This window comes from Lissotriton vulgaris, chromosome 2_1 (genome assembly GCF_964263255.1).
Source record: "Lissotriton vulgaris chromosome 2_1, aLisVul1.2, whole genome shotgun sequence".
NCBI classification, from domain to species: Eukaryota; Metazoa; Chordata; class Amphibia; order Caudata; family Salamandridae; genus Lissotriton; species Lissotriton vulgaris.
Window position 1 is genome coordinate 490,463,321 of NC_141687.1, and position 72,089 is coordinate 490,535,409.

Genomic DNA, 72,089 nt, shown 5'->3' on the forward strand with positions numbered 1-72,089 from the left:
TGACACCCGCATAAACATGACAACTTTGCTCCCTCCAGAATAAGGAGTATATCTCCAGAGTTGTGTGAAAACAAAGATAGCTATTTCACTCAGTCAATCGTGCATGCTTAGTTTCACCAGAGTGCAGAGAAATAGAGAGACGGGCGTTTTCAATAAAAGGTGTTATTTATTGAGCAGTCTTCTTTCTCATGCAAGAGAAATTAATTGCCACAATTGCAATACTTGTCATAAAGTAAAGTGCGTACAGTAAAAGGAGTATTATGAAATAATACTGTAAAAGCAGTTATATGGTTTCTGAGCCATATGATACTTAAAACGGATAAAATATATACAGTTACATACAATGATAAAAGTTGACTAAACGTACTCAACTGGTGCTTCTAAAATACACCTACCCTGGTGTACCTAACCTAACCCTAGTACATGGGAAGGAGTAAGTGAGGTGCCGTTTAGGTTAAGTTGTTTTTTTCCAAGAATCTGAATCAAGAATTCTCTAAGGGTCTAATCAACACCGTACCTTGGTTTTAGAATGAAGGAGGTCTTGTATCTCGTTCTCAGGACTCGATCTACCAGCAACCCGCAAGGGTGACTGGAAACACTGGAGCTGGATTTCTCGACAGGAGAAAGGACAGCGTCTCTCTCAGTGCGACAAGTGGGAGGGTCGGCTTCCTTCGGCGCTCGCATCAGCTGGGCTTTGGTAAGTAGATGGCCGCTCTGCTCCAAACCACCGTGTGGTGCTTAAGGCAAATGCTGGTATATTTATACCTGGAAGGTGCCGAGTTTGACGTAAGGTTGGGCATAAGACGTCACTAAGAACTATCACTAAGAACTCTAGGACAAATCAAAACAAAAGCAGGGGGAATTCCCGGGCTGCTGGAGGTTTGGTTTGTTTAAAGAACGCGCTGTACTTTCTAGGAGTCTCAAGGAAGTAGCCTTGCCGTATTTGGACTGCATTGGCTATTACTAAATATGGACATGATTCTTATGCCTTTATAAGGATATGATTTGTTATAACCACATAAGGGCATACATCAGGAATATTTAATTAGGGTCCTAGATACGTTCACAAAAAAACAACACGCCTCTTCTATGGCTTAAACAGATGAAGGGTGAAAATCCCACAGTTTTGAGGTGGTCCCTTTCACTACAGGGGATAGACTATACAGTGGAACATAGACCTGGGAGTAACCATGCCAATGAAGATTGACTTTCCACATATTTCCACTTAGAAAATGAAGACTGAACTGGGCAAGGTTAGTCTCATCTCCTTACATTTTGGGGGGGTTGTGTAGGAAAGTAGGATCTGCTTCTATGGTTACCCACACTTTTTGCTTGATGTAATGCTGTTTATGACTAGTCCGACTGGGATCCTTCTAACCAAGACCCCGGTCCCTCTGCTTTCTCCCCTAAATTGTTATGGCAAATACTTAGCTTCATCCCAGAGTGAATACTGGGGTACCTTTACCAGTCCCTACTATATGGTACTAAGTTACCCAGGGGGGCAAAGGTACCCAGAGGTCCCCATAGGCTGAAGCATCCATTATGCCACCTATGGGAGACCATTCATTTTCACTGTCTTTTTGCTGCTGACCAGACGCTGGGCTCGCTGTGTTGCCGTAATAGCTGAACTTTTCTTGCCTCCCTTCGTCAACTGCTCGCGGTATCCGCTGCGCGGGTATCGCTTCGCCGGAGGTCACCCTTGCACAGCGCCACTGCCAAAAATCATCCTTTGGGTGCTGGGACCTGCAGGGCTGCGAGCGTGTTGTGGGCGCAGGACTCCAAGTCCCAGGAGCGCCCACAACTACCAAACGCCAATAGCTGGGATGCTCTCCCTGCAGGCTCCTCCCCTGGCTTGCCAACGCGGTGAAAACCTGCCTCCTCACCTGCATCGGCGGATTTCACTGTCTTTTTGCTGCTGACCAGACGCTGGGCTCGCTGTGTTGCCGTAATAGCTGAACTTTTCTTGCCTCCCTTCGTCAACTGCTCGCGGTACCCGCTGCGCGGGTCCCGCTTCGCCGGAGGTCACCCTTGCACAGCGCCACTGCCAAAAATCATCCTTTGGGTGCTGGGACCTGCAGGGCTGCGAGCGTGTTGTGGGCGCAGGACTCCAAGTCCCAGGAGCACCCACAACTCCCAATCGCCAACAGCTGGGACGCTTTCCCTGCAGGCTCCTCCCCTTCCTCTCCAGGCAGTCCATCACCAACTCGAGTGTCCCGCTGCGCGGGAGCGCGCGGGAGGGCGCCGGGAGAAGCCCGGGACAAGGGCGGGACCATCTGTGGCCGTCAGGGGCCGAAGGAGGCCGGGCTGGGCCAGTCCCCTGATATTTCCCTTAACGGATCGCATTGCAGTAAGTGATATCTAAGTGCTGCACTCTGTTGGCATTCATTACTTCAATGTCTACCTCCACAAGTAGTGCTATTCCGACAACCCCTTCTGTGGAGACAGGACCACCGGCGATTGGCCCGCTGGACAAATTATTTTTTAACCGCCCATCCCTATCCATTGACAAAGAGATAACACTTGCAGAGAGGCCCGCTGAGCGCAGATTGTCTATTGAACTACTTAAAAACACCACGGATAAGCACCCTGCCCAAATATATCCTGCTTTGGTAACACCGTTATCCTCAGTAAATCTCCCAGTTGTAAATGAGCGATATGATGTACCTTCAAATGTAACAAATAAGGACAATGTTACCGAACTGACTTCATCTTGGGCGAGTCATACTGATCCTATGATGCTTCCTGATTCAGGTGCCCAGGCTATCTTGGCCCAACCCAAGCATGGATCTAAAAGGAAAAGGACTATCATACCAAGAAAATGTAAATTTGTTAAACCCCCACAAAAGCATAGAAAGTTACATAAAAGTATGTGTACTACAGAGGTTGCCACTGAAGCAAGTTGTAGCACAGGAAGCGTACAGGAGGGGGATGTTGTTTTATTAGACAGCCCAGTCCCTGGAAGGAATATTTCTCCTGAGATAGGTCCCTCAATTGATGACAAGCTATCACCACTCGTAAACTTGATCCCTGAGTTAGAAAAGCTGCTTAGATTACTCCTTTCCCCGATTGAGGACCGAATTGGTAAGCTCTCTGATCGATTAGACCATTTTGAGCAGGTAACGCTAGACAACTTCTATTCCACAAAAACGTTGATTAAAACTCACGTAATGGCGGATGTAAGTAGCAAGCCCCAGGGCAATACCCACTGTGCTACTCAGGATAAGGGAAGAAGGCCACAAACCAACCCTCCACTGCCGCCTAAGTCAGGTAGTGTGATTGCAAAAAGACCTCCCAAGCCTGTTGAATTAGTTCATCCAGGCCCTGCTGCAAATCCTATTAATACTGTAAATCCAGCCCAGACTGAGGCGCAGCAAACGACTACAATATCAATTCCTCCATCTACTGCTGGGCCAGGGGGTAACGTGTGTCCTTCAGTGGGCAATGCTACAGTACCTACCAAACCAACCAATACTCAGCTAGCACCAAACAAACCTGCACTCCACCCTGTTCCTACAGCTACTAAATCAGTCCCACCACCCTTGATAAAGCCACCACATAGGAAACCCCCCGTGAACCTTACCCCAGATTCTTTCCCCTACGTAGCAGTCCTCATAAATGTTCCACCATTACCTGTAGGACAGAGAGAAACCTTCCAGATGCTTAAAAACAAAATCATGCACTGGTTAAGGGTGAATCGGCCTCTACCTGGAGATGTCGATGGGTTAATCCTGGGGGTAAGGAGAATAGATTGGATAGGTTATACAACCAAAAGCCTGGGAGGGGATTGTATTGTGGTTAACTTCCATGATCCAAGGGTGGCAGGATGGATAACTAGACAGGGATGGGGTATAAACAAGGGAGGAAATGGAATTGTCGATCTCACCTTTTTTTATCCCCGTACAACCAGTGTATCGACTAGCCTGCTCAATGAACACACAAATCCCCCCACCCTACCATGGCCAATGATTCCTACACCAGCTCCACCTCCACTGTGCCAAAATTACACCACCTGTACGAATTATAACCCTCCGGTTGGATGGCAAGATCAAGGGTGGGGATGTTGACAAACCCCTCAACATCTGCGCAGTAGTAGAGGAGGAAGTAATAGTGACTTACAAGGGAGTTGTGAAGAACTTGATGTCAATGCTGGTACAATTACAAATGTTAGGAACACTGGAAATGGGAGTTTGATTGTGGTGGAAGGAGGCGGGATAGCAAATATTAACGCTGGTGTAGGGGAATCATCCACACCTACAGTAAATGAGGATGACGACATTGATGGTGGTTTTGTGAGGGTCGCTAACAACATTGAAAACCCAATGACTTCTCAACCATGCTCCAATAATAACAACCCTAGTGGGGGCGAGCTTAGCCTTGGTATGTTTCTATCCTGGAATATTGCTGGGCTGGGAAGTAAGCTAGACTCTCAAACGTGGGTAGAATTCATTAATGGGTTTGATGTGTGTTGCTTCCAAGAAACTTGGGCTTGTGACCCCGTTTTCCTCTGTGGCTATTTAAACTTTTCTATACCAACCTTCAAAGGAGGTAGGGGTCGGCCAATGGGAGGACTCACTGTATGGATAAAGCAGGACCTGGACATTTCTATCAAAGTGTTGGATTTGGGTACTAGCGATTTACAACTGCTAAGAATTTCATCAGAAAAGGGGGTTTCAATCGATCTGTATAACGTCTATGCAAGAGGCAGTAACTCAGCTAACTCTCCCACCCTAGAGGTGCTGTCTGCTTCCCTAGAAACTAAGGCCTAGATGTAGGTAGATAAGATTTACCGAATTTAAATTACCGAATTTTACTGATTCAGTAATTTAAATTCGGTAAATCTATGGGTCCGATATGTAGGTATTCCAGATGTGCTGGAATACCGAATCGGATGAATTCGGTATTTACCGATTCGGTAAATACCGAATCGGTAATGCCCATTCATTCCTATGGGCTTTGAAGCCCATAGGAATAAATGGGCATTACCGATTCGGTATTTACCGAATCGGTAAATACCGAATTAACAAGGGTGCAGGGGGTGTCACTTTGACACCCCCTGGCACCCCCAAAACAGGCTTGGGTGCCATGTGGCAGGCATACATGCCCTAAGGGCAGGTCTGCCTGTCACAAGGCTAGTTGTGCATGCACACATGTGCATGCACACCTGAAATCGGTATTTTACCACACAATAGGATTGTGTGGTAAAATACCGATTTTGTAGGTCCTTTGGGACTCAGAAGAGTCCCACCTACATGTGAAATTTACCGAATCGGTAAAAATACCGACTCAGTACTTTACAGATTCGGTAACTTTACCGATTCGGTAAAGTTACCGAATCTGTAAAATACTGCCCCTACATGCCAATTCATGTATACCGGTCGGTAATGGCCGAAAATACAGATTTTCGGCCGTTACCGACCGACCTACATCTAGCCCCTGGTCCCAAGATAGTAGGGTATTAGTAGCCGGGGAGCTTAACAGGACCTTCGAACCTCTTGACAGTACAAACGATCCCTTAGGGAAGGATGAGGACACTCTTTGGGGAGTACCATCTTTATGTTTAAATCCTGTCAAGCGGTGGACAAAGGAAATTCTGTTATTAAATTCTATTTGTATGGAGCACGGTCTAAGAGCCCTGAATGGGAGAACACCAGGGGACAAGGAGGGCAGTTGCACTTTTGATAATGGCCATAGCAGGAGGAGAATAGATTACGTAATATGTAGCCTCCAGCTGTGGCAGGGAGTTACTGATATGGTCATCAAGCCCAGAATAGAAAGTGACCACAATCCCCTTTGTGTGATCCATAGGTGGTGGAATGTTGGATCCCAAAATATGCATTTAAGGAATGACCAGATCCCAGTAATGGCCAATGACGGACGTAGGCTAAAATGGCCAAGGGTATTGGCAAATGATGAAGCAATGACCTATATTAACCTTGAGGTGGATAAGGCAATTTCCACTATGGAAGCGGTAGATACCATAACCCCCGGGGCCAGGGATATCACAGATATCCATGATAAGCTATTTTCCCTCCTTAAACCATGTTTTATACAGTCGAAGATCAACAAAGGGAAAAAAAACCCGGACGTTGGTAGGTGGTTTAATTGCCAGTGCAGATCCGCCCGATTGAAATTGGGCCAAGCCATTAGAAATAGGGACAGTGCATCAATTAGAGCGGCTAGGAAATTGTATAAAATAGCCATCTCCCAGACAAAGAGGAAATGGGATGAAGATCACTGGGCAGAGTTAAAGGAGGCCTCTAGTAGTAAGGATTCTAGGCTTTTCTGGAAAATTATTAAGTGGGGCAGAGGAGGTATCCCCGCAAGGCCTGACAACAATGTAGCCGAAGATGCCTGGGTTGAGTACTTCAGACCACAATATGCTGAAGTAAAGCATCCTGGGATGGGGGAGGCCATACTGCCAGTCTTTGCTATTAACAATTTGTTCTCCCTTAAAGAAGTAGAGAATGCAATTAGCTCTGCACAATGCGGGAGGGCACCAGGGTTAGACGGGATACCCTTGGATGTCTTCAAGCATGACATGAAGAGATGGGCGAGGTATATTTTTCTGCTCTAGCCAAGGGGGGGGTGGTACCCGAGTTATGGCAAGGAGCAATCATCATTCCCATTTACAAAAAGGGAGATCGTTCTCTCCCCGCCAACTACAGGCCCATAAGTCTGATAGCAACCATACAAAAAGTAATGGGGAAAATGGTTACAAATCAGCTTATGGATTGGGTGGATGACAACAACGCTCTTTCCCCATACCAGGCAGGATTCAGGCGGGCAACCAGCACAATTGACCAGGTCTTCCGTTTTACTATACTGCGGTGGAGGACGGTTCTGCTTGGCAGGGGCTGCCTGTATGTCGCATTTGTCGACCTGCGGGCAGCATTTGATTTGGTCCCCAGGTTTAAGTTATGGCTGGTCCTGCAAAAACTAGGCATCCCGGTTGAATTGCTCACCCTAATCATGCGACTGCATGAATCCAATTTTGCAAGAGTTCAGTGGGGTGGGAATGGTGAGTCTACATCGGACTTCCCGGTGGAAAGGGGGGTCCGCCAAGGCTGTGCCATGGCACCCTTACTCTTTTCATTATTCATCAATGGGATTGTCGAGCGAATGTTAGAAGTGAGTATAGATGCACCATCGTTAGCGGGTGCCAGGGTCCCGATCCTGATGTTCGCTGACGATACCCTGATTATGTCAAAGACCCCTGCAGGGTTACAACGTGCATTAAACAAATTTGATGTTTTTTGCAAAGAGCACGGCTTAGAAGTAAATGTGGGTAAGACGAAATTAATGATCTTCTCCCCACGCCGTAAAATTCATCCCAAGGTAACCCTGAACAATAGTAAGCTAGAGATTGTCAAGGAGTTTACATACTTAGGGGTCCAAATAGCAGAGGGCTCGGGTTGGTCCCATCACCTGGAAAAAACGGCCTTAAAACACCAACAATTATCAGGTGCATTGCGGGGGGAACACAGAAAATCCAAGACCAAACCGATCAAACCTGTCCTTATAGTCTACGAAGCAAAGGTCCTAGGTGCGACCTTATATGGTGCACAGCTATGGGCTTGGGACAACCTCTCGACCCTACAGATATCTGAAAACAGGTTCCTTAGAGGGATCACAGGCCTTCCACAGAGCACCCCCCTAATACCATTGTTCCTGGAGTTGGGTAGACGGACAATTAGCGACAGAGCGCGATTGCGCCCTGTTCTCTATTGGAGACGTCTTTGGACAACTCCGGAGATTAGGCAATATGCTGATGGTTTCCTTTCGATAATCAAGGAAGATAATTTCCACAAGATAAAGTGGCTAAAAAATTTAAGGGCCATGTTAACTAACCTGGGGTTTTCTAACCTTTGGACCAACCCGCAGGGGGAAGTCTTCCCAAGCAAGGAAGCCCTCGAATCCCAATATTGGGATTGGGTGGGCAACAATCTTCTGAGAGGCGCCAGGTCTGATTCCATGGCGGGTCGCTTCTTGGAGGCAAAAATCTACCCTATCTTAGAAAATTATTGGGACAATATTACGGTCCCACTGGATAGAAAACTAACTGCAGGTTGGCAGAGGTCGACCAATATGTTATGCCCAGTGTGTGAAGCAGCTGTTGAAAGCCTAGGTCACTTTCTATTTGTCTGCAAAGCCTATTCATCACCTAGGAGGGTATGGCTCACCCCTGTATGCAAAAACCTTGGGACATGAGATAATGCAGTGGCATTGAGAATTGTATGTACATCTACCCAGGAGTCGATAGTTTTCGGGGTAGCCAAATACCTGGGGTGGGCCTGGGCAATTAGGCGGCGATCTATGGGTGGGCTTAGTTAATCTGGTTTTTAATTGTTTTATAAATTCCAATCTAATTTGCTATATATGTGTACTTTTATATGTTGGTATTGCATGAGCTTGCACAAAATGTCTTATATGAATTTGTATATGTTAATGATCTGTTTTTTATTCTGTTATGTTCAATTTTATGCTGTGCTTTTATGAGAAATTATCTCGAATAAAGCTTGTTCAACCAACTATCTATCATGGCCTGTCATTGCAGCCTGTGTCTCACTAGCACCACTTACAGAAGATAATGGTTCCCCTATATCTAAGGTCACTGCACTTAAAACCTATAAGTCACCCCAACAGCATGACGTTTCAATCCTGAAGGCAGGATGCTAGGTTCCTAGTGTGAGGGTGCCCCTGCATGAGCAGGACACCACCACTGACTTTATAGTTTGTTCTCCTGGGTTGTAAGTGAGACAGCCATATAACCTGTAGAGGGGTATTGCGTCATTACACAATGACCATCTCAAAACTGGCTGTAACAAACCCTATCATGTTTGGTATCAAACATGTTGGAATCATACCCCTACACTGTAAACAGTGTGGGAGGTATGATGGTATGATTACATGCACTGTAAAGACCCTCCGTTAGGTCCTCAGTGCTCCCAATACCAGTCTTCTAGACCCGGACAGCACAACATTGCTGCTGCTGATCAGAGACACGATTCTGCCCTCCTGCTGCTGAGCCAGGCTGGAGCAGGAGAAGGCAGAACAACAGGCATCCTGTCACAGGGAGGTGTGACCATCTCCTAGACAGAGTTTAGTGTATTGGCGCAGGGTGGAAGTGCTTGCAAGTGCCAAGTATGCATAGCTCAGCTCAAAACAGTTCAGGGAGCCGTTGGCTTCTGCTCTGGCATGAAACGGGACAAAGGACAGGGGAGTGTCCTCCAGCTTGTTCAGCCCCTCCTCAGGGAGGGAACCCTGTATCGTCCAACCCCTTTTCTTAGGGTATTTAAAGTCTTTTAGGATGGGTCCCCAGATTTGTCCACAATTCAAACACCACTTCAACTTCAACTGCCTGAGCCCTCTGGACTTCGCTGGACTACATTCTGGGCATTAGGCTGCAACTAGAAAGACATCTGCTGCTCCTGATTGCTTTGCCCTTCTTGCCTGCTGCAACATTCATGCCTGTGCCCCATACAGGAATTCATCAAGGACACCTGAAGGAATCTCCCTTGAAGTGAAGGAGTCGCTTCCCTGCATCTGAAGGCAACTCAACCCAGCTGACCAGTCTGCTGATCCTGGGCTCCTATGGACTCTGAAAGGCTCAGCAACACATCACTTGAGGCATGACCAGTCCTCTCTTCAAGCTTGAAGCCAGACTTACTTGTCGGAGCTGCAGAAACCGAAACCCATGTGCAATGAGTCGAGTTGCGGTTGCAAAGGCTTGTTGACTTCCTTCCACCAAGATCTTTGAACTCCAAGTAGACCCAATCTTAGGCATCTCCAGAGACAAAGATCTTTGTCCTCACCACGTCACTTGCAACGTCGGCCTGCATCTTTGGTGAGCTGCTCAAGGTCCTCTGCTTCTCCAGTGCCTCCGGCCTGTGGGTCTTCTTGAGGGTCACCTTTGAATTCTTTTGGGCTTCCTTGATTGCTTGGGGCTGACCTGACTCTCCTACTTGTGGTGAGTCTCCTGGACGTTGCTGATCCCAACATTGCACCTTCTTCAACTTCCTCAATGGTTGCAGTTGCCAAGGGTGGTTGGTGCTCCTGCCGGACACCGACCCCTCAACTCTCGACATCCAAAGTGGTATAGCTCGTGTATGACTCCTGGTCTTCCACAGCATCACCTGGTTCACACAGCTGCCATTTCAAGGTGACTATTTGCTCTCCTGCAACACCCGAAATTGGTGGGCATTCGTCTTCTATGCCTCCTGGTCACTTCCAAGTGGCATAGACTCTGTCCCCTCTGTATTCAGGTACTTCTCGACTTAAATCCCCCTTTAGGACCCCTGGACACTTTCATATTCCCCAGCATCAGCATCTTCCTGAAGTCCTCCATTGGGTTTGACGGTGCTTTCCAAAGCCACATCACATCCATGCATCCAGCTCCCCTGGGACAAGGATCCTGGTTTTTAAGGTATCCACGGGTGGGGTGGCTCTCCAACCTTCTATCTTCCACAGGGTTTCTTCAGGGTCTACTTGGAAGGGTATTTCTTCTTTATAATTGCAACTGCAATTTGCAGGTTGATTTCTATGGAGAACGTGGTTGTGTTCCTACACTGCCCACAACCTCTATGGGGCTCCTAGATACTTACCTTGGGTGGTGCCATGGGTCCCCGGCACGTATACTTCCTCTGACTATTGTCTTGACTCAAGTTGTGGTTCAAATACCACTATTTTAGTATATGGTTTGGTCCCCCCCTGGTGACCACTGTGCATTCTGTGCTACTTATCTGTTTTCATAGCAAAGTATAGTATGCATTGTGTATGTGTTAGTGAGTGTCTTATAATAAATACATATTTTTATAATTCCACTGTGTGTTTCTTTTCCACTTAATGTATACCTCTAAGATGATGTTCTGGTAAATCACGCTGCTTTACACTCATTCTGGACAAGGCCTGAAGGCTGCTCTCCACAGCTACTACTTAGAGAGCTATCTAAGGTCATCCAATGCAACTAAAATCACCATTAGGGTTACCTGGATCAGTGCAAGGTGTCCATTTCCCTAAGTGCACATCATATACTGAGCCAGCCTCTCACAAACCCTTTTCTTAATAGCTATTCTATCCACCATTGACAGTTGTAGCTTAGCCCACCTTTTTACTTGGCCTTCTGGATTAGGATTATTACTTCCTGTGAGTCAGATGAGTAGGAGGATGCAAATCTATGCATTGCCCATCTACCAGCTATCTTGCGCTTGCTGTCTTGTGTTAGACAGGTTTCTTGCATTTCAACAATATCTAAGTTGTTCAAGTATGCTAACATTTGCCTTATTTTATGCAGATTGTTTAGTACCCTGGCAAACCAGGACAGCAGCAAAATCCTACAACCACATGCGCCTAGCATTACTTTTGTGTGAAAATCATTATATGAACACAAAGTTTACCTGTGTAAGGCTTCTGTCAGACACTTTGAGCACAGGGTCTTGCATTACATTACTCATGCTTTGGTCATAGCATCTATTGTCAATGTTGCATATTGACAAACAACACAGTCCCTCTGAATCTCACGTATCATTGCATTGTTTAAGGAGAGTCTTCAAGTACACCAATGCTGCTTTGGAGGTTGTGGAGACATTTTTTTGTTTGCGGTGAGCAATTCATAGGTGGACTGACAACTTTGCATAGTGTAGCCTATCCCTGCCTTTTGTAGCTGTTGTTTACACAGGGATATTTACTGCACGGTGGATGCATGGCAAGATGATGCCATTTCCTTGGTCCTTGATCTTCTGCATTTCTATAACCAATCAGAGCACGACGTCATGGTCCCTGTAGTTTAGGAGCTTTGCAAGAATGGGGCAGGGAGGCGTTATAACCAGTGCAACATTGCGTGTAATGTGCAACTACCCCTTATTCATCCTCTTAGATGACTCATTAGGCACATCCCACCATATCCTCTTAACCATGGATCCTTAGAGGTTAACTCAGAAATCCCCAATTTCTTCCAAGCCCAGTGGACAAGGTGTCCTTTACTGCCCCTACTCCCACCTCTATTTCCCTCTATCCGGCCCTCCTTTCGCCCCACCATGCCTGACAAAAGCAGAAATCAAGATCTTGTGTGCTCGCTAGATTTGGCATCCATCATGGGCTCAGCATATAAATATCACGCCCTACGCCTCAGAACCTCACGTGGCTTTAGACTTACCTGGGAGAAAGATCTCCCTGTTCCGTCTCCTCGCACTCAGTCGTATTCTCTGAACTCTCATGCTTTTCTTCAGGTGTTGTTTTGGAAACACAAGAGAAACTCATTGGTATAAAGGGAGCAAGTATGACTACTGTTTTAAGGAAAAAGGGCCCTAGAGAGGTCACATAGCAACTCATATACAGGGGAAACAAACCCAGAAAAATTGTGTGGATGACAAAATTAAAAGATATTTTTTTAATTTGTGAATGCTGTTCAAAAACTTGGAGTGGGTAAAACTCACACAAGGCACACAAATTAAGAACAGTGACTCAGGCATTGCACTGTGATGAAAATTGTAAGAATATTAAGGCTCAAAATGTACGAAACAAGAATGTTCTATTCCTATAGTGAATTTTACAAATTGCACAGATTTAGTGTGTCAAGTCGACGAAGTTTCGATCTATGTTACATTAGACGATCATCCTCAGGACAGGCCTGAGATATAATACACAAGAAATCACCTAACGGGTTCCTGCACCCTACGCAGTGAGGGTAATCAACCTAGGTCAAGTAAATGTCCAGTATTTGTAAAGTGCAAACAATTACCCGAAGGTGTCAAGGCGCTAGGGAAGATTAAGCAAGCTATTGCCCAGAGTCAAATGGTGCTCGGCAGACCCCTGCCGCCGGAGGTGGGGATTGAGCCGTGATCCCAAGCATCCAGCATCAGTCACCCTGGCCGCAGCGCCACACCTCTTCTGTTGGTCTGGGGCCAATGTGGAGTCTTGAGGTAAATAATCCAACCGATGTATATTGGAAGGAAATTAAACCATAAAGCAATGGGGCCAGTGGGGCCAATGCCGAGTGAAACGAATAAGGCAAACTCATAACATGCAGTGCGAAATCAAGGGCCAATGTATATGTAGTTGAGGCTGTCCTGTTTTAGGTTTAAACCTATAATAACTGATAAAACCCCACTGAAAGGAAAATAGCCCTCACCAGTGTAAACATATGAACACTGAAAAAAACACCTTTGCAACCATAAACTAAATGCCATTCAAAGAAAGCAAAAGGTGAGTGAAAGAGTCATTTTTATTTCTTCCTGAAAGGGCCAAAACAATGTAAGTCTGTTATACAAGGCAGCAGCAAGAAAGACTGGGTTCAAATTATTCTGCTTGAGTTTTGTATTTTACGGATGTCACTAAGATATTGTTTCTTCTTCCTTTTTTCAGTTTTGTGATCTTTGGTCTATAAATGCAGGGTTTAGAAGCATGTTTTATGTCTTATTTAATTATTTTATAAACTGTAGAGAATTAGGAAATATCAAAAATTATATTTGATATTTTAGCTACATTTTATTCTTTTAGTGATAGGTAAAATGGCTGGTCTCATAAGAACAGGCAAAACAAACCGTTAGGGGAGGGCCCTAGGGAATATTTTAAGACCTGGCGTGGACACAGCCCGCAATTATAACTTCATTACATATAAGATGTCCACGGGTCTAAATGCAAAAAACTACTACCGGGGAGAACTCCCCGAGACGGCTTGGATGCCGGCATGAAGTACCCACGGACAGAGCAGTCCTTCCTCTCCCTGAGCCACAGACAGGTGAGGTGAGGCTGTTTCCTCCTGTAAAATAGTGGCCAAACAGTTCACACGCAGAAAGGAATCAGTAGACACCTATGATTTCAGGTGATATTTTTCTTGGGGATTGTGTTGAGAGGGGGTGGCGGGTATCTCAGCCATATGGAAAGGGGCGACCATTCGGTCCCCCCGAACGTATGGTTGAGTACCACGATCCCCCCGGGAAGCCATCTTGGGCGGGAGGCGAGTCTCGGCTGGTATTCCCGAAGCGGCGTAGCCGGGGCGCGCCTTTTCCCGCCCTGGAGTGGGTTGTCCTAGACACTGACGCGGCCGGCCACGCCCTCGGAGGCAGGCGGGGGTGGGTTTACGCCCGCCCGAAGACGGATAAAAGGAGCAACAAGCAAAGAAAGCATCCTCTTGTTCCTGTGCTCTGAAGCTGCACCTCCCCGCTGCACGTGAGCCCGAGACGGAACGAAGAGCCAATTTTGACCCACCCACCAGCCCCTGAGGACAGCTAGTTGTTTTGAATAAAGTTTTGATGTGGTAACTCTATTTCTTGCAGGTTGTGATGATTGTCGTGATATTTTGAGTGTGCAATAAAGAATGGTCATTTTCAGTATGTTTTTCAAATAAAGTAATTCTGCACTAGTGTTGATCAGTAATCATGCGTGTAATAGTTATGGTTGTTTTGTAAATTAGTAAGTTAGTTAAATTGTCGTATTTATTTTTGGTCGGGCGGTAAGGTCATGATCGGTGAGCAGTAATTGGAAGATCCCTATGGGGGGGCGTCACCCATTACGGATGTGAGCGCTCGGGGGAGGTGGCCATTGGCCCCTCAACGGGGAGGCGGTCCCTTCTAAGGATAGGCCGCCGGAAGGAAAGGAAAGGTGGTCAAGGCCCCTTCCTGGATAGGAGGGGCTACGGGCCCTCCTGGGGAATTTCCCGGGGCCAGGACATCTGCGACGGCAGATGGGGTAAGTTGTGTGGGGTTCGGGAGGGGGTTTACGCTACCTTTTAGACACCTCACACGAGTCCTCAGACGACCGTTAAATGGCATCGAGTTCATTGGGGCCCCCGTCAAGTCCAAGGGAAATTGGTAGATGCACTTGAGGTACGCCTCTGTGCGGTCGCTCCCCTCACAAGTGAGGGGGGGATTTCTGGTTTAGGGATCTGACACCGGTTACGACCTTGCCGTTGGCCCTTAACGTTAGCATGTACAATTTCAAGTCAAATGTTTTGTAGGATGTTAGTTCGGCTAGGAGAACCTTTGTATTAGAGATCTGTTAAGGTTAGCCAAACATCGTAATGTGGAAATGAAATTGTACATGATATGAAACTGTTATTTTAATGTTTTGATTTTGTTTCATATTTTAATAAATACGGCCGGGAGGGTCACTCCCTCCCGCCTTCCAAAAGTTCAGAACCGTTTCCGGTTTCCCATCCTTGGGGATTGTGTTGAGAGGGGGTGGCGGGTATCTCAGCCATATTCCTGTGTTTGTTTCATAGTCAAGTTTGGCCATGGTCTCCTATCTCAAGACTCTCTCCCTTTTCCTTCCCACTAGCTTACAATCAGCACGAGGTGAACTAATTTAGGCCTCATTTCTAGGTTGGCTTTTCAGGGATTTCATAAGGGCTTTTGTCGATTTTGTTCAGGGGGAGTCAAACCAAAGGTTGCCCCTAACACTATTCTCTGTTTTCTGATAAGTATGTGCCACTTTTATTTTCTTGAAGAGTTCTCTAAAAAATGATAGCAATACTACTGGGCAAGTTTACAGTTCTAAACAGTTATTAATATTACCCTGGGTAGTCAATATTATTCCAGGGACTAGATTAGGCTTATCAATTTAAGCCCACTTTAATTAAAAAACATTTTTCCTTGCCAATACTGGTGTTCCTATTTTGTGGTTCTCAGTCACTTTCCTAGTGGTCAAGGTTAGCTCACAGCTGAAGACGGAACACTCATACACAATCGACTCTAAAAATCCGGACCTACAAAAATATCACAGAAAAAATATCATCGACTAAAATATAACAACACCCTATACTTAAACGAGAAATTACAAAAACATCGATAAAAATATATAGTCTATAAAAATATTGATGACAAAAACATCGACAATCGACAGCAAAAATATAGTTTACAAAAAAGTCGATGACATTTAAATAAAATGAAACACACCAAAAATATCAATATTAACAATATCAACTGCAGAAATATCTATAAAATACATATCAACTATATGGAAAATACCATAAGAAAATTATATGCACAATTATATAATTAAATACCATAATATAAACTATAACAAGATATATAAAAAATATTACATTATTTAAAACAAAAACAATTATAATACTAACACAAACAAATAAATAAATTAACAATAGAACATTAAATAAATATCCAACAAACCGAAAATGAAATAAAATTAATACATATCGCCTTTAAATAATTTGATTTACATTCAGTTACACATATATTTAAATAAGAACAATAAATAACACAAATACAAATATTAAATAAATATTATATATTAAACTATTTAAATGGTAACTGTTTGAAAATTCAAAAAAGGTACCAATAAATGTAAACTAAACAAACACAAACCAATAGAAAATGTTAACTAAATAAATAAACACAATAAAAACAAGGAATTAATTAACACAATTTTACCGTATATCGGCCAAACAAGGAGGAAAAGCGTTACTTTGTGAGAGAGAGAACAAACAAGAAAGAAGAACTACTTAAACAACTATATCGAAATTTCTACAACACAGGTAAGAACAAAACTTTATAACAAAATATAAATACGCCACCTTTTTAAATTTATTGAATTAAAATCATTACATGCTTTTCTTTACTTATCACAGATTAAGCTTCATTACAAATAAACCTCAAAAATACAAGACAAAGATTTTCATGCCCACAATATTTAACTCTACATCATTAAAGATAATACAAAGTAAATATAGAACTTAACATACAAAGTAATTCAATTATTTTGATTTTTAAAAGTACAAAACATAACTAACACAAACTTTTCTTTTTTCATCTGAAACAAAATTATACTAAAGATTAACATCAACAAAAAACATTTAATTAAAGAAAATAGTAAGTATATACTTTGTATTACAAAATGTTTTGAAATAAAGACTAATTAGCACTTGCATCTATATTATTCACGGTCATAAAAAAGACAATTATCTAAATACCCTTATTTATAACCAATAAAAGTACTTTTAAAATACATCAACTCAAAACACAATAGCAAAATAGGTGCAATCAAACTGCAAATAGTTTCCAATTTATGTGTATGGCCCTCTACACCCATAGGAGTTAATAACAAAATATTTTACTCCCTATTATAGATTGTGTATAAATATCAATTTATTTAGAAATTCCTACATACATTAAACATTGCAACTAATAAATAGCAATTCCTTAAATATCGCTATTAAAGATTTTCAATCATTTAGCTTCGTACATATGTTAATAAATTATGCAAATAATGGAATAAACTAATAATATAACCTTTTCTCTTTTATTTCACAGCTTACACTTCAATAAACCTGCACCAAAAATAGTGACAACAGACATCTTCAAAGAAAACTACAAAATCTACATTCAAGAAAAACATCAACCTATGTAAATATATAAATGAACTAAGAAATAGAACAAAATAATAAACAATAAATTAACTAAAATAATAATTTTAACTAATAAATACTTTTCTCTTCACAGCTTCTATAAACTGCACCAACAAGAAACATCCACAAAATTAACTTAACCGGGCCGATTCACAGAACAAATATGAGACAAAATCCTAAACTTACTAGTTTTGGTATTCACAGAAGGTATTTAGTAGCAGTAAAGTTAGGATTTTGTCTTAAGTTATGATTCTGTCTTAGGTTAAACTTAAGTTTAACTTAAGTTTGTATTAAGTTTTGGTTTTAAGACAACATCTAAAACAAAATATAAATGTTTTTCCATAATGAAATGTTGATATAGTGTACAAAAAATTATGCATAATAAATACTTCCTATCATTAACTTCCAAATAAACTAAACTCTGACAAAAAGCAGAATAATACCCGCAAGAAATTACTATCCCAACAACAAAATAAATATACTCAACAAAACTGCTGTGTAATAAACCATAATGATTTACAATTCCAACTCCAAATCCAAGTAAACTCAGAGAAAGTGTTGGATAGTTAACTATAAGAATGTAGTATTCCAACCCAGAATCCAAGTAAACTCACAGAAAGCTCTGGATAGTAAACCATAATAATTTACCATTCCAACTCCAATTCAGCATAAACTCAGGGAAAGTGATAGATAGTAAACCATAATATTTAACTATGCTAACTCCAAATCCATGTACATCCATGTAAACTCAAGGAAAGTGCTGGTTAGCAAACCATAATAACTTACTATTCCAACTCCTACTGCACATAAACTCAGGGAAAGTGCTGGATAGTTAACCATAATATTTTAATATTCCCACTCCAAATCCAAGTAAACTCAAAGAAAGTGCTTCATAGTAAACCATAATACCGTACTATACCAACTCCAAATCCATGTAAACTCAAGGAAAGTGCTGGAGAGTATACCATAATAACTTATTATTCCAACTCCTAATGGACATAAACTCAGGGAAAGTGCTGGGCAGTATATCATGATAATTTACTATTTCATTCCAACTCTGATTAAACTCAGGTAAATGTGCTGGATAATGAAACATAATAATTTACTATTTCAACTCCAAACCAAACTAAACTCAAGGTGAGTGCTGGATAGTAAACCATACTAATTTACTATTTCAACTCCAAATCCAACTAAACTCAGGGAAAGTGCTGGATAGTAAATCATAATAATTTACAATTCCAACTCCAAATCCAACTAATCTCAGGGAAAGTGCTGGATAATAACTTAAAATAATTCACTATTCTAATTCCAAATCCAAGCAAACTCACCGAAAGTGTTGGATAGTAAACCATAATAATTTACTTTACCAAATCCTAATCCTCATAAACTCACAGAAAGTGCTGGGTAGTCAACCATTACAATTTAACATTCCTACTCCAAATTTACATAAACTCAGGGGAAGTACTAGATAGTAAACCATAATAATTTACTTTACAAAATCAAAGTAAACTCAAGGAAAGTGCTAGAAAGTAAACCATAATGACTTACTATTCCAACTCTTAATGCACAGTAACTCGGGGAAAGTGCTGGACATTAAACCATAATAATTTACTATTCCATCTCCATTTAAACTTAAGGAATGTGATGGATTATAAACCATAATAATGTACTATTCCGACTCTCCACCAAACTAAACTCAGGGAAAGTGCTGGATAATAAATTAATTAAAAATATCACTATTCTAACTCCGAATGCAAGTAAACTCACTGAAAGTGTGGGATGGTAAATCATAACAATTTATTATTTCAAACCAAATCCACATAAACTCTGGGAAAGTGCTGGATAGTAAACCATAAAAATGTACTATTCGAACTCCTAAACCACATAAACTCAGGGAACATGCTGGATAGAAAAACATAATAATTTACTATTCCAACTCCAAATCTAAGAAAAGTCACAGAAAGGGCTGGATAGTAAACCTTAATTCCTGCTCCAAATCCACTGAAACTTAGGGAAGGTTCTAGAAAATACATCAAAATTATTCACTATTCCAAATCCATGCAATCTCACAGAAAGTGGTGGATAGTAAACTATAATAATTTAGACGCTTAACATCCTGTGTCTCTGGGCAAATCACTTAATCTTCCCCTGCCTAACAAAAAAAAGAATGTCTCCATCTGTAACGAAACTTGTGCTCATGTAAAGCGCTCTGATACCTGATTTCTCAGGTCTAGTTTGCACGATATAAAACTAAAAAAAAAGTCTAAATTCACATAAACTCAGGGAAAGTGCTGGATAGTAAACCATAATAATTTAGTTTTCCAACTCCTAATCCACATAGATTCGGGAAATTGCTGGATAGTAACCCATAATAATTTACTATTCCTACTCCAAATCCAAGTAAACTCAAGGAAAGTGCTGGATAGAAAACCATAACAATGTAATATTCCTACTCCAATTCCACATACACTCAGGGAAAGAGCTGGCTAGTAAACCATAATAATTTACTATCCTAACTCCTAATCCACATAAACTCACAGATAGTGCTGGATAATAAATTTAAATAATTCACTATTCCAACTCCAAACACAAATAAATTCAAGGAAAGGAGTGAATACCCCTCCGCCCCCTTATTTTGGTCTTTCAAACTACCAAAAATATGTTCTTAACAAAAAATGTGTTATTACAATTTTTATTAGTTATACAAAAATACCCAAAAAATGTTGACTACAAAAATGTCCTTTTTTAAAAATTACAAATTCAGTCCAGAAATTATAAAAATATATCAATATTTAAAAATGTGTTTTCAATTATTCACAAAATGTTATTACAAAAATATTTACAAATACAAATTTAAGAAAATATTTTTTTTCATTTACTATTCCAATTTCAAATCCAACTAAACTCAGGGAAAGTGCTGGATAGTAAACCATAATAATTTGCTATTCCAACTTCAAATCCAAGTAAACTCAGGGAAAGTGCTGGATAGTAAACCATAATAATTTACTATACAAACTCCAAATCCACGTAAACTCAAGGAAAGTGCTGGATAGTAAATAATAATAACTTACTATTCCAACTGCTAAGGCACATAAACTCAGGGAAAGTGCTGGATAGTAACCCATATTAATTTACTATTGCAATTCCAACTCCAATTAAACTCAGGAAAACAATAATAATTTACTATTCCAACTCCAACTCCAAATCCCGCTTCAATAATGAACTCCATCCACTCCGGATCACCGACCGACCCCTGCCCTCACCACATCTTCAACAAGGCCGACGCTGTCATCGCACCCCACCTGCGAGACATCATCAACACATCCTTTGACACCACCATCTTCCCTGAGAGCTGGAAACACGCCGAACTCAGCGCTCTACTCAAGAAACCAACAGCGGACCCCACCGACCTCAAGAACTACCGCCCCATCTCGCTCCTCCCGTTTCCAGCCAAAGTCATCGAGAAGACCGTCAACAAGCAGATGGCTGCCTTCCTCGAGACGAACGGATCCCTCGACCCATCACAGTCCGGCTTCCGAGCCAATCACAGCACCGAGACCGCCCTCATCGCCGCCACCGATGACATCCGAGCCCTGATGGACAATGGAGAAACAGCGGCCCTCATCCTCCTAGACCTCTCCGCGGCATTCGACACGGTCTGCCACCGCACCCTAGTACGGCGCCTCAGCAACATCGGAATCCAGGACAAGGCGCTGGAATGGATCATCTCCTTCCTCGACGGAAGAACTCAGAGAGTCCGCCTACCACCGTACAAGTCAGAGGCCTCCGAAGTCATCTGCGGCGTCCCTCAAGGATCATCTCTGAGCCCCACCCTCTTCAACGTCTACATGAGCCCCCTCGCGGCCATCGTACGCAAACACAACCTCAGCATAATCTCCTACGCCGACGACACCCAGCTGATCCTCTCCCTGACCAACGACCCCACCGCCGCCAGAGCCAACCTGCACGAAGGGATGAAAGAGGTAGCCGAGTGGATGACGACCAGCCGCCTGAAACTGAACTCGGACAAGACGGAGGTCCTCATCCTGGGCCCCTCACCCTCCGCCTGGGACGACTCCTGGCACCGCACCCAAACCGACAGACCATGCACGCAACCTGGGCTTCATCCTGGACTCCTCCCTCTCCATGACCAGGCAAGTCAACAACGTCTCCTCGGCGTGCTTCAACACCCTACGCATGCTACAGAAGATCTTCTGGTGGATCCCCACTGAGACCAGGAAGACCGTCACCCAGGCCCTCGTCACCAGCCGACTGGACTACGGCAACGCCCTCTACGCCGGTACCACCGCCAAGCTCCAGAAGAGACTCCAGCGGATCCAGAACGCCTCAGCCAGACTCATCCTCGACATCCCACGAACCAGCCACATCTCCGGACATCTGAGAGACCTTCACTGGCTCCCCGTCAACAAAAGAATCACCTTCCGCCTCCTCACCCACGCACACAAAGCCCTACACGACCAAGGCCCGAGCTACCTCAACAGCCGAGTCAACTTCTACGCTCCCAAACGCCACCTCCGATCAGCCAACCACGCCCTCGCCGCCGTCCCCCGCATCCGAAGAGCGACTACAGGAGGAAGGTCCTTCTCCTACCTGGCCGCCAAGACCTGGAACTCCCTTCCGACCGACCTGCGCCTGACCCAAGACCACCTCTCCTTCAGGAAGAAGCTGAAGACCTGGCTGTTCGAGCAGTAGCGGCACCCCCCCACCCCCAGCGCCTTGAGAACCTACGGGTATGTAGCGCGCTTTACAAGTGTCATTGATTGATTGATTGAATAATTGCATGAGACACGTCAATTCTTGGATGCAATCCAACTGTCTAAAACTTAATGGCAGTAAGACCAAAGTATTGTTGCTAGGCGCCAAACTCATTGCTTGGTCTCCGAATTGGTGGCTTTCAGAGCTGGGTGAGTGTCCGACACCTGCCCCAAAGATTAAAAACCTTGGGATCACCCTTGACTGCAGACTGACTTTTGACAGCCAAATCAACTGCCTGTCCTCCAGCTTCTGGTTTATTCTTAAAATGATTAAAAAGATATGTGCCTTCATTCCACCTGAGGCCCTAAAAACAGTGGTAACTGCTCTCGCTATTTCCAGATTGGATTATGGTAACACACTATATTTGGGGATCCAAAAGCAATTCTTGAAAAAGATACAACGACTACAGAATGCTGCAGCCAGATTGATTTTGGATATACCTAAATATGAGTCAGTATCTAAGCAGCTGGATGTATTGCACTGGTTACCAGTCAAGAAAAGAATAATATTTAAAGCCTTGTGCATCATCTTTAAAGCACTCCAGGGGAAAGGCCCCTCATCCTTGACAGCACGTTTAAAATACTACACTCCGTCCAGGAACCTCAGATCTACCCAACATAAACTGTTGCAAATTCCAAGGTTCAAACAAGTATGTTGGGCAGGCAGGAGCTTCCTGCTTAGATCTGCTTAATCCTGGAATCTTTTACCATCAGCAATTAAAAACAGTGTAGACCTGAAAACATTCAGGAAAGCAGTGAAAACATGATTATTTCAAACGACCTTTAATGCTCACTCATATACTACCTCACACTAGTCTAGTCCTTAGCGCCAAGATGCCTCAGGGCAATCGTTGCAAATCAATTAGATCAAACTAAACTCTGGGAAAAGTGCTGGATAGTTAACCATAATAATTTACTATTCCAACTCCAAATCCAACTAAACTCAGGGAAAGAGCTGGATAATAAATTAAAATAATTCACTATTCCAGCTCGAAATCCAAGTAAACCAACAGAAAGTGCAGGATATTAAACCATAATAATGTACTATTCCAACTCCTAATTCACATACACTCAGGGAAAGTGCTGTAAAGTAAACCAAACAATTTCACTATTCCAACTCTAAAAATAAGTAAACTCCCAGGAAGTGCTGGATAGTAAACATTGATAATTTATTATTTCAACTCCTAATCTACATAAACTCAGGGAAAGTGCTGCATAGTAAAACATAATAAATTACTATTCCACTCCAACTCAAACTCATGTATAGTGCTGTATAATAAATTAAAATAATTCACTATTCCAACTCCAAACACAAATAAAATCAAGAAAAGGACTGAATAACCCCACCCACTTACTTATGGTCTTTCAAACTACCAAAAATATATTCTTAACAAACAATTAGTTGTTACATTTTTTATTAGTTTTAATACAATATATATATATATATATATATATATATATATATATATATATATATATTTTTTTTTTTTTTTAAATCTTTTTAATAAATCAAAGAACAAGTTTCAATTACAAGCAATTCCCAATATACAGGTACAACTTATGCGAAAGACATGACAGTTACCAGACACTGCAGCCCGCAGCACATAAGTACCTTTTACACAGTTCTGCACACAGCTGGATTGACTCCAACAATTCATATTCCTAGAGTGCTCAGGGAAAGTGCTGGATGTTAATGCATAATAATTTACTATTCCAATTCCAAATCCAAGTAAACTCACAGAAAGTGCTGGATAGTAAACCATAATAATTTTCTATTCCAACTCCTAATCCACATAAATGCAGGGAAAGTCCTGCATTGTAAACCATAATAATTTACTATTCCAACTCCAAATCCAAGTAAACTCACAGATAGTGTTGGATAATGAATTAAATAAATCACTATATCAACTCCAAATAAAAAAAATCAATGAAAGGACTGAATAATCCCACCCCCTATTTTGGTCTTTCAATCTACCAAAAATGTACTATTAGCAAGCAATTAGTTATTATATTCGTATTAGTTTTAAAGAAATTCAATACCATTTTTGCTAAAAAAATGTACTTCTTTAAATAATAACAAATTCTCAACAACAATTTTAAATATATAAATATTTATAATATGTTTTATATCTTTTTCACTACTTTTTATTAAAACAATTACTTACAAATACAAATTTATAACAATAGTTTTTTAAATTTACTATTCCAACTCCAAATCCAACTAAACTCAGGGAAAGTGCTGGATAGTAAACCATGATTATTTACTAAACCAACTCCAAATCCACGTAAACTCAAGGAGAGATCTATCTCTAAATTTACTATTGAAGTTATCACCACACAGACACCTTTCATTGATTTAGTCGACAGGCCCAGCCACCCTACCATAGTGGCCACAATATTTTGCTTGGACCTCTCCCTCTCCGCCCATATAAATTAAGTGACGAGACAGCCAGTGGAAGGATTTATCCATTAGTTGGTTTGTCATTTCTCATTGCTCCTCTCTCAAAATTGGTACATTTCCCAAGACCAGTACTAGTGGGGATGGGGTAGGCGGGAGATGCAGGGACTGGTGCGTGGTAACAGACTTTCCCACCTTAGGTCTTTCTTGCATATGAGGGTCAGCTGTCCCCACGCCACCCGGGAGGATTGCCCATGATCTATTTGCAATACTGTTTTGGATACTACTAACATATGGGTTAATGGAGTGCTTATTTAGTTGTGAAAGGAGCGTTTGGGAGAAAAGGGGAGGGTAAATTCAGAAAAAGGGGCTCATGATGATGTTGTGACATTCTCCAACGCCGATTCGGCGGTGAAGACCGTCATGACAACGTAATTAGTGAAACCCCGCCATATTACAATGGCGGTGGGTTTTGCGGAGGACACAAAGTGCGTCTGCCGCTTTTCCCTTGGTCGGCAATGGTTCCGATTGCTGGCCGGGCGGAATTGGCCCGTAATATGGTGGCGATGCCGATCAGGCACCACCATCCATATTAGGATGGTGTGTTGTGAAGGCCTTTCAGAAAGGCTAGAGGGGATGTTCTTTGGGGGCCCTACGTGGGCCACGGGGGGTTTGGGAGGGTGGGGGTGCACTTGAGGGGTATGCATGGTACCCCCTCCATTTGCATGCCTTGTGCTTTGCCTGCCATGATGTGCATGCAAATGCACTACATGCCATTTTGGCATTGCGGCGGGTGCTGCTGCACGCAGCACCCGCCACAATGTCAGATATGTAGGATGTGACCACCAGGATTGAAGTCACCTCTCCATGACCAGACAAGTCAACGCTGTCTCCTCGTCGTGCTTCAACATCCTGCGCATGCTACGTAAGATCTTCCGGTGGATCCTCACCGAGACCAGGAAGACGGTCACCCAGGTCCTCGTCACCAGCCGACTGGACTACGGCAACTCCCTCTACGCAGGAACCACCGCCAAACTCCAGAAGAGACTCCAGCGAATACAGAACGCATCAGCAAGACTCATCCTCGACATTCCCCGACACAGCCACATCTCCGGACACCTGAGAGACCTGCACTGGCTCCCGGTTAACAAGAGAATCACCTTCTGTCTCCTCACCCACGCACACAAAGCCCTGCACAACCAAGGCCCAAGATACCTCAACAGCCGCCTCAACTTCTACACTCCCACACGCCAGCTTCGATCGACCAGCCACGCCCTCACCGTCGTCCCCTGCATACGAAGAGCCACCACAGGAGGAAGGTCCTTCTCCTACCTGGCCGCCAAGACCTGGAACTCCCTCCCGACCCACCTCTGCCTGACCCAAGACCACCTCACCTTCAGGAAGCAGCTCAAGACCTGGCTGTTCGAGCAGTAGCAGACCCCCCCCCCCCTCCCCACGCGCCTTGAGACCCTCCGGGTGAGTAGTGCGCTATACAAATGCATTGATTGATTGATTGATTGACCTCCTAATCAGGGCTGGGGACTGCCACATGTCTGGTGGCTGATCCCGTTTCTACTGGGATGGCGGGCAAACTCCGCCCGCCATCCTAATCACCCCCTAAGTGAGTGACGTGACTGATGCCTCTCAGTTTCAGCTTCCATTTGCTGGGACCCGACCTGCAAATGTAATACAGGACCTAGACCTGTTCCAGAGTATAGGCATTAAGAATGGTTTAAGTTATAAATGCTCAAACCCGCAATAAATGATAGTATTTCTTCAATCTGAGTTAATTTGAATAGGATGGGATCAAAAAGCAAGGTAACTAGTCTATTTAGTTTCTTCCACATGTCCTCATCATTCTCCGGTAGAGGCAGTGTATTGAGGTTGATGGTGCTCAAGGTGGTGCTCAAGCCATATTTGCTTTCTCCGTTTCTCCTCAATTTAACCACTCCAGGAATTGCAGAGGCTTTTGCTTCTGTAGTCCACCACCCCTTCTTCTTTTCACTGGTGGTTCAATGTTGTTGTCCAGCCGTGTTTTCAAACCTTGACCCCTGGTAACTATTTTAGGACTAGCTTTAACCCAGGAAGGGAAGCAGGAGGAGGAGCATGCAGAACAGTTGCCAAATAGTCTATTGGTGTCATTTGAGGAGGCTGTGTGGGTATATTTTCCACAGTTTGACCCCCCCAAGGAAGAAAGCTTCTGAGAGATCAAAGATTCCAATGAGAGGCGCCGATCAGTTAGTTAAATCTCGTGGGTGAGAACAGACTCAGCCCTCGTTAAAAAAGCATCAAGATTTCCTGCTACTCCTTCCCCCAGCTGCTCGGTATGGCCCTTTTGTTTAACCATTTCTTTGGGATATAGGTTAAGACAAAATTATTTCTTCATAGTACCTCAAGAACAGTTCTCCGGGGTCTCAGGTTCCAGATTTTAGGGGTGGGTCCAGCCCAGTCTCTGACAAGCGTGGACAGGCCCGCCCTTGGCCCGAGCTCTGCCTGGGCATGTCACCACATGCATCCATGCCGTGGGGCTGTGAGCACGTTTTATGCGCACAGCTCCAATGTTTCCTGGTCTGTGGTAGATCCTGGGAATGCAAGTCCCCCTTCAATGCAGGTGGTAAGTAGAGACAGGAAGCAGGCGAAAGAGTGCAGTCATTGGCCCATGGTCTCAGGTGCTTGGATGCTTACTCTGGACGTTTTTTACTCATTGGCTCCAGTGCCATTCAGAAGGGGTCTCTTATGGCTCCAGCAGGCTTCCTCTCACTGCAGCCCAACTCCACATGTGTATAAAGCGGCGGAACGCAGGATAACTAACAAACATTTTATCTCTGTCCAGCAGAGAAGCACTAAAGTGCTGCTATCTTGCCACTGCTAGCCCTCCTCACTTTTCAGTGTCATTAAATACCACTTTTCAAAGTGTTCTTTGAAATTCTAAGGGGCTAAACTTACTTGAACACTGAACACATACTGATTTGGTTGTAAACCAGTGTTTGCACCCAAATCTGCTTTTAAATGGGTGTCTAAGGGGCTCATTATGATGACGGGTGGAAGCCCATTCGTGTTTGTGGCAGAAAACGTTCAGTTTTGCACCCCAAGTGCGGTCATTGGGACCACCAAAGTCCAACAGAGGCCATTTTCCGTTCGCTGCGGTCTTTCAGGCTCTGCACATTTTTTTGTGTATGCAAGGGTGGCGGGCAGAGCTAATACAGCAAGACTGGCGTACGGAAAGATGTTTCGTCGGTCAACCAGATTACGATGTTGAGACAGCCCTTCCCACTGCCACGTAATAACCACCACGTTGCGGATGGCGGAAACACAACAGAGAGGAAAAGCTGATACAGTACCCATCTAAACCTCTGGAGCCGCCATGGATTCTGCAATACAGGCCTTCCTGCTGCTCTACGTGATGCACCTGCAGCAGATAAGATGCCGTCACACTCAACAGCAGAGGTACATACCAATCATCTCCACGCATGCAGCTCCTGAACAACTTCAACTCCCAGCAAGCGTGGTGTGACCACCATGAATGTGGCAACCAGCCAAAAGTGCGAGGTCGACCCAATTCTCATGAGTGACCCTCTGTGCCCCTGAAGGCAACTGGCGCCAATGCCGAGCACCGCAGTTGCGGAGCAAGCACACCGCAATTTCAAAAAATGTATGCCGCTGAAGTCTCACATTGTGTGATGGGCCATTTGCATAGTGTGTGCCACACCGCAGCTACCGGGAAGCTGCGACCGCAATCTTGCAAAATTCAATTGGGGCCAATGTGTGTCATCGCTGTGGATGCCAGCTAACGTGCATGCAAACGCATTCTGCATTTGCATTGTCGCCATGCAAATTGCATCACACATCACAACTCATTCACCTAAAGTGATTGGTGCACCCCATGTGTAATGTTGTGGGGCACGAGGTCCCCATGCATATAAAGTAACCACACAGACATTGTACTTGTATGAGAGAACATGCCCAGGGCACGTGTGTCCGGCCCCTTTTGTTGGCAGGGCCACATGTCCAGTGACGCCTGTGCTGGGTGGCTGTGGGGCGGGGGATAAGCCATCCCTCTGGGAGTGGCTGGTTCAACAGAACAACTACAACAGTGACCAGCTGGTCACTACACTGTGAAAGATTCCGATCAACAAAAGAGTGACGACATAACTTAAAAGAGGAAAATAGTCATGGAGTAGTTTAGTTTCTACAAACCAACACAAGTACAAAGACAGTAGGGAGGTAAAGTAAGTATGCATTGTGGGAAGAAAGGAACCCTCAGGCACCAACTGAATGTCAGTAGCCAGTTGTCTTCATTGGGTCCTTATAGGAAGAATAGTATCAAAAGTGTGGTGAAAAAAGTGAATTAAAAGGAGTGTGGACTATCCCCAACCAGAAACATTCTTTTAATAAGAGGGTAGTTCTAACTCCATTAAAAGCAGTGAAATAGCGGACATGTGAATGGTTATGTTAATTTGAACCATAAAGTCCTATAAATCAGTAAAGAAAAAGGGTCGACATGTTTCTGCTTATGAGCCAATAGTCAGCTCAGCATTCATCAGGACCAAAAAACAGTTCTCACACCGCGGTTGGCACACGCTAAGGCGCCTGAACCAAATGGGTGAAATTGTCTGCCTATTGTGAACTAAGGGGACACATGCAAAGTTGTTTGGAGTCTCCAGAAAAACACCGATTGTTGGGGGAGGTTCTAGGGTGAATGTGCGTCTCTTCAAATAACAAAATGTATTGCGTTTGACCCTCCGAATGGCCACATATGCCTGTCCCCTTGCTGTGTATCCATGTTGCGTTGTCCAGATGACACTCATAGCCCTCACTCTGTAAATTTGTTGTGAATAGGGGGACTAAAGCCTGTATTCGTGCAGTGACAGCAGCTACATGCAACTCAACACTGAAGCTGGAAAACACAAGTGCTGTGCCATCCAACCACAGGGCAGCTCATCATTGATGTAAGAGTGTACTATATTCCATACACATCGACTTCTTTTTATTTTGTAGTGTCAGTATGTTGAGTGAGTGAAGAAAAACAACGTATGAATGCAGGTCACTTGTGCATTTCACGTGGCCATGAGTCCTGTCAATGTTGTGGTTGTGTGAGTCTCTGGTTAAGCTGTCCACCACATCTCAACTTTAACTCATCCCATGCTTGTGTACCCTGACATACGTAGGAGGAGACCACCCATCTTTTGGCCTGGCCTGACCAGGCGACAATGGAGGACATCGAAATCATCAGGAAATTCCGTTTGGATCATCGCACACTATGAAACCTATGTGTCCTGTTTGAGCCCCATTTGGAGCCCAAAAGCATATATCCAGCTGCATTGTCTGCCACCGTGAAGGTGATGGCTGCTCTGCATTTCTTCGCTACTGGATCTTTCAAGTACACTGTGGCCAGCGCTGGTGGGATGTCACAGCCTATGTTCAGCATGGTGTTGCGTGACATCCTGTCAGCATTGATGCTTTACAAGGACCCGCATATCCACTTCCCGAGGAGGGATGAATTGGCAGCTCTGAAGGCGGAGTTCTATGACCTGGGACGTTTTCAAAATGTTGTAGGAGCCATTGATGGTATCCACATTGCCCCCGTTCCTCCACAGTCAAATTAACACATCTATAGGAATGGGAAACACTACCACTCCATCAACGTGCAAGTGGTATGCTAGGCAGATCAGATCATCTTGCACGTGTGTGCAAAGTATCCTCGGTCGGCACATGACTCCTACATCTTGCAGCACAGCACCATACCCCAATTGATGGCCAATTTGCGTCCCAAGCTGGCCTGGCTTGTTGGTGAGTGGGCTGTGTCAATGACTGTGATGTTTGTGTGCCATGCTGCAATGCTCACAAATTCAGATGACACTGTTTGCCTGTTTGGTTCACAACTAGGTGTCTCTGGGTATCCCAAATGTCCGTGGTTGCCGACCCCAATGCGGAATTCAACAATTCCGGGGGAAGTCCAATACAATGATGCACATGGTAGGACATGTTGTGTGGTGGAGCCCACATTTGGATTGCTGAAGTCAAGATTTAGGTGCCTGTACAAGACTGGTGGTGCACTTATGTACTCACCACAGAAGGTATGCCAGATGATAGTCATCTGCTGCATGCTACACGACCTGGCCATGTGCAAAAGGATCCCCTCGATTCTGGATGACGATGAACAGCAACATCCTCCCGCTCCCAACCCACACATGCCCAGTGACGATGACAGTGGTGAGGAAGAAGGCCTTGACCAGCGTCAACAGCTCATTGTCAACTACTTAGGTTGAGTGTAAGTTAACAATAAATGACTATGACTCTGTCTGTGTGCCTTGCTATTGTCTCATGAACTTTGAGAATTGTTGCTGAGATTTTGTAGACATACAGGGCTATACGCAGGAGTAGCGAACTTGGGCATGCAGGGACTGAGCACCTCAAAGCACCCTGAAGCACAGGACACAATTGCTATACTGCCTCACTAGCTCCCCTACCTACTCAGAGGTATTCAAGTGCATGTACACAAGTAGATAATTTGAAGACAAGAAACGGTTTGAAATGCGCAGTTTTACTACAGTGTCAAAACATGCAACATATGTGCCATAACAAGTTGAGAATGCACGAGTACCAAACCAGTTACGATAGTGGCCATTTAACATGAAGCAAGATGTCACATCAATAAACCCTCTGGACAGTGACCCATGAGCATATCCCCCTACCCCTTGCAGGAAGGAGTTGTAGTATGGGATGTCCCTGATCTATGGGCTTTGTCAGCTGTCCCTATTCCCCAGCCTATACATGCTGAAATGTACATCACATGTGATGTGTCGCTCTCATCACTGGATGTATCACTCTCCAACTGTGGGGCATCTAGCCTGCCTTCCCCTCACATCTAAAAGGCATCTGTCTCCTCTAGCACCTGTGAGACTTTGTTGAGTCGGGGTGCTAGGGCCAGACCAGAACAGAATGACAAGGGGAAATGTTCTCTGACCACGACAGAATGTTCAGACAGTACTCCTGGACCGCGCAGAGAACAAGCTCTGTGGACACTTTTCATGTAACAAACATATACTAAGGTACTTATGAAAAAACTACGCCATGTCATTTTCGTGCGCTACTTCTGCATAAAGGAAGTCAGGCTCCTGCCAGTCGACAATGTCCACAACGGTCAAATGACAGCCTCCCTTTGCTCAGGTATGTGGTATCAAGCGAAACATACCACAGAGGTCAGCTTAGTCAAAACCAATGCAGACAGGGCTAAAGTCAGAGAGCTGAATGACAATTCATGTCAGGAGGTGTGAAAAAAGAAAAAGTATATTGAAGTAGTTACCCGCAGTTCATGTTGTTCAGTGGTTACGAATTCAAGAAGGCACAGGCAGCTTTGAAGGCAATCAGTTCCAAAAGACGATCCAAATCATCTTCAGCAAAAAGGACCGCCATCCAATCCAGAAGTATGAAGGAACAGATGTGCTCCTTGCAACACGAGGTTGAAAGGAGCATCACATTGCAACATGGGAGAAGTTCAATGTAGGCATGACACAGGAGTCATTACGCAAATGCACAGGCGCAGCTGGCAGCCTGTCTGACACATTGAAAGGCATCCCATAAACGTGTATCACCAAAGACGTCCTGGTTGTGGACCAACAAAGGACTCACCCACAACTCATGATCCAAGGCAACAAGGGATCCGTTGGAAAGGTACACATCCATGGCCCAGTGAAAAGGGCATCAGGGACAGTAGAACACAGGTTGCGTGCAGGTGAAATAGGCATAGTGGAAGGTTAGCCTATAACTGATGCATAGCACAGCTACTGGGACACATCCAAAGAGAAACTGCATGTGGTCACGGTACATTTGCAACTGACCGGGGTCGGCCTGGACCACAAGGTAGTCACACAAGGTGTGAGAGCATTCTCAGTACCAGTGCTCAGCTGTACAGCCAAAGTAATGATCTAAAACTGATAAATGCAGTTTGAAAATTGGAGGAATGACACCCGGTATAACTCCAGAAATAGCATGAAACGAAGGAACAAGGCCAGAGCCCACAAGTTTGAAAAAAGTGTGCAACGTCCTTCAGTATCAGACGCTATCAATAATTTGTGTAACAGTTCCCCAAACAAAATGTGGGAGTGCCGTGTTCAGAGGTGACTGACTCTGGCAGGATGGTCAAGGAACTTGGAATTCGAAGGGCCTGAGCTAATGTGAGAGTGACTACTTGTATAAACAGAAGCCCATTGTGCCTGCACACTATTTGAAGTATGCTTTCACTGTGGGAATGTGAGGCCACAAATGACTATCCACAATCACATATGGGGGAGTAAGGAGAACATTGCTACAGCAAGGAATACATTGTGAAACAGTTCCTATATACGTGATGCCTGACCTGAGACCGCAGCAGTTGTGCTCATTCAGGAGAAGTTAACTTCAGTTGTAAAATAGATTTAGCATGGCTATGTTGTCAGGGATTGGTTTTCATGTGGGTAAACATGCATAAATCACACATGTCACATGAAAAACCCTGTGCAACAGTACTTTAGTGTATGAATGTGACAATGTCAACATCGTCCACATGACAGGATGTGTTGTGCTGCTGGCTCTTGTGGGCACACTGCCAAGGATTTAATTGGTCTGCACTTTGTGATCTGTGACCACTTCCATCATGTCCATGTTGATGTTATTAGGGGGATGGACGCACACTGCTTCACCTCCCAGCACAGTTCATCCCTTAGCATTCTGGTAAATGCATTTCAATCAAAATGCTTACATGTCATGGGACTGAAGTGTTTTACCTGAGTTGGGCAGGGAGAGGTACAGCAGACACCGATCACAATGTATCTTACCTCTACTGATGTAGGATGATAACTCGACACATGTGTCTAGAGAATCACAGCACTGACCTGCACTAACCTTGCTACACACAACAACAGTGACACAAGTAAGCATTTCAGCTGAACTGCATTTAACAGGATGCTAAGGAATGAACAGTGTCGGGTGGTGTCGATGTGTGCTCCAGTCTCCCTACTGTCCATATTAATGGTGTTGGCCAGTGTTATCTTGAAGGCGTATTGTACAGTGTTGCCTAGTGGTGTGCTTTTGTGGTTATTCCATAATGGTGTGCTTTTGCGGTTATTCCATAATATGTCAACACACTCTTATTTCCTTGTGTCTTTCCAGGTTCCTCCACTCTCTCAATGGATTTTCACTTTCACATATTCGGATACATTGCTGTGAGAAGTTGGCCTGGTATATGATGCCCACTAGTTCTAGTGATAACCTTGTACCATGTCAAGCAACCCTTATGATGATTGGTTGTAAGTCAATGTAGGAGAGTAGGGTCTGCTATCCTATGGTCACCCCAAATTTTTGCTTTTTGCTTCACTGGTTTCTGACTTAATGTGGCTGTGGGCCTGCTAATCAGACCCACAGCCTGCTGTTCTCTCTCTAAATTGATGCCAATGCACTTTAGGTGCATTACGAATTGGAACTGGTTCACCTTATGAGCCCCTGTATTAGTGCACCCTAGGTGCCCAGGGCATAGGGGTATCCAAGGCCTACCAGGGGCTGCAGCATGGATTATGCCACCCCTGGCCTGGCCTCCATATTTGACACAACTGGCTGATCACTCAGCTGGGGTAAGTCGGTGTAACCACCTCTTACTTAGGTACAGTATGTCTGTGCCTAACCCTAAACTGGACACATATGTTCCTATCAGCCACTCCTATGGAAGGCCTCATCAATCCTGGAGGCAGAGTGCTTGGAAATATGTGAGATGGTGCTCTAGCATGAGCTGAGCCTGTCTGCAGCTGTCGGGAACAACTCCCTAAGCTGTTCTGGGATATTGCCATACCATATACTCTTAAGTGCATTATAATCCTCGCGGTTAAATGCTATCTTTGGTTTGGCTTTATCAAAACATGTCGAGTAAGGTGTCATACGAATTGGAATACTATCCCCTCGCCAATTCTGGCGACGGGGATAGCATTCCACCCTTCTAGAGGGACACGACATGTGCGTAGCCTTAACCCCGGTTAAAGTTAAACAGAGCCTCAGCTTCACAAAATGGACGCTGCCACCACAGACACAAGTCTGGCCTCCTGCTGCTGACCGAAACTCGGCAGATGGTGGCCTGGACAAAGGGTTTCCTGCCTTGGGAGGTGCGAGCACCACCCCAGACAGGATTTTGTGTATTGGGTAGGAGAGGGCTGAATAGAATCAGACATGCCCGGGGCACACAAGGTGTCCCCGTGCATAGGCCAGTCCAAACCGGTTCTGGGGCCTTCCAGCCCCAGTCCTGGCGCGGAGCTGGACAAAGGAAAGGGGGTGTAACCGCCCCCCTTCCTGGTTCCTCCCAGAGGAGGGACCTAGTAGGTGATCCACCCCCAGTTTGGGAATAAGAGGGGGAGCAGTGCCATTGCACAGCAGATCATCCCGAAATCAACTTTAAACAAAGAGAAGACTGGACTTCGACATTCTGCTGCACAGAAGACTGAAGAGAATCTCCCTTGTGGCCTAGGAGTGGCCACCCTGTGAACACAGGTACCAACCAGCAACTCGACGTCTGCTTTGCCGCCGCCTCCCGCCGGAGACCGAGCCCAGAGCCCGACAAGAACCAGACTCCCAGACTTCTCAGAGCCCGATCCACAGTCCCTGCGAAGAAGGGACCCGTGGAGGCACCGAGTGACGTGGGACCGGAACTCTTGAAAGACACTCGAAAAGCTGACTGCGCAGCTTCTGAGGCATCCTCGACGTTGTGCTTTGGGGATTGAGAACCCCCACCACCGAGCAGCCCTTGCACCGAAGATCAGCCCTCCAGCATCTCCACGATCTGCGTGGGGCCCTTTTGCATTGTGCCACTCGACGCGCCATCCCGGCCACTAGTCACGTGATCAGCGGCCATCTTGGCGACGAACCCGAAGATTTACACAGCAGGTCTGGTTGCTCCAGACCTACCCAAGCTCCTGTGAAAAGGAGCACCCGCTCTGACCTTGCTGGTCCGAGTGAACAGCATCTTTCAACTTCTGCGTGGCTTGCATTTGCCAAGGCCTGTTTGCTCCGATCAGGTCGCCGACACCGCCAACAGCGAGAAGCCTACGTGGGACAGCTCGTGACCGACTCCTGGACGTCCTCAACCCCGGGTATCCACGTGGCTGCAGAAAGAAGCTACCCGACAACGCCTGTTTGCACCCGACATCGCCTGGTTCCAATCTGGTTCCACGGTAGTCACTGGCTAGTGACTTTGAACACTGTCCCCTCTGCTTTCAGGTCTTCACATCTTCAGATCCACCCTTGGATCCACCGGAACTCTTCTCATCGAGCCGCCTGCAGCATCTTCAGCTCCAAGCACCATCGACCAGCGTGACGAAACCCGACACAACTTCAACCCTGTGCACCCGCTTCCTGTGGGTGAGGTAACTCAGCTCCGCCGGTGCTCCTGCACTGGTACACATCCCAAGGGCCTGTGTTTTAAGTTTCAGCTCCGTAGGTCACTCGGAAGGTTCCTAACTTTCTAACTTTGTGCTTTTTACGCACCATAGACTTTGTATTGAGAAGTGCGTGCACTTTGAACACTGCACCCGAGTCCCGTGGGCCTTTCCCGACTTAGTTAACTCCAGTCTTGAATAGCTCCAGCGATTCCCAAGGCCCTAGGCCTCTTCACTTTCCTCTTGGTATCTCTTATACCACTTTCTTAGTATATGGTTTAGGTGGCCCCTAGGGCTCATCCATATTGTGCAACTTTTGTGTATTTTAAACTGTCTTGTGATTTAACGCTTGTGCTTCTGTGCTCATAAAGAGTCCAGGGGATTTTAATAGTTAATAAATCAATATATATTTTCAATATATATCTGTGTGGTGTCCCTTTCATTTGGTATTCAAGGGGGTTGTGTATGGTATAACAGCTGGCTTCACATTTCTTTCAGAGTTTAGCCTAAGACTGCTTTGTCCACGTTACCACTAGGATAACTGGTCTACAAGGTTGAATTACAACCATCATCATAAGGGTTGCTTGGCATGTTACAAAGTGATCACTAAGAATTAGTGAGCATTATATATCAGGCCAACTTCTCACATTGGTGAGCAGCGGATTGGGATCTGAGCTTGCTGTTGTTTTACCATTACAATCTTTGAGATTATCATTTGAAAGATCATACAGGTACCTGCTAGGTACATATAAAACAAGACTAGTATACTTAAGTTCTACTGAACTTAGTTGTTGTAGAGTAAAGGGAGTAGCACACCCTAGCTACAACTACTAGATAGGTTTAGTAGGTAAACACCAGTGTAGGTAGATTGCAACACATCCACCCACACTAGAGCAATGTCTGGAACAGAGGGGTCCAGTGGACTTACTCCTGTTGAGAGTGACCCTCCAAGGGCACCATCCCAGTTTGCTATTTTTCCCTTTAAGGAATTAAGACAGCTTTGTGTCTTAAGGGGTCTGAAGACAGGGCCTTCCCCTACTACAGACCACCTAAGAGAGCTCTTGGATCAGTCTGAGGCTCTAAAGACCTCTAAAGCAAACCCCACAGGGGATGCTGAAGGAGGCCATCCTTCAGAGGATGACACTGTAGACACCCCTGCCCCTATCATCCTGGTAGATGAGGAAGCCTCCACCACTGGAGCTCCTCAGGTAGATGTAGAGGAAGAAGAAGAAGAGGAGGAGGTGGAAAGCAGTGAGTCAGATGATGACAGAGATAGTCAGGTGCTGGTCAGTAGACTGAACCAGGCTAACTTAAGTCAACTTGGGAATGAATCAGGTAACAACCCATTCAGACCCCCGGGTGGACTTAACCAGGAGCCTAGGAGGAGAAGGATTCACTCAGGTGACTCTGACAACTCCTATGCTTCTAGAGGTTCTCATGGTCACTCCAGAAGGAGAATGACTAGCCCTCAGAGAAGGGAACATGAGACCAAATTGAGAGAATCTCAAATTAGAGAGGCTGAATTGAGAGTCCAGAGACAAGAGTTAGAGATTGCCCTGGCCCAAGAGAAACTTGCTAGAGCAAGACAGCCTAGAGAGAGTGGGATAATAGAACCCACTGGTGGCAGCAATATCCACAAGGATAAAGACAGGTCTTTTGATAATAGAAACCTGAGTAAGATTGTGCCCCCCTACAAAGCTGGGGATGATATCCATAAATGGATTACTGCAATGGAGAGAGCCTGCAGAGTACAGCAGATCCCTCAGGAGCAGTGGGCAGCAATCTTGTGGCTCTCCTTTGAAGGTAGAGGCCGAGACAGACTCCTCACAGTTAGTGATGGGGATTCTAGAAACTACCTGGTCCTGAAGAGTGCTCTGATTGATGGGTTAGGCTTAACCACTGAACAGTACAGGTTAATGTTCAGAGATACCCAGAAGACACAGACTCAGGACTGGTCTGAATTTGTTGAGTGTGCCACTAAGGCTCTGGAGGGATGGTTGCTGGGAAGCAAGGTTACAGACTATGAAGGATTGTATAATTTGCTGATGAGAGAACAAATTTTAAATAATTGTCAGAACCAGCAGTTGCATCAACATTTGGTTGACTCAGATTTGACCTCTCCCCAAGAATTGGGAAAGAGGGCAGATAAATGGGTAAGAACCAGAGTTAAGCAAAAGAACCAGAACCAGAACCAGGGTGGTGACCAGAAGAAAACAGACCAGAAGGGTGGGGAGCAGAAAGCTAAAGACCAGAAGTCTTCAACAGGGCCCCAAACTGAGACAGAGGGTGGGTCCTAAACTTCCAAGAAGAAGAAGAAAGAAGGTCAGAAGAAACCCTGGTGTAAAACTTGTAAGAACACCTCTCACTGGACAAGTGAGTGTAAAAAGGGTGGAGCCCCCAGCACTGCAGCCCCTAAGGCACCTGCCCCCACTAGTACAGTTAGCAGTGTTGGTCCTCAAGCCAAGGGATTAGTGGGAATCACTTTGGGAACTGAAGGAGATTCTGACCTAGTCAGAACTCTTACACAGGCTGTTCTGGTTTGTGAAGGGGACATAGATTTGACCCCTGACATAAGTCCCAGTAACCTGGGCAAATACAGACAGACACCTTTGATTAACAACAAAGTGGCTCAAGCTTACAGGGACACATATGCCAGTGTCACTATGGTGACACCTAACCTTGTGGACCCTGGACAATACATGCCAGGCGATGATTACCTGGTGACCAATGCCAGCAATGTCACTACTACACATAGTGTGGCACTTGTTAACTTTTCCTGGGGAGGGGTAACTGGCCTAAAGAAAGTTGTGGTTAGTGCTGATCTCCCAGTAGAATGTTTGTTGGGCAATGACCTGGAGAACTCTCTATGGTCAGAAGTTGAGTACAGGACTCATGCAGAGATGTTAGGGATATCATCACATGTCCTTGCTGTGACCAGGTCACAGGCCAAAAAGTGCCTCTCTGAACCTCAGGTCTTGGATCCTGGAACAATGGACCAAGTACCTCCCAAGAAGAAGAACAGGAGGGTTAAGGCTGCGCCTTCCCAACTGCCTACAAGTGAGGATCAGGCTTCACAGGAAACTGATCTTGAGACCCCTGAAGGAACTGTCCCTGAAGAACTTGAACCTGATCAGGTTGAGTTTCTGGGGACAGGGGGACCTTCTAGGGCAGACTTGGGGCAGGCTCAGTTAACCTGTCCTTCTCTTGAACCCCTCAGACAGCAGGCTGCTGCTGAGGCTGCTGGGAATGCTCAAGGTGCCCATAAAGTATATTGGGACGATGGACTCCTTTATTCAGAGGCTAGAGACCCCAAGCCTGGTGCTACCAGGAGGTTGGTTATACCTCTGCAATTTAGGGGCTTCCTACTCACCTTGGCCCATGATATTCCTTTAGCAGGACACCTAGGCCAGAACAAGACTTGGGACAGGCTTGTCCCTCACTTTCACTGGCCTCACATGTCTGAAGACACCAAGGAGTTTTGTCGCTCCTGTGAAACCTGCCAAGCCAGTGGTAAAGCAGGTGGAACAACAAAGGCCCCCCTGATACCACTACCTGTGGTGGGGGTTCCCTTCGAGAGAGTGGGGATTGATATTGTTGGTCCAATGGATCCCCCTACAGCATCTGGGCACAGATTCATACTGGTGGTAGTGGATCATGCCACCAGGTACCCAGAGGCAATTCCCCTTAGGACCACAACAGCTCCTGTTGTGGCCAGGGCCTTACTTGGAGTTTTCTCCAGAGTGGGGTTCCCTAAGGAGGTAATATCAGATAGAGGTACCAACTTCATGTCTGGATATTTGACAGCTATGTGGAAGGAATGTGGTGTAAACTACAAGTTCACCACTCCTTATCACCCACAATGCAATGGGCTTGTTGAGAGATTTAACAAGACCCTAAAGGGCATGATTAAAGGATTACCTGAAAAGCTTAGGCGAAGATGGGACATCCTTCTGCCCTGCCTTTTGTTCGCTTACAGAGAGGTCCCTCAAAAGGGGGTTGGCTTCAGCCCCTTTGAATTGTTGTTTGGGCACCCTGTAAGAGGACCCCTGTGTCTTGTGAAGGAAGGATGGGAGTTACCTCTCAAAAAGCCTAAACAGGACATAGTGGACTATGTACTTGGTCTCCGCTCCAGGATGGCAGAGTACATGGAAAAGGCATCCAAAAACCTTGAGGCTAGCCAAGAATTACAAAAAGCTTGGCATGACCAAAAGGCTGTCCTTGTTGAATTTCAGCCTGGACAGAAGGTATGGGTGTTGGAGCCAGTGGCCCCAGCAGCACTCCAAGACAAATGGTCTGGACCCCATACAATTCTGGAAAAGAAGGGAGAGGTTACCTACTTGGTGGACCTAGGAACTCCCAGGAGCCCCCACAGGGTGCTCCATTTGAACAGATTGAAGGCATATGTCAGCAGGGCAGACATGGGCTTGCTCATGGCTACAGATGAGGGACAGGAGGAAGAGAGTGACCCTCTCCCAGACCTGCTCACTCAGAACCCTGAGGATGGCTCAGTTGATGGTGTGGCCTTAGGTGGCAGCCTCACTGAACATCAGCAACATGACTGCAGACAAGTTCTACAGGCATACAGGCATATGTTCTCCTTGACACCCAGTCAGACTAACTGGTGTACACATGTGGTGGACACTGGTGACAGTCTTCCTGTAAAGAGCAAAATTTACAGGCAACCTGACCACGTCAGGGACTGTATAAAGACTGAGGTGCAAAAGATGCTGGAATTAGGTGTCATTGAGCCTTCAGAGAGCCCCTGGGCTAGCCCAGTGGTTCTGGTCCCCAAACCTCACACCAAAGATGGCAAGAGAGAGATGAGGTTCTGTGTGGATTACAGAGGACTCAATGCTGTCACCAGGACAGATGCACACCCTATTCCAAGGGCAGATGAGCTCATTGACAAGTTGGCTTCTGCCAAATATTTGAGCACATTTGACTTGACAGCTGGCTACTGGCAAATCAGGTTAGCTGAGGAGTCTAAAGCCAAGACAGCATTTTCTACCCCTAGTGGGCATTATCAGTTTGTGGTGATGCCCTTTGGTTTGAAAAATGCACCTGCCACCTTCCAAAGGTTGGTGAATCAAGTCCTCACTGGGTTGGATGACTTTTGTGCAGCTTATCTGGACGATATTGCTGTCTTTAGCTCCACCTGGGAGGATCACCTGGTCCACCTGAAGGAAGTGCTTGAGGCTCTGCAGAAGGCAGGCCTCACTATCAAGGCAACAAAGTGCCAGATAGGGCAGAGCAAGGTTGTATACCTGGGCCACCTTGTAGGTGGAGGCCAAGTTCAACCACTGGAGAGTAAGATCCAGACCATCAAGGACTGGTCCCCTCCAACTACCCAGACTCAGGTCAGAGCTTTCTTGGGCCTGACTGGGTACTACAGGAAGTTTGTTAAGAACTATGGGTCCATTGTGACTCCTCTTAATGATCTGACATCCAAGAAGATGCCCAAAAAGGGTCAGTGGACAGAAATCTGTCAAAAGGCATTTGATGACCTGAAGAAGGCCATGTGCTCTGCACCTATCCTGAAGAGTCCTGACTACTCAAGAGAGTTCATTGTCCAAACAGATGCTTCTGAGTTGGGAGTGGGAGCAGTGCTTTCACAGCTTAATGTAGATGGCCAGGACCAGCCCATTGCTTTCATTAGCAGAAGGCTGACCCCCAGAGAGAAACGTTGGTCAGCTATAGAGAGGGAGGCCTTTGCTGTGGTGTGGGCCCTGAAGAAGTTGAGACCATACTTATTTGGCACTCACTTCAAGATTCAGACCGACCATAAGCCCCTCCTATGGCTTAATCAGATGAAGGGTGAAAACCCCAAACTACTCAGGTGGTCCATTTCCCTACAGGGGATGGACTTTACAGTGGAGCACCGCCCAGGGACTGACCATGGCAACGCAGATGGTCTCTCCAGGTACTTCCACTTAGAACATGAAGACACAACTGGTCAAGGTTAGTCTAATGTCCCTGCGTTTGGGGGGGGGGGTTATGTAGGAGAGTAGGGTCTGCTATCCTATGGTCACCCCAAATTTTTGCTTTTTGCTTCACTGGTTTCTGACTTAATGTGGCTGTGGGCCTGCTAATCAGACCCACAGCCTGCTGTTCTCTCTCTAAATTGATGCCAATGCACTTTAGGTGCATTACGAATTGGAACTGGTTCACCTTATGAGCCCCTGTATTAGTGCACCCTAGGTGCCCAGGGCATAGGGGTATCCAAGGCCTACCAGGGGCTGCAGCATGGATTATGCCACCCCTGGCCTGGCCTCCATATTTGACACAACTGGCTGATCACTCAGCTGGGGTAAGTCGGTGTAACCACCTCTTACTTAGGTACAGTATGTCTGTGCCTAACCCTAAACTGGACACATATGTTCCTATCAGCCACTCCTATGGAAGGCCTCATCAATCCTGGAGGCAGAGTGCTTGGAAATATGTGAGATGGTGCTCTAGCATGAGCTGAGCCTGTCTGCAGCTGTCGGGAACAACTCCCTAAGCTGTTCCGGGATATTGCCATACCATATACTCTTAAGTGCATTATAATCCTGGCGGTTAAAGGCTATCTTTGGTTTGGCTTTATCAAAACATGTCGAGTAAGGTGTCATACGAATTGGAATACTATCCCCTCGCCAATTCTGGCGACGGGGATAGCATTCCACCCTTCTAGAGGGACACGACATGTGCGTAGCCTTAACCCCGGTTAAAGTTAAACAGAGCCTCAGCTTCACAAAATGGACGCTGCCACCACAGACACAAGTCTGGCCTCCTGCTGCTGACTGAAACTCGGCAGATGGTGGCCTGGACAAAGGGTTTCCTGCCTTGGGAGGTGCGAGCACCACCCCAGACAGGATTTTGTGTATTGGGTAGGACAGGGCTGAATAGAATCAGACATGCCCGGGGCACACAAGGTGTCCCCGTGCATAGGCCAGTCCAAACCGGTTCTGGGGCCTTCCAGCCCCAGTCCTGGCGCGGAGCTGGACAAAGGAAAGGGGGTGTAACCGCCCCCCTTCCTGGTTCCTCCCAGAGGAGGGACCTAGTAGGTGATCCACCCCCAGTTTGGGAATAAGAGGGGGAGCAGTGCCATTGCACAGCAGATCATCCCGAAATCAACTTTAAACAAGAAGAAGACTGGACTTCGACATTCTGCTGCACAGAAGACTGAAGAGAATCTCCCTTGTGGCCTAGGAGTGGCCACCCTGTGAACACAGGTACCAACCAGCAACTCGACGTCTGCTTTGCCGCCGCCTCCCGCCGGAGACCGAGCCCAGAGCCCGACAAGAACCAGACTCCCAGACTTCTCAGAGCCCGATCCACAGTCCCTGCGAAGAAGGAACCCGTGGAGGCACCGAGTGACGTGGGACCGGACCTCTTGAAAGACACTCGAAAAGCTGACTGCGCAGCTTCTGAGGCATCCTCGACGTTGTGCTTTGGGGATTGAGAACCCCCACCACCGAGCAGCCCTTGCACCGAAGATCAGCCCTCCAGCATCTCCACGATCTGCGTGGGGCCCTTTTGCATTGTGCCACTCGACGCGCCATCCCGGCCACTAGTCACGTGATCAGCGGCCATCTTGGCGACGAACCCGAAGATTTACACAGCAGGTCTGGTTGCTCCAGACCTACCCAAGCTCCTGTGAAAAGGAGCACCCGCTCTGACCTTGCTGGTCCGAGTGAACAGCATCTTTCAACTTCTGCGTGGCTTGCATTTGCCAAGGCCTGTTTGCTCCAATCAGGTCGCCGACACCGCCAACAGCGAGAAGCCTACGTGGGACAGCTCGTGACCGACTCCTGGACGTCCTCGACCCCGGGTATCCACGTGGCTGCAGAAAGAAGCTACCCGACAACGCCTGTTTGCACCCGACATCGCCTGGTTCCAATCTGGTTCCACGGTAGTCACTGGCTAGTGACTTTGAACACTGTCCCCTCTGCTTTCAGGTCTTCACATCTTCAGATCCACCCTTGGATCCACCGGAACTCTTCTCATCGAGCCGCCTGCAGCATCTTCAGCTCCAAGCACCATCGACCAGCGTGACGAAACCCGACACAACTTCGACCCTGTGCACCCGCTTCCTGTGGGTGAGGTAACTCAGCTCCGCCGGTGCTCCTGCACTGGTACACATCCCAAGGGCCTGTGTTTTAAGTTTCAGCTCCGTAGGTCACTCGGAAGGTTCCTAACTTTCTAACTTTGTGCTTTTTACGCACCATAGACTTTGTATTGAGAAGTGCGTGCACTTTGAACACTGCACCCGAGTCCCGTGGGCCTTTCCCGACTTAGTTAAATCCAGTCTCGAATAGCTCCAGCGATTCCCAAGGCCCTAGGCCTCTTCACTTTCCTCTTGGTATCTCTTATACCACTTTCTTAGTATATGGTGATAACCTTGTACCATGTCAAGCAACCCTTATGATGATTGGTTGTAAGTCAACCTTATAGACCAGCTATCCTAGTGGTAGCGTGGACAAAGCAGTCTTAGGCTAAACTCTGAAAGGCATGTGAAGCAAGCTGTTTTACCATACACAATCCCCTTGAATACCAAATGAAAGGACACCACACAGATATATATTGAATATATATATATATATATATATTTATTAACTACAAATATCCCCTGAAGTCTTTATGAGCAAAGAAGCACAAGCGTTAAACAAAACACAGTTTAAAATACACAAAAGTTGCACAATATATATGAGCCGTAGGGGCCACCTAAACCATATACTAAGAACGTGGTATAAGAGATACCAATCGAAAAGAAAACAGGCCTAGGGCCTTGGGAATCGCTGGAGCTGATCGGGACTAGCAGTGACTAAGTCGGGAAAGGCCTGCGGGACTCGGGTGCAGTGTTTAAAGTGCACGCACTCACCAATGCAATGTCTATGGGGCGTAAAAGTTATAAAGTTAGTTAGTTAGGAACCTTCTGAGTGACCTAGAAAGCTGAAACTTAAGACACAGACACTAGAGGTATGTACCAGTGTGGGAACACCGGTGTTGCTGAGTTACCTCACTCACAGGACGCGGGTGCATAGGGTCGAAGTAGTGTCGGGTTTCGTCACGCTGGTCGATGGTGCTTGGAGCTGAAGATGCTGCAGGCGTCTCGATGTGAAGAGTTCCGGTGGATCCAAGGGTGGATCTGAAGTTGTGAAGACCTGAAAGCAGAGGGGCCAATGTTCAAAGTCACTAGCCAGTGACTACCGTGGAACCAGATTGAAACCAGGCGATGTCGGGTGCAAACAGGCGAAGAGGTGTAGCTTCTCTCTGCAGCCATGTGGACACGAAGAGATCGAGGACGTCCAGGAGTCGATCATGAGCTGTCCCACGCAGACTTCTTGCTGTTGGCGGTATCGGCAACTTGATTGGAGCAAACAGGCCTTGGCTAATGCAAGCCACCAGGAATCAAAAAAGGCTTATCACTCCGACCAACAAGGTCAGAGCGGGTGCTCCCTTTTACAGGAGCAAGGGCAAGTCTGGAGCAACCAGACCCGCAGTGTAGATTGTAGGTTTCGTCACCAAGATGGCCGCTGACCATGTGGCAAGTGGCCGGGATGGCGCATCAAGTGGCACAATGCAAAAGGGCCCCACGCAGATCATGGAGATGCTGGGGGGCTGATCTTCGGTGCAAGGACTGCTCGGTTGTGGGGCTTCTCAATCCCCAAAGCACAGCGTCGAGGGTGCCTTGGGTGCTGTGCAGTCAGCGTCTCGGGGGTCTTTCAAGAGGTCAGGTCCCACGTCTCTCGGTGCCTCCACGGGTCCCTTTTTTGCAGGGACTGTGGATCGGGCTGTGAGAAGTCTGGGAGTCTGGGTCTTGTCAGGCTCTGGGCTCGGGCTCGGGCTCCGGCGGGAGGCAGCAGCAAAGCAGACGTCCAGTTGCTGGATGGTGCCTGTGTTCACAGGGTGGCCACTCCTAGGCCCTAAGGGAGATGCTCTTCAGTCTTTTGTGCAGCAGAATGTCGAAGTCCAGTCATCTTCTTAGTTTCAAGTTGATTCAGGATGATCTGAGGTGCTATGGCACTGCTCTCACTCTTATTCCCAATCTGAGGGGTGGATCACCTGCTAGGTCCCTCCTCTGGGTGGGACCAGGAAGGGGGGCGGTTACACCCCCTTTCCTTTGTCCAGCTCCTCGTCAGGCCTGGGTCTGGAAAGTCCCAGGACCGGTTTGGACTGGCTTATGCACGGGGACACCTTGTGTGCCCCGGGCATGTCTGATTCTATTCAGCCCTGTCCTACCCAATACACAAAATCCTGTCTGGGGTGGTGCTCGCACCTCCCAAGGCAGGAAACCCTTTGCCAAGCCTCCCTCGCTGGAAGGACTCCCAGCAGCAGGAGGTCAGACTTGTGTCGTGGGGGCAGCATCCATTTTGTGATGCTGAGGCTCTGGTTAACTTTAACCGGGGTTAAGGCTATGTACATGTCGTGTCCCTCTATAAGGGTGGAATGCTATCCCCGTCAACAGAACTGTCGAGGGGATAGTATTTCAAATTGTATGACACCTTACTCGACATGTTTTGATAAAGCCAAACCAAAGTTAGCATTTAACCGCGAGGATTATAATGCACTTAAGAGTATATGGTATGGCAATATCCCGGAACAGCTAAGGGAGTGGTTCCCGACAGCTGCAGACAGGCTCAGCTCATGCTAGAGCACCATCTCACATATTTCCAAGCACTCTGCCTCCAGGAGTGATGAGGCCTTCCATAGGAGTGGCTGATAGGAACATATGTGTCCAGTTTAGGTTAGGTATAGGGATACTACACCTAAGCAAGAGGTGATTACACCAACTTGCCCCAGCTGAGTGATCAGCCAGTTGTGTCAAATATGGAGGCCAGGCCAGGGGTGGCACAATACATGCTGCAGCCCCTGGTAGGCCTTGGAAACACCTATGCCCTGGGTACCCAGGGTACACTGTTACAGGGGCCAATAAGGCGAACCAGTTCCAATTCGTAATGCACCTAAGGTACATGGAGTCCATTTTAAGGAGAGAGCAATCAGCCTGGGGCCCTGAATAGCAGGATCCCAGGCCAACTATGTCAAAAACCAGCTAAACACCAGGCAAAAAGTTTGGGGGTAACCATAGTCAGATATCCACCTTCCTACATAACCCCCCCAAACGAAAGGAGATAAGGCTATTCTTGACCCGGTAAGCCTATATTGCCTAAGCGGCCATATAAGGAAGTACCAGCTCTGGCTTGGTTACCCCCTGTCTCATGGTCCACTAAGCAATCCCTCACCCTAAGGGTATCTGAGGGTCTCCACCATAGGGAATCTCTACCTGTGGTGTGTCTTTGCAAAGTTAAAGGCTGGTGTTGGGATGGAGTACTGAAGTGAGATTCCTCTGTAGGACTCAGCTTCCTCTAATCACTCTCCACCATGTGTGCCTTTCTTTCCTTGACTGAGTTGCACTGTGCTCTCAGGGTCAACCTCTGGCTACCTCTAGCCGGAGGCTGGGTCCCTCTGTTTGGCTTACTGGAGGGACAGTTCAGGTTTGGGCCCTTAGGGTCCCAGGTTTGGCTGTGCCCAACAATATCCATCTGGGGGAGGTCCCTAACTACTTTTAAGGGGGATCCCTCAGGAGTTTTTAAAGTTTGCACCTCACTAGGGCTACTAGTCTCGGTGCCCCTAATCTGTTGATGGGGGTGCTTTATTTGACAGGGGGCCCTTTGGGGCTCACTATCCTTCTTGTCCTCTGCAGCCCTGGGCTGACTAAGGCAAGGTAGAGAGGGGCAGGTTACCTGCTCCAGACTGGGTCCCGCCTGAGAAGGGTCCACTGCCATCAGAGGCTCTAGCAGGCCAATGCCTAACGACCTCTGAGACAGTTCCTTCATCAGGGGTAAGATCAGTTTCCTGAGGAGGCTGATCCTGTCCTAATGTCTAGTGGGAGGGAGATTTCTCTTCCTCCTCCATGCTCTCTGCTTGGGTTGAGTGATCCATCATTTCAGGCTTAACTACCCATGTATCAGTTTGAGTTTGGGCTGTGGCCATCACAGCCCCACCATCCTTTTCAGGAGGAGACTCAGTTTGGGTATGGGCTGTTAGCATCACAGCCCTGCTACTCTTTTCAGGAGTTGCAGACAGGCTCAGCTCATGCTAGAGCACCATCTCACATATTTCCAAGCACTCTGCCTCCAGGAGTGATGAGGCCTTCCATAGGTGTGGCTGATAGGAACATATGTGTCCAGTTTAGGTTAGGTATAGGGATACTACACCTAAGCAAGAGGTGATTACACCAACTTGCCCCAGCTGAGTGATCAGCCAGTTGTGTCAAATATGGAGGCCAGGCCAGGGGTGGCACAATACATGCTGCAGCCCCTGATAGGCCTTGGAAACACCTATGCCCTGGGTACCTAGGGTTCACTGTTACAGGGGCCAATAAGGTGAACCAGTTCCAATTCGTAATGCACCTAAGGTACATGGAGTCCATTTTAAGGAGAGAGCAATCAGCCTGGGGCCCTGAATAGCAGGATCCCAGGTCAACTATGTCAAAAACCAGCTAAACACCAGGCAAAAAGTTTGGGGGTAACCATAGTCAGATGTCCACCTTCCTACAATTGCAATGTGAGTTAATATGCTACATATTGTAATAAATATGCTCTTGACACAAAGGCATACTGTTGTGAGATGTGTTTATTTAACAATGAGTGATAGTTGAGAGGTGAATATGACTGGATTGTACACGGATAGTTAGGATAGTACACACAATGGTAGTGTTACAAAGTCCAACAGAACACTCCCATCCTTGTGGCAATGTGGGTTCAGATTTTTAACAAAGTCTGCTCTGTGTTACAGTGGTGACATCAGCGGTTGCTCCGTGAACTGGTATGGCATGGTGCTGTGCCTCGTGATCCTCCCTGGGACTTTTTGGGATGCCCCCTTATGCCGTTTGGCCTGGGGGGAACCTGCTACAGGCTCAGATGAGTCTGAGGATTCGCTGTGATGTGACTTTTCCTCCCTATGGCCGCTGCTGAGGTGGTGTGACTATCATCCTGATGTCTACGGGGCTGGCCAGCTATTTGTACTGCATGCATGTCCCTCAAGACACCAACAAGCTGGTCCATGTACTCAGCAATATGTCCCAAACGAGTATCCATGAACCTCTGCAGCAGGTGGAGTTCATGCAGTTCATCAATGACCTGGCCCATCTATCCCTGGTTCTGCTGGTATGCCCAAAGGACAGTGTGCACGGTGGCATGGCCCTCTGTCTCATTGTCCTCCTGTGACTGTCCCCCAGTTGTCCTCCCACATGCCCTGCTGTCATAGACCTGTGGCGGCACCTGGTGCTGCCGCCGCACACTGTCCCCATCACCCCTGCCTGGTGGTATTCATGACAAAAGTCACAGGGACAGTGTTAGAGGCAGCGGTGGTGAAGGTGGAGATGGCTTCCAGACAGGTCAGCACTGCAGGGGTCAGCATTGTTGTTGCAGCTGTTGTGGGAGTGGTGGTGGTGGTGGTGGGGAGTCTGCATCCAAGGCTTCAGCTTCTTGGTTGGGAGGCTGGCTGGGCTCCTCCATGGAATGTATGCCTGCTGTTGCTGGCAAATCACCTGTTGAAAAGAGGTTGGATTGTCAGCATGTCAAGTACATGGTACAACTTTGATGTCCATATTTGGCACATTTCGATTGAGATAACATGACTTCTCATCTTGGCATTACTTGTCATTTATGACAGTTTGTCAGTAGTGGTACATGATGTGGAGGTAAATCAATTGCTCATCAGTGATGTGACATGGCTGTATGAACACTTTCATATGTACAGATATTGTATTTCAAAGTACATGTCTTCTGGTCCCAACTTGTTGATCATCCACTTCTGTTCATGGTAAGATATGTGTGACATTGCTGTGACTGTGTGTCTACTATGCTGCAACTTCCTGATTTCTGTTGTGCTTTCTGTGCTGTCCGTGTGTTGTTTGTGATTTTTGACTGAGTCTACATGCATGTGTTGTGTTGATGTGAGCCTTTATGCTTTGGGATAGTGGTACTTGCACATTCGGTTTTGGAGACTGCGTTCTTGGGTTTTGCTTTGCATTGACTTCATCTATTAAACTGTGATTCATGTGAACTCTCAATGGTATTTTCTGTGTTTGCACTGGCTGCAACTTATGCAGATTGACAGGGTTGGCTCCCAAGTGCAGGATGTGGTGGTCAGATAGCTCCCTGCTCTTTGGGAGGGAAGACAGAGGGCCTTGTGGGAGTTGTGGTCTTTCTGTCAGGTCCCGACAACCCATTCCTGAGTAAGATGGCTACCTACCTGTTAAGTGAAGCAGAGGAAGGACATGCCAGCCTTATGAGACATTCATGTTGACAGCGTGCATTGTAAATGAGTTTAATTTTGTCTGCCAATTGTGGATCACTTATTGTGCACAACAGTACAGTACAGTGGGACGTGGTCATTTTGTTTCTACCAGCCTCCATTCCCCCCTTGATTCATGTGAGACTCTCTGGATGCAGTATGGCAAGCACCTTCTCTTCCAATTTAGTGAAGTTTAGGGGTGGTACGGGAGGGCCGCCACCAGTTTTTTAGGCTGCCTCAGGGTGCCTTTGGGCCCAAAGCTTTAGCCGGGCCTTGAGGGCAACCCACTGCCTCTTGATGTCACGCAGTGTGCGTAGGGTGGTTCCTACAGCATTGAATGTGTAGTAGATCCTTTTCCACATCTGAGTTTTGCACATAAGTGGGGTGTGTTAGACAAGGCTTCCATACAAATGTGATTCTATCCTTATTATCTTGTCTGCCATTACTTTCAACTCAGTGCCAGTGAATTTGAGGATTTCCATTTGGCTATGGTGCAAAGGTGAGAAATGTGCATGGTGCAGGGGGTGGTGGAGTTGAGTGAAGTGTGTCAGGTGTGTGGGTTGGAAGTGGTGTTTCTGGTGTGCAAAGAATGCTTGTCCAGGAAGGGGTTGGTTTTATGCTGTGGTATGTAGGTGTATCCACATGTGTGATGTCCTCTATGTGTGTCTTCAATGCTGGGCATGGCTTACATTGCCAATGGACATTTGGGGTGTATCATTGTGCATCGCTGTTCACTTTGTTACTACCGCTATTCATTTAGTCTATGCACTGAGGTAATTGGAATTTTTATGGTCAAATGTGTCCCCTAACGTGTACCCCAACGGCTCCATGTACGAGTTCAAGTACATGTAATTTCCCTCCACGACCGAATCTGAAGACGCAAATACATTTGCGTCCAACGTTAACATGTCTTCTATCAGATCCACCATGAATGGATTGATAATTCAGTTCCTAAGTATGCCGTGCCACCGTCTTTATATGGTGCACTTTCACGTTATTCCTGGCTCTGCCGAGCTAGGCCCTGATTTCTGTCTTCAAACCACTTCTGCCTCTGCCTCTGAAAGCTGCAGCATGGAGACGCATCCCTGACCTCTGCCTTACTTCCTGCCAAGCGAGCGGTGCCCGGCTCGGCCTGGCCTGCCTGCCTAAAACAGTATTTTACCTTCAAGTTATCAGCGTAGCCAGCTCAGCTCCTCGAAAACACATTCCTGTCTAGTGATTTAGGTAAACATATCCCCGACTGCAGAACAAGGAGCAAGTCTCCCTGTCTCCGTGCAAGTAATTTACAGATCCCGTTGTCAGAATAGGCCCATGGCCCCCGCACGTAGACACGCAGACACCTATGCACGCACTAACATTCAGTATAGAGTAGCCTCTGCCCAAGAGACCTTTTCCTCTAGATTAAACATCCTCCAAATATTAGATATCAGATATGTTATAGGGACAGGTCGATCTGACATGCCAGACTTCTGTCTCTTCTACTAGTGTTAAAAGTCAGACTCTTAGCGTCCTCCCGTTGCACGTCAATCACACGTCATATTAGCTGCGCGCGCATCCAGGCCATAGGTTTCAGCCGACTCTGCAAGAATTCTCCAAGCATCCACCCACTTATGACACTTTTCTGTGACGTTTCTAGTTCACGCCTCTGTGCACACCCATGTTCACGCCTTTTTGCTACGCACATGTGTTCTTATCATATACATTTCACTTGTCACGCCTACTGTATTCAATGCTATTGTGTCATTTTGCTATATATGTCATGTACTGTGAATAATTCGTGGACATCTTTCCTGACATCTTCCCTGCCATTATTGCATACCGAACCCTTGTATTGATGGAATAGATCTCCATGACTCGAGTCATCTTTTATGATTAAAGCCCTTATGACTCAGACACCACGGACTCTGCCTCTCATTTGATTGAGCTATTTTCTTTAATTTTCTGAAATTATCTGGCAAACCCGTATACGGTAAAATATTTACCACAGCACCAGCATGGAAATCAGAATGCAATGCTCCCTCCTCCAGCTCCACGGTTTCACCGTAATTGGCCATGCAGCCTTTTTAGTCCCTTGAACTGCTTTTCCCGTCCGCCGCGGTCAGATTTGCAACTTTTCCGAGCATTGCGGATGGTCATTTGTGAGTTCCGTCTGCTGTGGCAGGATTTTCCGTTCATTGCATTATGATTTGACCGACAGAGATGCAGAGGGTCATACAGGTGGATTTTCGTCGCGAGCACGGCCGACTGAAGCCTTTTCCATCCGCCATCATAATAAGCCTCTAAGTACATAACTGAGGCTATTTCTTGCAAGAAGCTGTGCAATTCACACTGGGAAATGTTTCATTTTTGTTTTTTGTGTAACATAGACGGGAACACAATACATTTTACCCCTATTCTGAGGCCAAAACCTGAAAAGTTGCGATAACTGCGCATCCAGTTAATACTGCAGCCTGCAGTCTCACAAATTGAGGGTGTGGCTACTTAGATTTTTTTTTAAATAGTATCCACTAATGCTGCATATGCTCGTAGAATGTTTATTATTAACTTCTGGAATGGCGCAGAGAATAGATTGTGTTAAGAAGAATGTAAGTGAAATACTATTGGAAATAGTTCTTGAAGCACACACTGGCATTGAATTAGCCAGTCTCATAAATCGTGGATTATTGCATTTGAAAAATAGCTTTATTGGTTTCTGAAGTCACCTATATATTTAAAACTGATGAAAAGCTGCTGAATGTAAGACAGTAAAAACTTAGTGGCATTCAAGTTGGATTAGAGCAAAGAGAATCTATTTTAAACAAATTTGCTTTAAACCAATAATCTCAAAATCCATGTTTGAATATATTGCATTATTTGCAATGCAGTTAAAAACTGCCCTCATAACTGTGTGAGACAATGCCCCATTTGTGTAGGTAATCCAATTGTTTGCTAAATTCCATTGCTTGCTTTTAGACTGTGTACTTTGGAGTACTTTTGTCCTGTTTCTAGTTAATGTGTTTTGACTCCAAGAACGCAGAAATTAGCTAACCCCAAATTGGCATATTTAACTCTCTGATAAGGTCCTAGGATATGGTGCACCCACGCCATTGACAGTAAAAAGTCACCTGTGACAATTAAACATGGCTTCAGGTCTACCATTGTAAACTATCTTTAAAATATTAGTAAGTTACCCTTTTTTAGGATTGGTAGCCCACATTTTGCTGTGCATTATGTTCAATTGTGGGACATGTAAAACAAAATATTGTTAACATTTCACTATGGCAGCTACAGCTGTTCTATGTAGAAAACCGGAGTGAAGATTAAAAAATGCTGCTAACTCAGGAAAGGGACCGGTTTGAAACAATATTTAAAACCCTATCTTTAAAAGGTTTTGTTTAAATAAACTTGAATGGTAAACTTGAATGTTTATTAAATATTTAGGAAATGTAACTTTTAGAAAGTTGCTCATTACCTGCCTGAGTATTCAGGAGGCTAATTTGCATTGGCTCTCCTGGACAGTCCTGAACTTGGAATGAAGAATGAATGAGTAGTGAAATTCCTCCCAGGAGTACACAACAGGCAAACCTGAATGAACAAAGATGTCTGCTTTGAGCTTAATAATATATGCAGGGTGTGTGTTGGGCCTCTTACCAAAGATTTACAGTGCGATATGCCTGACCTTGAAATGGTCTCCTTGCATCTTGCTAGTTTGTCCCTCGCACCCGCGCTCTACTGACGGTGATATTTCTAGCAGTGGGGTATATACTAGATATACCCATTTGCCAACACCCTGCAAACATCTGATAACACCTGCGAATGACCTCGGCAGTGGTGATTAAGAGAATGTGATTGATTGCACGAGCCTAACCTTAAAATGGCGGATATCATGGACATTAGAACGGCAAAGCAGGGCGAGACAATATAAGGAGACAAACGATTCCAGCATGTCCCGCGTGCACATGCTATCTCACCATAGTTGCCATTGCCACTTTAGGTCTGCTTATAACAGCACTCAAACACAGTTTCCATCTTGGAATGAGGCTAGAGAGCACCTGAGAAGTCAGCAGCATTAGTAATAATAATATGCCATAATAGTGTGATGCTATACTGTGACCTATCCTGTTCTCCAACCCGCATTTGTTTCCAAGAACTCTGCAGGAGGCCACGGCGATCTCGGGGGAAACGCCGGAAATCGGGCTTGTGATCCAGAGCTGCCTCTGAACCCCCCCTACTGGGATGAACTCCATCAGCATGAGCATTAAATAAAAATGAACTTTGCCTGACCATAAGATGGCCACCACAGTCGACCTCATTACGATGTACTGCGAATCCTGGTCAATCATAAAACTGGTCATCGATCTGAACTGGATCTTAGCCATCATCCAACCTGGATCCTGCACTCCAATCAGGACATTTACCCGGTGAACTATCACCTACCTAGATGGACTTCGGGCAAACGCTCCGCGTCTTGACCTTTTCTTCCCCCTCTCTCTTCCCCTCCCCTCTCCCCTCTCCGCTCATACTCTTTCCAGCTGCTGTCCTCTGCCATCACCTGCCCCTGCCCCTTGTCCCCACCCTGTTTCTGAGTGAACCTCTTCCCTCTACACTTGAGACTGAACTATTTTATCTGACGCCCGATTGAGCTACCTTGTTTAGCTATAGGGGAGATGGGCCATGGATTCCCACCTTGGTCATCACCTACCCAGTCGGTCTTTAAACAGACTTCCTTTCGTCTCTACGGCTGTCTCTTCCCTTATCCTCTCTTTCTCACCTCCCCTACCCCCCACTACTTCTCTCTCTCCTTTCTCTCCTCTCCTAATGCATTGCTGATTGTCTGTTTTAATGTTTAACTGTTGATCTTTTTCTGTTATATTATTGAACCTCATTGTTTCCATTATCTTTCGTCTCTCCTGTCCTCTCCTCCTACATCCTCCCTCTATTTTCTGTCTCTCCTTCTCTCTTCTCTCAATGTTTTGAGACTGAACTATTTTGTCTGATGCCCGATGGACATACCTGTTTTAGCTATAGGGGAGATGGGCCGTGTATTCCCTCCTTGGTCGTCACCTACCCGCCGGTTTTTAGACAGACTTCTTTTCGTCTCTCCTTATTGTCTCTTCCCTTATCATCACTCTATCACCTCCCCTACCCCCCACTACTTTTTTCTCTACTTTTAATCCTATCCCAATGTATTGCTGATTGTTTGATATAATGTATAATCTGTTGATCTTTTTCTGTTATATTGTCGAACCACATTGTTCCACTTCCTTTCATCTCTCCAGTCCTCTCCTCCCTCATCCTCCCTCTATTTTATGTCTCTCCTTCTCTCCTCTCTCAATGTATTGAGACTGAACTATTTTTTCTGGCGCCCGATGGAGCTACCTGGTTTAGCTATAGAGGAGATGGGCCGTGGATTCCCTCTTTGGTCGTCACCTACCCATTCGGTCTGTAGATAGACTTCTTTTCATCTCTCCTTATTTTCTCTTCCCTTAACGTCCCTTTCTCACTTCCCCTGCCCCCTCCACTACTTATCTCTGTCTTTTCTCTCCCATCTTAATTGTATTGCTTATTTTTTTATGTACTGTGTAATTTGTTGAACTTGTTCTGGTACATTAATGATTCTCATGTAAAGCGCTCTGATACCTTCAGGTCTAGCAAGCGCTATATAAAACTCTTTAAATAAAAAAAAATAAAATAAAATAAACTGCACCTACTGTCTGTGAACTGAGCCTCTTGTGTAGCTATGGAAAAACAACAAGCTGTAAAAGACCTTTTCCTAGAAGTACGTAGCAACCCAATGGAGTGGGAATAGTACATTACAACTCCACAATCCAACACTTTCCCTACTGTTGCACAGACTGGAGTGGGAATAGTAAATCTTACCCCACCACAATCCAACACTTCCCTATTGCCCTATTGTTGCACTGACTTGAGTGGGAATAGTAATTTTTATCCCTTGCGAGCCCAAAGTTTTCTCTACTGTCTCACAGACTAGAGTGGGAATAGTAAATGTTACCCCTCTTGAGTTCAACGTTTTCCCTACTGTTGCACAGACTGGAGTGGAAATATTACATTTGAGCCCTTCTGATTCAAATGCTTTCCCTACTGTTGCACAGACTGGAGTGGAAATAGTAGTTTTACCCCTCCTGAGTCCACCACTTTCCCTATTGTTGCACAGACTGGTGTGGTTATAGTAAATGTTAGCCCTCAGAAGTCCAATACGTTCCCTACTATTGCTCGGACTGGAGTGGGAATATTACATTTTATCCCTCTGCAATCCAACACTTTCCCTAGGGTTGCATCAACTGAAGTGGGAATAATAATATGTACAAGTCCTGAGTGTAATGCTTTCCATAGTTTTGCACAGTTTTGCACAGTTTGGAGTGGGAATTGTATTTGTATTATTCTTTCAATGCATAGTTTAGTTTACTTTGTTTAAATTGATATTATTAGGATGTTTCTGTGTATTTTAAAATATCTTATGTAATGTTTGTAATGTGTAATATATTTACAGTACAGTTTAGTTTTTATAGTATTTAGTATTATATTAAATTGGTATGTTTTAAAAAATGTCCAAGTTTATTTATTGCGGTTTTAAATGTAATGATTTTGTTTTTTAATAAATCAACAAATATCCAACAAGTAGAACTTGACATATGAATTTGTAAATATTAAATGCCACAGAACCCATGCAAAGTATGCTGAAAAAGTACCTTGTACGGAGCAAGTATTGACATTGAGCGAACGAAGCGTTGGCATTTTCCATGCAGTCATGTCGATGCGCCAGAGTCAAGCCCCACAGACAATGTCTAACGATAGGTGCTGCATGATTATCAAGTCTAGTAGATGGGGTCAAAGGATCTGCGCTGCATCAATGTCAAATCTTGCAGTCAGGTCAAAGTGCCGTTGTCAAGCAACTTAGGAGGGTCATCTAATCGGCACTGAGCCAGGGTCGGATGGGACTGCGTTGGTTCCGATTGGCACAAAAAGGTCACTGAATCCATTTTTTTAAGATAACAGCAGCAGAACTCATTTCTCAGGCCCAGGCCTGGAGGGGCTATCGAAAGCAAGGGTAGGACTCACAGATTTGAGAGGTCAGCAGCACTTGGTGAAACTTGAGTTCAAGGATGTAGACAGCAGGTCAAATCCCTCTCACTCCCAGGCAAGAAGCAGCAGGCAGCAGGCCAACACAGCAGACCCGGTTTCAAAGTGACAGTCCCTCCAGCAGCACATCCTTTATTCCTGCTAAGGTCTGAGTTTGTGATTTTATGTGTTCATTACTTATACCCAAATCGGCCTTTGAAGTGGGGAGAAAGCAAAGATGTCTTTGACAATCACAAGGTCCCAGCCTTTCCTGTCCTGTCCCCAGACCATCAAAAGGGGTTATGTAGCTCATTTTGGGGACAGGCATAGCCCTACTCTGCTGCAACTGTGAGCTCATCCCTCCTAATCTACTTCAGGAAGGCCCATCAGCCTGGTGATTGGCCATCAGGATGGACATTTCACACCTCTTCTCCCTTTCTGTCGTTGTCTAAAGGGAATGCACAAAGCCCAGTTGTCACCAGACAAGCAGAGGCACAGAACGGTTAAAGTAAGAAAAATGCAACTTTCTAAAAGTGTCATTTTCAACCTTACAATTTAAAATAAAACTTCCCCATAAGTTGAAATTTTAAATTGTGAGTCCATACACAGCAAACTCCAAATCGTTACCTTTTCCTAATTGGAAATTACACTTAAATGATGTTTTATGGCAGTAGCGAAAAACAAATTTAGCAGTTTTTCACTACCAGGACATGTAAAACTCAAAGGTATATGTCCTATTTTTTTAATACGCTGCACCCTGCCCATAGGGCTGTCTAGGGCCTACCTTAGGGGTGACCTATATGTAATAAAAGGGAAGGTTTGGGCCAGGCAAGTAGGTTAGCTTGCAGGTTGAAATGGCAGTTCAAAACTGCACGCACAGGCTTTGCATTAGCTGGTATGATTCATGCTTAAAGGACTTCTGAGTGAGTGGCACAATCAGTGCTGTAGGCTGACTAGTAGCCTTTAATTCAAATGTTCCAATTGTGGATAAGCCAATTTTACAGCAAAGCATATGCACTTTAGCACTGGTTAGAAGTGGCAAAGTGCCTAAAGCCAACAAAAGGAAGGCAACATGTTTGTGGGTTACCCTGTAGAAAGGGCAAGGTCCAACAGTTATGAATTCCTCATTTCTTTTTTCTGTCTGTTTATTTTTCCAAGGGTTTCATGCGGACAATACTTGGTAGAAACAAGGATTCTGCAACACTGTAACTCTTGAAGCTGCATGTTTTCCTTATTTGCTTAGTTCAACGAGCCTCTAAATCTTCTCATGTATTATCTTTGTTTCAGATTCCAACCGGATGGTGGATTATATATATATATATATATATATATATATATATATATATATATATATATATATATATATATATTACCTACTGGCGGTCGCCAGTAGGTATATATAGTTAGGATTTTTTCTCTATGGGATTTTTGAAAATTCTATGTCTAATAACTTTGGCGTTTGTGGACGGAATTGGCTGACATTTTCTGGAAAATGGCACATTTTGTTTCTGAGCAGCGCCTGAAAATTTGGGGGGGTTTCATCAAGGGGGGGCCGAGAAAAAAGGGGGGCCCCAAAACGCGTTTTTCCCATGTTAATTTCCATAGGACGGTTGGCCTCACTTTTAGCCCGAACGGCTGAATGGATTTGCACGAAACTTGGCAAAATTGTAGCGACTGTTAGCCCGATGTGCCTTTGCTAGGTCTCAATATATGTGCTTCAGTGGATTTTGAGAATTTAACGTTTAAAACAAGATATATATCTGTAACAGCGCTCCGGGCTGCGCTCCGGTCCGCTTACTTTTCGCGAAACGGAACTTTGCGATGCGAGGCTGATTGGCTCTCCGGTGTCTGTCAACATTCTAAACAGTCCGGAGCGGCCGCCATCTTAACTCTCGGTAGGATCGAGAGAGAAGAAGAGGCCAAAACAAAGGGGGAAATTACCATAAGGGGGCATAGTAGATCCTCGTTGACCCCCTAGGTTTTATGTGGAGGTTTTAAAAGGGCCCAGGAAGGTCAACATTTTTTTTTTTTTTTTTTTTTGGCGTGGTGAGCGCCAAGTTCGCGAACCGGGAAGTGTTCTGGGCAGCGGACTATAAGGATAAAAGAATGATAGACTTTTCTAATACTGTATGTTAATTGTTTGTTGTTTTTGTTGTTTTTTTTTCTTTTCTTTATTTTTAAGGTATTTTTTTTATTTTGATTGTGTTTCATAATTAATTAAATTTTCTAACATTTCAGTGTCAGAAATTTCAAAATTGAATATAGGGTGTAAATTGTCCTCATTTTGAAGCAGGTTATCCACTGCTTCAACACATTGTAGTGGTTCCTGGTCTCTACTTTGATCCATAAAATCATCAATTTTTTCTTGGCTGCTCTCCTCCAGTACAATTGTAAATTTAACTTGTTGCTCGCCTTCCATTTTGCCTGAAATTTTGATTAAAAAAATATATATTAGTAGAGATAGGGCACTGTTGGGAATAATTTTAGATAGGCAGTTTTTATCAGTGAATTTATCTTTTGGCAGTGTATAGTATCAGAGTGGAAATAGGACTATAAAAAAGTGTATGTGATTTAACCAAGACAAGCCTAACTCCATTCATAACTATAACAGAGAAGTCTATCTAAATCTATAACTACTATAGAGGGATAGTATATATCTATCAGAAAAAGTCTACCATATTAAGTTATAGTGCACAATATACTTCAGTTTTAAAAATAACAACTTACCTTCACAAAGAAGTTGAATTGTTTGATAGCTATTCAAATGTGATGTACAAGTACAACAAGAAGTAGCAGTCAAAATGGCTGTGTTTTCTTCTCCTCCTTTATATATATACAGGTATATAACCAATCAAATGTTAGATAATAAAAGTAGAAAATGAAAGTAACATTTTCATTGGTTGTCAATTCCAACACTTCAGATGTGTTTTGTGAAGTAATTTACCTCACGGTACTTAGAGTGGTCTACAGGCTTAATGGCTAAATGGAATTTCAATCAAATTTGTGAAAATTAAAGGGATTGTTATGTAGTATGAGCTAATCTATATTTGGTGAGAGTGTCTCTAGTCGTTTTTCTGTAAATTACTTTCCCACCTTTTTTTTGGACCGCTTCCCAGGAAGCGGCTCGGTTCGCGAACTTTAAGCGTCACGGGGGTCCACCATTTTGTGTTTCGGTCGCATTAAGATACAAGATGGAGGACAAATAATGTTTAGAATGGGTAGAAGGGGTCATGGTAGACTTATCTTGACCCCCTAGGTTTTCTGAGGGTGGCTGAGGAGGCTTATATGTGCGGAAAAAAAAAAAAATTAAATTCCGCGAGGTTAGCTTTCGGTTCGCGAACCGGGTAGCGCCTCGGGGAGCGTAATTTGTGGAAAATTTGTGAAAAAAGTTAGAAAAAAATAATAATTGAGAGTGATCAGATGAAGGGTAGCTCTGAGAAGAGCTTTTGGGTTTATGGTACATTTAGGTACTTATAAGTAGGTACCTATGCATAGTCTTAAATTCAGAATGAAAATTCTGTTGCCCTCATCTGAGAAGTGAACTCCATCTCCTCTGTAGATATCTTGCATGTAGTAACGTAAGTTATTGTTGTACAAGGAGCCCATTCCATGGTCTCTCATGTAAGCTGAAACAGATTTGTTTACATGCTTCCTCGCTTTCTCAATTTGTGGACAAAATTGGTTGGACCACCTCCATTTCTGTCTTTGGCATATATTGGAATATACCAAGGCAGTTTGAGGTAAAAGTGCCATTAATTGCTCAAAGGTGTCCTTTAAAAGCATTTCCAGACCTACTCCAGTCAAAGTGCCCAAATCATTACCTCCACAGTGCACAATTAACAGGTCAGGTTTTGGCAAATGCATAAAGGTTTTCACCAATGGTATCAATTGGTGACATTTTAATCCTCTTTGGCCCAACCACTTAATTTCCACATCTTGTAAATTGAGGTTAGGTAAATTTCTGTTCTCAGCATACCTTTGAGCCCAGTGGATGTAACTATGTCCAACAATCCAGACTTTAAACATGGTGAGAGAAGGTTGTGCTGCAGTCAGATAAAGTGTGGTAATGAAAGGGCAGTTGAAACAGTAGGAGTTTGTAAAGAAAAAAAACTGTGGAGTTTCAGTGCTAATGATTCATTAGCAGTGATTGGTGCATTTCCATTTCTGAAAACAGAAGGTTAGGGTGCATGGATGTGTTCTTTGAAAGATGCAATTTGAATGGCCAAGGAAAAAACATTTAATGAAAGATTGCACTGGATACGCAGGTGCAGTGAGAGTTCAGAGTTCAATTGAAACATTGTTGTGTGAATTTGCAAACCTGAGAGGTCTTCCAGGAGGTGGTTGCTATGGAAAAAAGGCAGAGAGGGCAGAGGGGGGAAGGGTTTTGATTTGAAAAAAGTGAGGGAAGAGTTATGATTGGCTAATATGAGAGATATGTGTAATGAATATCTGTATTTCTGTGCTTTTAATAGCTGCAGCCTCTGGAGTGCATCCTGTTTGATCTGCTCAAGACAATTTGGTGTACTTCCGAGACTGTTTTGAAACTCAAAAAGTATTTGCTAAGGTGAGAAAAGATTTATTTAATTTAGAAAGAGAATAGTATGATTTAAGGAGAAAATGATGAAGAAAGCTGTGTTTTTAAAATGTGGCTTTGTCTCAAGTGAAATACAAATAGATTTTGCTTCTTTGAGAAATTGTAATTGCATATTCGGTTTAGCATTCTGGCATGCAGTAACACAAGTTATTGTTGTACATGGAGCCCATTCCATGGTCTCTCATGTAAGCTGAAACAGATATGTTGTGTTTAAAAACGATTTTTGAAAAGAATTACATTTTTGGATATGTTCTGCTAGAGCTTCATAGGTTGTTTGGGTCATATTTATAAGGCATTTGAGTGTCTAGGATGTTATTTTTCCCTTTTTAAATGGAAAGCGTTCTTCATGGGGCAAGTTTGTTGTAAATATGTTCCCACCTGTGCTTTGCAAATTTAGATTTTGATTATGGGAGTTACATAGCCATGTTAATAATGTCCCAAAAATGGTGCAAGGGCATTCAATAAAACGCTTTCATGTGTCTCAAGGACATTTTCAGTCATTTCTTCTTGAATGCAGGTATACAATTGATTTATATGCTGTGTTTAAAAACTATTTTTTCAAATCAATTACATTTCTGGATATGTACTGCTAGAGCTTCATAGGTTGTTTTGGGTCATATTTATAAGGCATTTGAGTGTCTATGATGTTATTTCTCCCTTTTTCAATGGAAAGCGTTCCTCATGGGGCAAGTTTGTTGTAAATACGCTCCCACCTGTGCTTGGCAAATTTAGATTTTGATTATGGGAGTTACATAGCCATGTTAATAATGTCCCAAAAATGGTGCAAGGGCATTCAATAAAACGCTTTCATGTGTCTCAAGGACATTTTCAGTCATTTCTTCTTGAATGCAGGTATACAATTGATTTATATGCTGTGTTTAAAAATGATTTTTTCAAATCAATTACATTTCTGGATATGTACTGCTAGAGCTTCATAGGTTGTTTTGGGTCATATTTATAAGGCATTTGAGTGTCTATGATGTTATTTTTCCCTTTTTCAATGGAAAGCGTTCCTCATGGGGCAAGTTTGTTGTAAATACGCTCCCACCTGTGCTTGGCAAATTTAGATTTTGATTATGGGAGTTACATAGCTATGTTAATAATGTCCCAAAAATGGTGCCAGGGCATTCAATAAAACGCTTTCATTTGTCTCAAGGACATTTTCAGTCATTTCCTCTTGAATGCAGCTATACAATTGATTTATATGCTGTGTTTAAAAACGATTTTTTGAAATCAATTACATTTGTAGATATGTACTGCTAGAGCTTCATAGGTTGTTTTGGGTCATATTTATAAGGCATTTGAGTGTCTATGATGTCATCTGCATTCGTGTGTTGGCCTCACCTCAAACAAACAAAACAGGTGATGGACCGAATGTGGATCAATGACACCCATTTACCCCAGTCCAAAGATCTGGGCCCAAACAAACCTTTAGATAGGCCACACTTTATCGTCAACCTGAATAAATCATTTAAAATGTTAGGGAGAGATTTATGATTGTTGTATGCCTGTTTTATACCACTGTGTGTCATTTTTGTGACGCAGTGGTGGTGCCAAAGATTTGCTATGTTATATAATAAGTAGGGTGTTAAGTTTATGATGACTGTTATTCATTTACTGTTTGGTAATAGTGGTTAATAACAGTTTTTTTATTATATTTTTCCACAGATTCAACTGCACATCGTCAAAGACAGCAAGATCATGTATTATTGCAGCAGTCCTCTATCCAAAATACTCGTGAAATCACCAAGAAAGCTCCGGGTAAGAGCACGAAATCATTCATAAGAAATATTTGTAGTAAAAAAAGTATTTCTCCCAAAAATGTTTTAGTCCAGAAAAAGAAAAGCAATTTAAATGGAAAGGAAAGACCCATCAAAAATGTTACTGGTAGAGGAAGAGATAACTCTGTGCATGATAGTACAAGGAAACAACAGTTTAGGGACATTCGAAAACGAATGTTCCGCAACAGAATAATAGTTAATTTATTAAAAAATATTAAAAAAGGCCAACAGAAAGTGGCATTTTATAAGAAGAAGAAAAATGTAGAGAAAATTATTGATCATGCTTTTGAAATTAAGCGAAAGTTGTTTATTTTGGTAATCAATAGAATTAGGACACTAAGCAAGGTAATTTCTGATTTCAAATCAAATAGTAGATGGAAGAGAGTAGTAAATCGTAGTAACTTTTGTGAAGTTTTTTCCGGAGAATGGATGCATAGTTCAAGTTGTTAGGCATTTTTTAATGAGGAGAGATATTTTCAGGATAATGATTTGGTGTTTGCAGTTGACACCAGTGGTCGAGCTTATGAAGTGAAGGATGGTTGTCCAGTTGAAAAAGAAAAACTTGTGACAACAGAGACAGACGAGGTGTTAGGTAATGAGGTTTTAGGAAGACGTCCGAAGCGTCCTGTGTACACCTGGAAGTGTAGTTCTATTTGCAGTGTGCGACAGGATTCCATCAATTTGCTTTGTGATTTTGTACGGACATTTAATAAGAAAAGTTTGAAGCAGAAAATGAAGTTGTTGCAAGAATTAGATCCTTGCAGAGTGAGACAAGTGACAGGTTTGCGTGGTCATTCACTGGCTTGTCTTTCCAGGAGAGTATGCCAGAGTGTTTTTCATCATTTCAGGATGCTAGCAGTGCATCATAATAAAGTCAGGAAAATAGTGAGAATGTTGTATCATGCTAAGAGTCCAGCAATTATGCTTAAACAATTATGTGCTGCTCTTTTGCATGGTTCTGAAATAGATGTCAAGAATATTTGTGAAGAAATTGAGATTTGTTACTTTGGAAATAAAGATGAGAATGTTCAAATTGACCCAGAAGTAGAGGATAATGTTGAAGATAATGTACAGGTTTCCAGTACAGATCATTTTCAGAAGGAAATTGCTACGTTTCAGATGAAATTAAGTGAGAGGCCTAATTTCACTTGTGTGTGTTGTCGACGCACTTATTATAAGAATCAGACTAAGTTAGTGGATTTATATGCAAAAAGTGAAAGGGAAAATAATAGTGAATGGAAGGATTTTGCCACATACTTGATGGTAGAAAATTCTTTTAATTTGGGATCGGATCAACGTGTGTGTACTTATTGTTGTAACAAATTAAACAAAAACCAGATGCCTGCTAGGGCGGTTCATAATAATCTTGAATTAGTTGAGATTCCTTCTGAACTGAAGGATTTATATACTTATGAATCTATTTTGATTCAAAGTATTCATCCCTTTCAGGCTATTGTAAGAATGGAGCCAAAGACAGGGAAGTTACCTCCATCAGATTTACAGAGAGGATTAAAGGGAAGAGTTGTTTATTTGCCTCTAGATTTGAACAAAAACATTAACACAATTGGAGTAGAAAAAGTTGAAGAGGAACCTTTGGTTATCTTGGTTAATGGTGTTCCGACAAAGAATAAGAAAATATGGCAAGATTTAGTGGATGTTAGGAAAGTCAAAAAGGCAACATTGTATTTGAAGAAAAATAATAAGTACTATATAAATGTATATGTTGCAGAAGAGGAAGTAAGTGATGAAGAGGATAGCTATTTGTGTGCTGGCCAAATTGAGAAAGTAGAGGCCTCTAAAAGTGAGGAAATATATGAACATTATAGTGTTCATCCTTTGCATTCCAAGGAAGTCATGGGGAATGCAATTGAGTTGTTTCAAATGAAACAAGCCAAAGGGAGTCCCATTAGTGTTTGGGAGGAAAGTTTGGAAGCTCGGTGTTTCCCACAGCTATTTCCAACAGGTCAAGGAGGTAGATATGATGAGCGGTCTCAACAAATTCCTGCGTCTGAATACCGGACTTTACGATTGTATGCAGAAGATCCTAGGTTTCGTCAATGCATTCCCTATTTGTTTCATCTCTTGTTTGAAAGCGATCTGTCTGGACTGTCATATGCAGTGAACCACATCTTAAAAAGTGGTATACAGATGCGAAACATCTCGGCAAGTGACTTTATGCATAAAGTCAATGTCCAAGACAGTATTTTGGATTCTCACCTAATTAATCTCATGGCGTGTCAGCGTGGTACTAATGAGTACTGGTATCGTCGTCATGGTGATTTAAAATGTATGCTGAGGAACTTAGGAACTCCAACATGGTTCCTTACTCTGAGCTGTGCAGAGTATGGCTGGGAAGACTTACTTGAATTTCTACGAGAGGCAAATGGAAATATTGAAAACATTGAATTCAAGACACCAGGAGAACTGTGTTCTTTGGATCCAGTGAATGTATGCTGGTACTTCAATCATAGATTTGAATCTATGATGTCTTTCATCACAAATAAGAAGAATCCACCTCTTGGAGAGGTGTTGGATTTCTTCTGGAGAAAGGAGTACCAAGCAAGAGGTGCTCCTCATATACTTATGTTGCTGTGGATCAAGGATGCACCTAAATTTGGAACAGATCCGGATGAGTTAGTGATGAACTTCATAGAACAGTATTCTACGTGTGCTGTTCCAAACGCAACGGAGAAGAAAAGCCTAAGAGAACAAGTTCTACGTTTCCAAAGCCATCGTTGTGGAAAGTACTGTCGTCGTAAATTCAGAAACAAGGACAAGTTCTACACCAAATGTCGTTTCAACTTTCCACAACCAGTGATTTCTAAAAGAAGAGTGAACAGTTTGATGTCTTCGCTGCGACATAATGTCACGAGGAAATCACCCAAAAATACATACAGTTTGAAAAGGAACGAAGAGTCCAAGTACATCAACGACTACAACCCAGTGATTTTGTCCATGTGGAATGCTAACATGGATATACAGTTTGTGGCTGACAACTGTATGGCTGTGGCTCGGTATGTGACATCTTACATCACCAAAAAAGAAAAGACAGAACTGAAGGATATGCGGGAGGACATTTCCCATGAAAAGAGCCTCAGCAAGAAGTTGTACAGTTTCAGTCTGAAGATGTTGTCGCATCGAGAAATTGGAGCTTATGAATGTTCTGACCGGTTGTCTTCAGCAAGTCTCTATGCCAAATCCAGGAGTATCGTTTGGGCGAGTCTTGGTCTTGCTGCAACGCGAAATAGAGTTCTAAAACCTGTCCGGGAAATTGAGTATTTGGCAGAAAAGGAACCAAACAGTACCGACATTTTGAAGACCAACATGTTGGATACATATTATCCAAATCGAAGCAGTCACCTTGAGAATGTTTGTCTATATGAAGTTCTACAAAATTATATATTCAAGAGGAACATAAAAGAAGATATTGAGAATGGAGTGTATGCTGTAATTGGAAGTGAGGGATGTCTGGTCAAGCAAAGAAAATGCCAATTAGTAAACCATCGAAAATTGAGTGGCGAATCTCCGGAAAAAAAGGAGTTTTTCTATTTAGCACTTTTGCAACTTTTCAAGCCTTGGCGTGCAGAAGAGGAACTGCTTGGAGATTTCCTCTGTTACGAAGACTCTTTCACTGCTGCTAAGGAGACCATAGAATGTCCTGCTTTTCCCAAATATCAAGAAATGCTAACTTTGGAAATTAAGCAGGAAGCAACGATTGCAGCCGAGATTGCCAGAGACAGTTCTCAGGACAGTCAGAGTTCTGTTTCATTGAGTCAAGATCCACTTGGAGGACCTATTATCGAAAATGAAGCTGCCACTGCTATGAATGAAGTGGAAAGAGCCATGGCACATGCTCAGGAGGATTCAGTTAACTTAGAAGACTTGGAAAAACAACTCAACGTTGAGCAGAGGAAAATATATGATGAAGTTACCAAGCAAATTGAGCATGGATTAAGTCATGAGAAGAAAGAGTGCTCATGTACATCGTTGAAGCCTGTCCGACTGTACGTGAGTGGAGAAGCGGGAACTGGAAAAAGTTTCCTCATTAAAGCAATTTCTTGTTATTTGCAGGAAAGGACTGAGTCATCGCTGTCTTGTGTTGTCACCGCTCCAACTGGACTGGCAGCACATAACATTAAAGGTATTACTTTGCATCGTCTACTGATGCTGCCAGTGGAGCATGACAACAAATTACAATACCACAAGTTATCTGGGGATGCTTGTTTTGAAGTTTCAAGAGTCTTGAGGAAAATGAAACTTCTTATCATTGACGAAGTAAGCATGGTTTCCAATGTCATGCTTGCCTTTGTGCATTTGAGAATGCAAGAAGTTCTTAAAACTGAGTATGATGTGTTATTTGGTGGCAAACACATCATTGTTTTCGGAGATCTTCTGCAGCTGACACCAGTAAAAGGTCAACCTGTGTTCAAAATACTCACGCATGAAGATACCAGGAAGTGCCTAGGGAGCATTGGCAACGTCAATATATGGTTAAACTTGAATTATGCTGCACTGCATGAAAATATGCGTCAGGCGAAGGATGAAGATTACAAGAATATTCTACAAGATATTAGAATTGGAAAAGTGACCGAGCATGGGAAAGAAGCTTTAAATGCACGATTACTGTCAAATTTATATCCAGAAGAAGACGTTGTGCCTGAGAATATTTTTCAGAAAATTACTGAGAAGAAATCTGGAATATGTTTGATGCCAACTCTTGCAGAATGTTCCATCTTCAACAACAAAATGTTGAATTTAGAAAAGCAAGAGATTGTGAAACTTGAAGCTATTGACAAAATAGAGCATATGGGATCAACAATTATTTTGTCAGAGAATTTGAAATCAAAATTGGATTCATTAGAGGAGACTATATCTAAAACAGCGGGTTTTGAAAAGACTTTAAATGTGTGTTTAAATTGCCGAATTATTTTGAGAAGGAATTTACATGTTGAAAGAGGTCTGGTAAATGGATCAATGGGTAATGTTGTTGATTTTGAGAAATACAGAAATAGAGATGGAATAGAATTTTTAAAAATTAAATTTGATGGCATTGAGGAAGTACAGCTAATTGGTCGTTGTTCTGCTAGGTTTTTGCTTGTTAAAGACTTATATGTTCGCCGTAAACAGTTTCCTGTTTGCTTGGCATATGCGGTGATAATCCATAAATCGCAAGGTTTAAGTGTAGATAGTGCATTGGTGAATATTGGCAGTTCTGTGTTCAAGGAGGGTATGGCATATGTGGCATTGTCACGAGTTAGAACTTTATCGGGATTGTACTTGATTGACTGTGATGTCACAAACATTTGTGCGGATCTAGATTGTGTTAAGGAATACAATAGGTTAAGAAGAGAGTATGCGCCACATTTGCCTCAATATCCTTTGATTGAGAAACGTGTGGTAGGCCGTAAACGAAGAAATATCAGTAATAGTAGGGAGGTTGTAGCAAAAAGCCAAAAAGTCGATGAACCGAAAATTGTAAGCAGAAAGAAAGTGGATTCTGTTGAAGATGTTGTCGGTTTTCAATTTGAAAACAGTTCTGGTGTCAACTGCTATGCAAATGTAGTGGTTAATGTTCTCTTTTCACTAGAGACTTTAAAAGAACAGATTTTGTTCAATTCGGAACAAAGTTTATGCTGTTTGTTGAATTCTGTGTTAGAGAAATGTAGCACTGATCGAACAAAAGTAGAAAGTGTGTCTGAAGTTCGTTATCTGTTAGATGAATGTTCAGGTCAAACAGACTTCTCTGAAAATAATCAGCAGGATTGTCAGGAGTTTTTAATGTATATGTTTGATGTATTGCAAGATGAGGGTGTAGATGTAGATCACCTGTTTGGGCTTTCTTATCAATGGCAGCATGACTGCGAGAACTGTAGGGTATCAAGTACTACTAGTGTAGACTCAGAAAGATTTATATATTTAACTTTGCCAGACAGTAAATCAGTCTCCTTTAATAAGCTAGTAAATGCAGCGGATCACAACATGGAGTGTAGCCAATGTAAATCTGAAATGCTGTCAACATTATTTATTCGAAGTTATGGCCAGTATGTCATTTTAATGATCCAACGATGTAGGCCTGATGGATCAAAATTGTCAACTTTAATAAAAAAATGTGTTGCTTCTCAGCTGTCAATATCAGGAAGGACTTTTGTAACTGTAGCAATTGTCTATCACAATGGTCCTTCAACAACATCAGGACATTACACAGCTTATTTAAAGTCTAAAAACGGCTGGTCATTCTGCAACGATTCTGTTGTAACTTTCAAAAAAAAATTGCCGTTTGACCTTAAAAATTCTTACCTGGTGTTTTTAAAACTAAAATTTTAATGAAAGAATCTCGGGATTTCCTCTGAGGAATTGCAAAAGGTTTATCAAGTAGAGGGAATGTAAGTCTGCAATGCTGTCTAGATTATTGGTCCAAAACTTTTAATTATAATGTCGATTTAAAAATCCAACTATATAAACCTGATGCAAGTAAGTCTGCTTCATAGTAAGCAGTATCAGTGTCATAGGAAAAGGAGAACATGAGTGAGAAAGAAGGGTAAGATATTAGTAGTCCAGGATTGTGAAAATAATCTTAAATGTTTTCTTTTTGAAAGTTGCGAAAATAGAAAATGACGGGATTTGATTGGAAGTATTACAAGATTTGTGAATCGCTGCAACATGATTTGGCCAAGTGGAAACATGTGGTAGAATGTGAGAAGTCTTTTCTTGTATGTAACATATTTTTCAAAACGATGGAGGTTTTCTTTCAGAAAGTGGCGGGCTGAAAATATTTATAGCACAACAGAGTGGACGCTGTTCATAGGACATCCTTCGACGTCATTGAAAGTAAGTTAATTTTAAGGAGTTTTGAATTCAGATTTCTTAGGTTGAATGGGTTTTTTAAACACAATAATTTTGATTGTGTTTTTTTTCCCCGCTGTTACATGATGAATACCTTCAAGTCACTGATTTAAGTGAAATTTGATACATTCTGAGAACAGCAAAAATAAACCATTTACATGTATAATTAATGTTCTGCTTTTTGTACTTATGATATACATTCAGAAATGTGAGGTAGATATGGAGAAACTGAGTCTTCTGTAAGTGTCAAAGTAAATGCTTACAGTGCAGTACTTCTGGGTACTGTTTTCTTAAAAAAAACTGAATATGCCTCACCTCAAAGAAACCTCTTGAAAGGACACATCTTATTTGCATCCTGAAACAATCATTTACAATGTTAGACACAATTTTATGATGGCTTTACATCTCTTTTGCGCTGCTATTGCATCACTATTGTGAGACATCAGCAATGCAAAAGAAGCACCATATTCCAAAATAGTCCTCACTTCATCAGCATGAAGATACTGTTTGTTTAAAATAAATATCTTTAGGATTGTGTAGGGGGCGTAGAGAAGCAGAGGCTTCTGTAAATGTCAAAGTTGTTGAAAAACTGTTTCTTCTTGAACCTTTTCCCTTCTTTTTTCTAATTTTTAAATACATGTTTTAATATTTTTGGAAATGTTTGTTCTCTCTTTTACAGATTGAAAGTATGAACAAATATTTTTAAAAGTTAACAAGAATTATAAGGTAAATGTTTTCTACTCTTTTTACCCGCAATGCACTGCTGATGATGTCACTGTGAAGGACTGGGTTCTTTGGACCCAGCGGTGCCAGGGCACAACACCTGAAACCTTCGTGGGTAACCTGCTCCGGCGTACAAATCACAGAGACACGGGACACTTCCTTCGGCGTCAAAGAGTCAAGGTTTATTTACTGCAGGGAACACAGAAGTCACAAGAAGTACATCGGGTGTAGTTCGGGGAGACTGCTTCAAATTGTATTTGTGGATCGCTCCTTTTATACAGTTTCTACCCATAGGATAACATGATACACAATAGTTTACAACCTGGTTCCCACAAGTCGCTCTCAGAGGGGTCGCTTAGATCACTTTGAAACACACAAGATCCGGAACATAAGTGCGGAAACATTTGGCGGTTCCCAACTGTAAAAACCCATCTTCCCACCATTAGTAAATTCCAATCAGCAGTAAAGTAGATCGAAACAGGAACGAAGACAGGTGCAGAGGAAGACGGAAACAGTGGGGAGGTCGGAAAGGGTGTAAAAGGGGAGTGTCGAGAAGCACGAGATACAGGCATCAAAGGGACGTGCCTAATGAGATGCACAACTGAGACAATAAGCCCGTGCGGCAAGATGAGCCTCGAGCGGCGCCATCTGCCTTACAGTAGCATCCCCCTCGTCATAAAGACACTTTCAAAGAACATGTGTCTTCCGCAAATATCTTGGGAGTCCCAGGGTCGCGAAGCGGACAGCGTCCGTTCGCTGGCTACTTGAGGGCAAGAGACAAAATGGATGCCGTATCTAAGATGGAACCCGTGGATACAGATGACAAACCCACATAACAAACGAACGGTTTAAGTTAGCACAGCGAAACTGCGCACACTTGC